The sequence below is a fragment of the Eptesicus fuscus genome, chromosome 13, assembly GCF_027574615.1.
Source record: "Eptesicus fuscus isolate TK198812 chromosome 13, DD_ASM_mEF_20220401, whole genome shotgun sequence".
NCBI classification, from domain to species: domain Eukaryota; kingdom Metazoa; phylum Chordata; class Mammalia; order Chiroptera; family Vespertilionidae; genus Eptesicus; species Eptesicus fuscus.
Genome location: NC_072485.1, coordinates 63,655,075 through 63,726,863, shown reverse-complemented (window position 1 = coordinate 63,726,863; position 71,789 = coordinate 63,655,075). Strand labels below are relative to the sequence as shown.

Genomic DNA, 71,789 nt, shown 5'->3' with positions numbered 1-71,789 from the left:
CTGGTGGGAGCCCTTGTCCAGGTTGCACAATGCCAATTTCTCCTTGTATCCTCACCTGCCAAAAAGATGGACAGCGAGCTAGTCCTCTGGCCTCTTCTTCTAAGAGTACTAATCCCATCCACAAGAGCTCTGCACTCCTGACCTAATTACACCCCAAAGGCCCACCTCCTAATGCCATCATATTGAGGATCAGGATTTCAGCATATGAATTTGGGGAGCACACAAACATTCACAGCACCAGTCTTTTCTTGACATCACTGTCTTATAATCGCACCAGAGGACAGAGGTCTGATACAAACAGAAATATGTAGAATCCATTTAATCTGTCAGAAGATGGTGGGGAGGAGGGGCAACCTGTTCGCTCAGCAGCAGCCTCAGTCTCCCATGGAGAGCACCTCTCCTTGCTCAGATGTAGCAACCGTGCCTGGAGCAACACCACTCTGAACCCCAGATAAAGCCAGGTCTTCCGGGAGCTCCCACTCCGCTCAGGATTTAGCTCAAGATTCTTACAAAGTCCCACCTGATCCGGCACTTGCCTTCCTTTCCAGCCGAGCCTCTTCTCTCCCAACCCCCACTCCAGTCACGCTGGTCTCCAAGGCAACTCCTTCCGCCTCAGGGCCTTGTGACTTGCTATTTCCCTAATTATGGAATGCTCCTGTTACCTTCTTTTGCCCAGTTAATTCCTATCTATCCTTGGACTCAGCTTAAAAGCATATCTTGAAAGACATTATTTTTAACTTGCAAATCTACAGCAGCGCCCCTTCTCCATAAATCGTGGCATAGTGTCAGGAATTTGGGGCCTGGACTCATACTGCTTAACACGGTAGTGTTAGTCCACCACATGTAGATCCTCATGCCTCTATTTCTTCATCTTTAAAATGGGGCTAACAGTAGCATCTACTGCAGAGGACTGTTATGAAGATTAAATGAGACCATTTATGTAGGAAGTTTGGAAGAACTATTAATGTAAGCTATTATTTTCCTTTAGAGCATTTATCCAAATTGTGATTATAAAGTTATTTTTGTTATTATTTGTTGAATATCTGTTTTCCTACCTACAGTAGGTACTACATTGGCAATGCAGTGTCTCTCTTGCAGTGCCTGGCACATTGCCTCCATGTTGTAGGCCTTCCATTGACATTTCTTGAATGGATGGACAGATGCACATATTAACTATACCTCCCTGGAACCCATAAAAAAGTGTCATCTTGTCAGGAAATAACCAATATTATTAAAGAACACTGCCTGGAAATTTTTGATTGTCATATTCTGGGCTGATTCACAGCCTAAAGTTAGATGCAGCATTCACTGTCTCTCTCTCTTTCTGTGGCCTGTTCACACACAGGGCCTTGTGCTGCTCATTGCCAGGCAGATTGATGAACCATCTCAACAGACGCTTACATTCCATATGTTACAATTTACACATTCCTGCCGGGGTCAAGGTAGGGAATGGCATGCGTGCTAATAGCTGCATTTCTCACATGAACTTTCACATAAACCCTCTTCCCAGCTCATTTTACTGATACATTATAATATACTTTTATAAACAGTGTTTTCAAGGTCATGAATGAATGCTTCCTAATTTCCATTTTTAGAGGATTACAAGTCTAAAAAGGGCAGCTAGAGGTTTCTTTCGCCTAACCACTTCCACAGGCCGGACTCTATCTGAACCATCCTAGCCCATCTCCAAGGAAACAGGATAACATTTTTCACTGAGTCCCACAAGCTCTCTCTGGTTCTTCCTTCCTTAGGTCTCAAGGATACTATGGCTATTTGGGTTAATTGTGTATTTTTTACTCGAATTGCATTTGAATTCTTAGAAAAAGTGTCCTTTTGCCAGAAAATATCCAACAAAATTGCCAAACCCAAATGGCCACCGTTGAGTCAGTTCCCTGTGTCAGTGGAAACCTCCCACGGAGTGTTTGCTTCTTGGCAAGGAGTCTGGCCAACATCAGTCTTCCTGTGCCTTCATTTTATTCTGACCTGAATTGTCAGTCAAGTTCTATCTTTACTTTATTTGTCAAAACACCATTGTTCTCTCTCCTCCCTGTGGCAGTTTCATTTCTATTGTTAAAAAATCATAAGTCAGAGCAGCCTTAGCTTGATGGAAGCCGATCTGATTGACTGAGCAGTCTAGTTCGTGGCCAAGAGCCAGACTCATCTTTGGTGTTCAACAGACCGTGGAAATCATCTCATGCCAACCAACTCTGGCTCCATCAGGAGACAACAACCCACAACTGTCACCAACTGTTCAGTGCCAGGGCCACCACTTATTGACTGGTGGTTTCTACAGCAGGACAATCTCTTTTCCATCTACATTATCTTCATGTAAAATAATAAGCTTATTAAGAAGAAAATACATCACTTTTCTCAGAGAGGTGTCAGGGAAGTGTTTTCTGAATAGTCTGTGGCTGCAAGCTATTACTGAAAAGACACACAGTTTAGTGCTAACCTAGGACTATCATACACAACACCAATTTTATGTGAGGGTGGTATAACAGATGTTTTTAGATGCAGAGGAGAAATACTATAATTTAGGATGTTCCCACTGTCATGAATTTTTTTCTCCCCATCTCTAATGCCCAGAGAATGTATTGTAAAACAGAATTTCAAATTCAATTCTTATATTAGATTGAGTTCTAAATGCCACTTAAGGGAAAAGTGATGTTTTCCAAAAGAAAATAAGCAATTTCTTTTTGTCTCTATAAATTTTCATTATAAAATAGTTGTTGGCTATTAACCAATGTCACCCTAATATATTTAATTTAAAAATTATTGTTGGGACAGTTTGTTAAATAGAGTGATTTTTAGAAAAAACACAAGGATTACTGGGAATTGAATTGGACAGTTTAGGAGACTCCCGAAGAAAAGATCCAACTGACTTCCAGAAAGAAAAACATAATTTCATTTATGGGCTCAAGAAACAGAATGGCTGTGTATTCCTCAAAAACAATGCTAGAAGCTAAAAGACAAAGAGTAATATCTTCGAAATTCCAAGGGAAAATAATTTCTAATCCTATAATGATATAGCCAGCCAAATATCACCCAAGATGAGAAAAAGGTCATCTTCGGACATACAAATCCCCTCCAAGTCCATCTCTACCTTTCTTTACCCGAGTCTTTACCAGGTAAGTCTTTCTTTACCGGGTCCCAGAAGGCTGGCCCATGTGGATTGCATCATTGGGACCCATTGCCTCCCACTTTCAGTAGGATTTGGCCAATGGGAAATACTGGCAGAGTTTGGAGAGAGAAAGAATAACAAGGTCAGGCTATTTGTTCCCTGGCACCTTCCCTGGCAAGTCCGCTCAGGTTGACTTCCTTACAGGTCAGTATTCCTGTAAGGCGTCTGCAACAACTTCAGTTCCTGTCTCGGTTCCAGGAACTCCTCCTTCCCTTTGCCCTCTCTCTCAGCCACGTGGATGCTAACAGGCTCCCTGCAGAGTCAACGGTCAGGGGGGCTTTACCACCCCTTGTAGATTTCCCTTAACGCTGCCCACACCTTTTTAAATAGACACTTCATTAAAATTCTTCAATTGCCCTGTCTGAGTATTTCATCTGTTTCCTGCAGGACCCTGACCAACACGGATGCCTGGACAATTAATAGACAATGTTACTATTCCTTGAAGGCAGTATAGTTGTGGCAAAGGCTTTAGAATCACATCCACCCACACACATATCAGAGCTCTGTGATTTTCTAGCTGTGAAACTTTAGACAAATAACCAACTCGCTGTGTCTCATACATAAAATGGGGATGTTTATATGACTTTCCTCCCAGAGTTTCTGAGGATCAAATGAAATAACCCCCAAAATATTTATTTCAGTGCCGGTCACTTAACAAGCACTTAGTAAAAGGTGGTTATTGTTATTTATTATTATTATCCTTGTGTTATTGTTAGCCTGCCAAGAGCTCACTCTTCAAAGGGACCAAATGACTCAGATGGCCGGGATGCCACCCCCAGAAGCCTTACAGCCTCACTTGTGAATCCTGATGGGAGGCAAAAGAGAACTGAACCAAGTGGGGAAGCTTTGTGCCTGGACCCTGAAGCATGGCTTGGGTTGAGCAGGCTGATCTTTCTTCTTGGGTTGGGTCCTGACCTTCCTTCTTGGGTGGGGCATCCTCTGGCAGCTGGCTCCAAGTTCCACCCGCGATCCTTAGTTCCTGATCATGGCGCTCTTTGCCAGAGATAAAGGGGAAGCTGGAACCAAGATGCATTTCTGAGAAAAGCCGTGATCCCAAATACCTGGCTGAGGCTCCGTGGCGGTCTTCCTCAGGCTCTGGGCCGGGCAGAGCCGTTTCAGCCTCTGAGCGCATGACTCCCAGCCTGGGCTATTTAACCCCTCTCTCCTACCAACGCACGAGCAGCTCCGGGGAGTCCACCTTGATGGAGTTCTTCTTTTAACATAACTGGAAGGTGCCAATCTGTCCCCGTGAAACCAAATTCTTTTTTAAATTTGCAATATTGCTTTAGCTTAAGACTTTGGGATTGTTGTGTGATTGGTGGTGGAGCGTGGTGGATGGGAAAGGAGGTGTAAAAAACAAACTGCTTTTGTGGAAAAAGGTAAAAGTGAGAAGGGCCAGCTCAGTAATGTCAGAAATGTGTAGGTGCATGCACATGGAAACATCTCTACATACACACGAGCTTCTGGGTTTATAAAGGTGCATTTTCTTCTTCCTGTGACCATCAGAAACAGCCTAGCTCGCCCCAACTGGTTTGGCTCAGTGGATAGAGTGCCCTCGGACTGAAGTGTCCTGGGTTCGATTATGATCAAGGGCATGTACCTTGGTTTCAAGCTCGATCCCCAGTAGGGGGCGTGCAGGAGGCAACTGATCGAAGTCTCTCTCATGGATGTTTCTAACTCTCTATCCCTCTCATTTCCTCTCTGTCAAATCAATAAAATATATATTTTTAAAACACACACACAAAACAAATGGCCTAGCTCTCTGATGTCTGGAGAGCTACTTTGTTTAAAACATAAGCGTACCTTTCGATCCAGTTGCCTCCTGCTGTGTCTAGAAAACCTACTGGTGTGCTTGAGCATTCTGCCTCTGCTCTCTCATCAATCCTGGTGTAGGAAAATTCAAGTTTAGAGAGAGAAAGAAGATGAATGAATCAGGAGGAAAAGAACACCTTGGGATTCCTTGAAACAGCAAATTCTTCTTGTAACTCCCCCACAGTACATTGACACTGTTATCCACTGTATTTAACAACAACACAATTAATTTCAGGGATACAGCCATTGTATGAAGTGAGGTATGCCAGAATGATACAAACAGGAAGTGGGTGGGGCAGACTTTAGTAAACACTGGTGGAAACAGGTTCTTTGGCAAAAGCAATTGAGTTTTACTTTGGTCTGTGGATCTTGTCATCATTGGGTTGGAATGGTAAGTCCGATTCTGAGGATAAGCTACGCCAAGTGGATCTTTAATGTTTATCCACTTTACTTCCTTCCAGAATTCTGATGCTGTACCATCCAAAACGATGGCTGCTGCTCTGGTGACACCACATTCTAGATGGCTGACAGGGGGCAATCCAAATCTGCCAGCACCTATCTCCTCACCTCAGAAAGGGAGATAATAATCTCTCATTAAAATGGTTGTTATGAGAAGTAGGAGAGGATGTCTGAGAAGCCTAGGTACTCAGTAACGATGGCTAATAAAAATAATAGCTATTATTATGAAAAGAAGAGAAAGAGGAGGAGGGGAGGAGGAGGAAAAGAGGAGAAAAGCTAATTCTAATTACATAAAAAGTCACTCCACAGGGCCATCTGGGGAACACAAGAGTAATTTTATAGTATGCTTTTAAAAAAATCTTATTGAACATGCTCTTAAAGAAGCTTGCTAATTTTCCTAATGGGATTATTTCTTTGTCTCTAAGCTTCAACATTTTATTCTGTTTTAATTATACAATATTTTAGGTCTGACATCAAAAAAGTACATCATCTGTTTTTATCTCTCTCAGCCTCATCCACATCCGTGGTTACTGTTGCCAGGTATCCTGGGGTCACCTAAAGTACTTTTGTTGTAGAGACCTTTCAAAGTAAGCCAACCCAGCAGTTTAGAAAACTTCTCTTGTTTGTGGACAAAAATACATTAAAACAACCAAGGGAGTGAGTACTCTCTGGGATAATTATTTTTAATGTCTTACTGGACACGTTTGAAATGCTGTTCAGGTCCTTTGGGAGTCAACCCAGGCGGAAATCTTTTTTGTTTTACGTCTTGGAACTTGTTTGGTAAATGTCTGATGTTTGCACATTGTGTAACATTCATCCCGCCATCACCCTTCCCCCCCACCCCCCACCCCCCAATCCTGTCCTCAATGATGTCAGGATTTCATCAGCATTTAAGTAGGCAACAAAAATACAGGGTAGAGAGGATTAATGGTTTCTTTGTGGCTTTCTGGCTATCTTCCTTTGATTCTGCTACTAAATAAATGCATCTCTAAAGGCTTATTGTGCTTTTGGGTTCCATCAGCCAGTCACTTTAATTCCAAACCAGAAGAGCCCCCCCCCCCCCCCCCCGCTTGGGGTCTACCTTGTTGCTAAACCTTTACTGAGAAATCATTGATTAATTCCAACAAAAAGGTGCTGTCAGCATGCTAGGTATCTTTACATGTCGGGCCTCTGTAACATACAACGTTGCTTTCCTAATGTTAACCATATTGTGATGAGCTAATTACAGACCCACAGAGGCCTCCTCTGTGAAACTTAATGGATTTAGTCTCTCTGATTACCACTGAGAGGAACTGAAGCAAATTCTTGGACCTGGTGTAAACGAAGTTTGTTACAAGGATACTTTTTATAGCAGAACTTCCACATCCTGCTCTGAATGTGATGGAGTCCTATAGCATAGCCAGACTGTGAGCAAGTTGAGAGCATGGACTTTGTATCCTAGGTACTCCGTAAGTGCACGCTGTTACAGAAAAATGGTTCTTACTTCCCACAGGTCTGGCCTTTGAGAAAACCGTCACTAACTAGCTGTGTAGTCCTGGGCAACTCATCTAATGTCTTACCTGGAAAACGAGGGTGGAGTAGATGCTCTTTAAAGCCCCTTGCAGCTGTAACCTGCTGCAAACCGCTGATTCAGCCTGGAGAGAGATTATTTTATGGATCCCGTGTGAACTGAGTGATACCTGGGGAGGCACCATATTGAGTTAGAAAGAGGTGATGAGTAACTTCTTGGTAAATAATATTTAGATTCCTCTCTCCCCAAATAATTACTTAGAGCATGTACAACATTTCTTTAAAAATGAGGAAGACCAGCTATCTCAAATATTCTCTTTTAAATGGTTCTGTTGATGTAATTCAGAAGGGAACTGCCGCCTCCCGGGGGCTCTCCATGCATGCAAACCCATCTGAGATGAGCAGGTGGATTTTTTTTCTTTTTTAAATCTGGTTTTCAATCACAGAGATTGATCACGGAGCAGCTTTGGCATTACCCACCCATCTTAGATCCAATTGTGATAAGACAGAATGAGAACTGTGCTCAGTGAGTCCAGTTGCCTTAAGGAAATAGGGCAAAACTGACCTAACAGATGTTCATGCTTATCCAGTAATAATGATGCATTGTGTTTATCTGGAACACAACTAAATCGTTCCTACTGACTTCAAGGTCCCAGTGCAAAATCCTGGATTCAGATCCCGTGGATTTATCACACCCGCCGGAGCACATTGGCTTTCCAGCCCTCTGAATGGATTATCCTCTTCCATTACAGTGGTCTCATCCTTTCCAAAAGATAACATCTTGTTTCTCTGGCCCGAATTTCTTTCAAAACACAATTTGTGAAAACAACGTGTGAGAACACATGACAATGGGAAGTGCTCAGCGGGAATGCTGCAATAAACATGTCAGGTATATAAACTAGCCCCTGCTATTTATTTGGTCCTTAAGAAAAAAGTATTGGGATACAATAAATTACAATCATTTTTCAGCATCTCAGATTTCTCCAGTAACACATATATGTTGGCAGAGCTCAGTGGATCGTGCTAATTTATTTGTGAATCATCAAAGGAAAGAATAAAATAATGTCTCCAGGCAGTGGAGTGGAGTGCGAAGGGACTGGAAAGCCAGTCGGGCAGCAGCAATATTTTCCTGCGCCAGAAGTAAACATGTCAACATGGTGAGAAGGGTTTTGTCCCACTCCTGGCTGAACTTTGAGGGGTGAGATGGCTAATGTCAAGGGACCCAGCTTTGTAGTCCTTTCTCACAAGGCGTTCCATGATTCACGAAAAGGACAATCTGCAGCATGACACGGTGAACTAGGTCAGAATAATATTTCTTAATGGTGATTCCTACAATGTCCTATTAATTACAGCAGTGGTTCAGAATTTTCTGTGCCTTGATAGGTTGTATTTTTACGTACGCACACATTTTTTAAATTTAATGTGATATAAAACTGAGTTCCAAGGAATCTCTACTATGTAAGTGGTGAAAAATGATGTGGGGGAGAGGAAGCAAAATATGTGCCTATCCATCTATACCCCACAAGCCAGGATTCAAGAGATGATCTTTGTGAGCATAAAAGTTTATGCTGCCTTTGATTTGTGTGGTTAAAACACACACACACACACACACACACACACACACACACACACACACACTAGCAATATTAAAGGATCTTGGAGGATAACATCCGAGCAGAAACTGCTTGCTCTAAATTTGCATGTGGTTTTTTTTTCTCTCACTGCTCTATATGGATTATCCCTCTTTTCTAGCTAAGTTAGTTTATACACACAATTCCCTTTCTGGACTGCATTCCCTACAACATGCCTTGCCTCTTCTCACCTGCCTATTTCTATTCCCATCTCTTTTTTTTTTAAAGATCCTTACCGGAGGATATGTTTTTATTGATTTTTAGAGAGAGGAAGGAAGACAGAAACGTAGATGTGAGAGGGAAACACTGACCTGTTGCTTCCCGTACCCGACCCGACAGAGAATCGACCTGTAACCTAGGTATGTGCCATGACTGGGAATCAAACCCACAACATTTTGGTGTACGGGACAATGTTCCAACCAACTGAGCCACCCATCCAGGGTACCACCCTTTTTTGAGGCTTCGGAAGACACATTCTCCAGCATCACCGGGTGGGGTTGGGGAATCTAACTCAAAGGATCCTCTTCCATGAAGCGTTATTTTCTTTTTACCCAGCTAGACATGCTCTTTTCTTCTACTGACAGTAAACCCTGAAATGGGGTTTCTCTAACACAGTTGACCTTTTAGGCTGGATCATTCTTTGCTGTAGGGGGACTGCCCTGTACATGAAAAATGTTTAGAGCATCCTTGGTCTCTACCCACTAGAAGCCAGTAGCATCCAACCTTCCTACCCACATCGAGTTGTGACAATCACAGACTTTGCTAGACATTTCCAGATGTCCCGGGCCGGAGGGGAGGGGAGGTGAGGAGGGGGGTTGCTGGGGGGGACAAAGCCTATCTGCTAAGAGCCACTGCCCTAAGGCTCTCCCCAAATTGGATCACAGGTTCTGGAGAACAACGGTCAGGTTCTTAGCAGTGTTTTGGTTTTGGTAAATGTTCAGAGTTACTTGGTGATTAATAAATAAAATATGTTTTCAAAATTATCAGTTGAGAGTTTCTGAAAATCAACACATTATGCTAATTTGAATCAGGTTGGACCCCCAGAAAACTATGAAAAGGGTCTAGATTATTGCCTCCCTCCTCTTAGAAAAAATCTTTACAGAGCTGTAATTTTAATAACTGTATTGTTGGGTTGAAATGAGAAACCATCAGTCAGAGAACGTCTCTGTATCTTTTGAAATATTATTGTCACTAACCATCATCTAATGACCCTTATAGGAAAACCAGTGAGATAGGTTCATCGTTAGTACTAGAAGGGTCTGTCTCTTACGAAAGTCTGTTTTGTTTTCCTTCTATTGCATAATGAGACATGTAACTAGTTTTATTTTCCCTTTTTGACGTGGCTGACAGGCAGCTCAGAACTACGTTTTATGCTCAATTACAGTAACTGTCCTCATCCTTCAATTTCTAATATTAACCCGATCTTTTCTTCTCACTAGCTTCACTTCTTTTACCTTTGCTCTAACAGCTTTCTTAACTCTGTCTTTTTTTAAAATAAAATTTTAAGCAAGTGGAGTCCTTATCATTGGCCATCAGATTTATCAGGACACTTTTGAGAGTAAAAGGAGAGCAATGAATAATTAAGCTGGGACAACAGCTTAAACCGAGACTGTCTTGGGCAAAATCAAAATGTGGTGTCACTGTAGAAATAAATAATAAATATAACAGACAACAACAGTCATTCCACTCCCAGGGTGGGGATAATTAAAGATAAACAGGAGTCCTAACTAGAGAATCAAAGTTATGTGTTTCTCCTTTGTTGTGTGTCACATCTGTTGATTAAAGTTTAATATATACATATATATATATAATCTTTTGGGAAGTTTTGTAATTAGCCTCTGTATCTGTAGAGAAAAAAATCTTGGGCTTTCTTAAATGTATTTAATTTCTACCCAAGGGGCAGGGCAGGGGGGATCCTTTAGATCTGGAACAGTGATCACAATGGAAGTTTCATTTGTTTGTGATTTATGGAGACTTGGAATAAATGCACTATTGACCAGTATCAGATTTCTAATGGCTCTATCTTGTTTTTCCTAAGCAACTTCTCATAAACTTTTGTAATATCTCGAGCAGCTAGCTGATACTATGTTCAAGCCTGTTTACAAAGCTATTAATAAATGCTATGTGGCAACTCCAGGAAGAGAGTCAAACTGTTTTTTTCTCTCTCTATTGGCCGAAAACAGTTTCCTGCTTAGTTTGAAAAACGTGGGATTACCAAAGTCCTTGATACACGCTGGTTATTTTGCAAAGAAAGTCAGTGGGAATAAATGGGATTCTAACTTGTAATCTACAGGGCTCGTGGTAAAAAAGGAACCTCGTTGTCAATGCCTTGACGGCAAAGTTTTTCAAACATGAAAGTGGTACCAGTGAGTTTAAAAGAAGATGGGAATTTGCTTTTGTGCATGTTCATATTCAAGTTCTTGATGGCTGATCTCTTTGTGTTTTTTTGTTTTGAAGTCAGTTAATAGTCTCTGAATAGACAGATCAAAACTTAGTAACTACCATTTGTTAATTTCTGACTACATCCAGGTACCATGTAGGCACTTACATGTGTTAATTTGTTCTCAAATAACTCACTGAGGTGAAAGTATCATTAGTTTCATTTTACAGTGATGAAAATTAAGGCTCAGAGAAAGTACAGAAGTTACCCAAAGTCACACAGAAAATCAACAGCAGAGGAGAATTTAACGGCAGCCATCTGATCCCTGTGCCCTGCTGTTTGTATTCCGTACAAACAGCAAAAACTATCCGTGTGAAACACAGGCTCACTCTGGGCCCAGGAACATGGCCAGAGACGGAAAACAGTAACAGTAACAACACCCAGGTAGCATACACTGTATGTCAGGTACTGTTCCAAAAGTTTACATGTATGTCACTTAAGTCTCACAGCAGCCCTATGAGAAGGGTACTAAGTCCACTTTACAAATGAAGACACACGAGAGCAAGCAACGTACACCAGCTACTCCCACCAGTATTCCTTTCTGTGGTTCGTTCCCATCCAGTGGGCTGCATTGCCTAGCCCTTTACAGTGTTCAAGTCCCTGTATGCTTTATTTAATTTTTACTATCTTCATTTTATAGATAAGGGAACTAAAAAAATCAAGAGCTCAAGTTATTTCCCCAAAGCCATGATCACTGGCAGAGACAGGATTTTAGTGAGCCCAAGTGCTGTTTTTCAATCTTCACCTGAGGATATGTTTTTATATGAGAGAGAGAGAGAGGTTGATCAGTTGTCTCCTTATACCTAGCCCAGTAGTCTTTTACTAGTATTCTGGACCAGGCTGCACACCCAAAATGCGCCTGTGAGAAACAATGCAATCCTAAATTTTCAAGATGAAGTTAACCTATGTAGTCTGCCAAAGAGGAAAGAACCGAAGCTTGATTTTGAAGCAAAGTCACGTTTCCTGTTTCAGGAGGACAAAATGATTTCCATTTACTTCAAGGTGGCAACAATCTTGCTTAAGGTCAAACTCCTTGGTAAAGGACTTCTCTTTCTGCCCTTCTTCCTTATCCAGAACAAAGATCGCTACCTTTTCTTAACTCACACCAATATCGATACTAAGTCTAGATAGAACTCATCAATTAATCAGAAGCAAAGAAAAACAGAATCTATGTCAGTGTAAATAACAGCCCCATTTATTGAGTGCTTCCTCCAACAGGCTAAGTGATTACATGCCTTACCTCATCTGGTTCTCACAGCTTGAATAGGTGCTGTTGTTATTTCTATCTTTGAGGAGAAAATTGAGTTTTTCAGAGGTTAAGTAACTTCCACAGTCACTCAGCTAGTGGTGGTGATTTTAACCCAGATCTATATAAACAGCTGCCCTCCTGATTCCATAAAGTTCAGCCACCTTGTAGGCAGAGATTTACCCAGCCCTGGCATTCCAAATCCTTCAAACCCTTCCAGTGTCTGGATGGTAGGGTGGGATACTTAGTAATAAACACATTAAAATGTGGAAGTGTAGATAAGAGGACGGTAAAAAGTGAAGGCAATTATGTCGCTTCCATTCCCATCTTACCTTAAGTCATTCATTCTCTGGTCTAGCAGATCTCCTTTTCCTTTGGTTATCACTATGTGAAAGTATTGGACTTTTTTTGCTTGTAATTTGTCATTTCTACTGAAATGTAAGCTGAGGGCAGGGCAGAACCTGTCCTGTTATTGCTATATTCCCAGTCCCTGCCACAATGCATGGCACATAGGAAGCGTGACTAGTTGGAGCATGCTGAATGAATGGAGAGCACCTAAAAGATGAGGATGCTCTGCTGAAAAAAGGAAGAAACTCTTCCCCTTCTGTGGTAGACACCTTGATTTTTTTTTTTTAAAGCTTCAGAACAACCATTTCTAAAAGGCAACGAATGCCTGATCTGCCAAGATTTAAGGAGAGATGTGATTATGATCTTTCTGAGTCCTTGCTCCTTAAACTTTTTGTCTTGGTAAACCTCTGCTAGGAATTCTGGCAACTCTCCTTCCTCTCTCCCCCACCCCTCTCCTCCCCATCCACCCCTAGTGAATACACATCCTTCTGCAGGCCAGCTGCATATCCGGGTTTGCAGACGAAGGCCCAGGTGGCTCTTCACTAATGGCTCATCCGTTATCTGCGTGAAGAGTCAGTGCCTTTTCCGAGTAGATGTTTTTTTTTTTTTTAAAGCTAAATTGACCTTTGGAAAAAAAAATGCATTCTACAGAAAGCAGTGCCGTTGGCTCTCAATTCATCTCTTCTTTCCTTATTCCTTTGCTTCCCATCAAATATATCCTGTATGTCTTTTTTTTTAAAGTTGTCTACTGAACACTGGATTAAAAATGCAGACTGCCGAGTTTTCCCTTTCTGTCATACTTTTTAAGCAACACAATTCTAACAAGCTGCTTTAAAGACTCTCATCTTCCTGCCCTCCTACGGCCCCCATATTCCTAACTCAACATTTGGGTATTTTCACAACACATATTCAGTTTGAAAGATAATACTGATATCTTGTTTTATATGAACCTTTATATACTAGGACCTGCAGAGGGACTGACTTCATTGGGATACTTTATGGCTTAATACATCCAAATGATTTATATCTCGTTTTGTCTAAGCATTTATGCTAATAAATTTAACAGATTCCCTGGTACTGCTGGGTCCTTCGTTTTCTTCAGGGGGTCAAAGTGAGAGGAAAATAAAGCAATGTGTTACCAAAGAAAGAAGGAAGAAATTGGCCCAACCAATTTAAAACACAAGTAAAATTGCAACACAAATAAAATCTCAGATTATGAAGCAACAAAGAAGTTCCTAGATCCACACAGATTTCTGTAATTGAGCTGTTTCCCAAAGGCAGAATAACAAAAGTGACAATATTCAGCAAACTAATTTACTGAGGAATATTTCGGTCCTATGTCATTAAATCCAACACCGAGGAGAAACTGACAACTATTAAATAGAGTGAAGTTGGGAGAGGGAAAGGGGATAAGATAAAATCCAGTCTATAAAATATGTTCCATTATCTTTTATAGGTTAAAAACACACACACACACAAATACTTGGAAAGAGTTTTCTAAGATGGAAAGATTTTAAGATTGTGTGGGTATTTTTTTTTTTTTACAGGTGCAGAATAAGCTGGGCGATTTGTTTTTTTTTTTCTCTTGTTTTTTTTTTTTTTTCTTTTTCCTATTTTTCCCCCTGTTGTTTGCAAAGTTGAATCTGGGGTCAGGAGTTCTAATTGTAACCTCAGACTGGAATTCCAGATGGTGCGCTCAGGACTGGAAGCAACTCTCAGTTCATCAATTTCATGGGCCTAAGTATCTGCTCTGGCCACGGCCCGGCCTCCATCCCCACTGTGGCATTAATGCAGAACAAATTGAGACATATCCTCTATATAATTAGTTCCAGAATTTAAAAAGATTTACGGTATAAGAATAGAGGCAGCGCTGCTGAATCTTTTCACTGGGGACTCTCGGGGACCATCTCACGGTGGTATCGGAACAGACGGGTACACTGTGAGCTGGGGTGAGGGGGAATTTTGCACTGCGCACCCAGCAGTGCGTGCCAGTCCAGAGCCCTCAAACCAACTGGGTCAGAGAATTGAATTTTAAATGTTGGTGGGGGAATTGATTTAAAAAAAACAAAACAGAGTTACTTTTCAAATTAACAGGGGGCAGGGTGGGGAGCTGCGGGTGGACTATAACGAAAGACCCTCCCTTACTTATTATTGTTTTCAATTTAAATTAGTGTGATTTCTACCGCCAGCTTGGGGTTGGAAAACAGTCCTAAATGCCTGCCCATCGGCCCGGGGTAGGCAGATTCCTGAACTGGAGTCGGCGGGGCAGAGAGGATTTGCGGTCAGGCTGCTGATGCTGCGCGTGGAACTCTGGGCGCTGGCCCCTGCGCCAGGCGCCAATAAAGCAGGCGATCCCAGCCCTTGACAGATCGCAGCGCTTAGTTGTGTTTACTCAGTTGTCCGCAGCCGCGCGGGGTGACGCCCAGAGCGCAGCCCGAGAGTGCTCCCTGGTCCCTGGGCCCGAGGTTGCAGGGCTCCGCTCAGGGCTCGGTCTGCCGCAGTTGACAGCGCCAGGGTCAAAGTGGAGGGTTTATAGGTCCTCACCGCCCCCTCCCATTCAGACACATTTTTTTTTTTAATCTTGCAATAATTAAGCACCTTTCAGGCACCTCTCTCCCCCCACGCCTTCCTTTTTTTTTTTTTTTAATTCTCCATACCATTAACTCTGGAGAGACAGAGGGTGGGGGGTAAAGCCCCCCTGTGGACGTCCGGGAGACCTGGGTTTCAGCTCTGCTTTGCCACTAACTTGCTACGTGTCCTTGAACAACAGTTACAAAAATGGTAACGTTTATGTGTACAAGGCCAACACTATCTTCCTGTCTACTCCTCACGTCCCATGAGGTCAGGCGCTAGCATCGCATTATCTCGTTTGGCCAATTAGGAAACTGAGGCTCAGAGAGGCTATGAAAATCGTCTAGGCTTACACAGCTGTTGGTTACCTGGAGGAGCTGATATTCCATTCTCTGGCTACCAATCCCTTGCTCTTAACCACGGCTCTCTACAGCTGCCTTTCCTCCTTCCGTCTGGGCCTCAGTTTCCTTCTCTGCGGAAGGAGTTGAATTTACATCTCTGCCAATCGGTGGTGCAAAGATCCTCTGCGCCACAGGTCTCCTCGCTGACAGGGGTGGGAAGGTGGGTGAGAGAAGGGAACGACCAGGTCTCCGCAGCCCTTATTTCCCCAGATCTCGACAAGCTTCGACCCACAAGAGGTGCAGCAGAGCGCCTACCTGCTGGGCTGGCGCAAGGTGGACCTTCCTCCGGGCCCGACTATTTGTCCTTTCCCCCGCTCAGGGCGTCAAGGGCAGCGTGGCGGGCGCGGCCACCGGGTAACCACAGCTCCCGCAGAGAACGTTACCCAGGGGCGGGAGAAGTGGAGAGCGTGGGCACCCTGCAAACGCGGTAGTTTGCAGGTTCCCAGGCTTTGGCCCTGAGGCGCCTGGGCTCCTGGGCATGGGGATGGGGAAAGGCGTTCGGACTGCGGACGCGCACAGCACTTTTTTGGCCTGACCCTTTGGGACTAGGAGGTCGGGCGAGGTGGCACCCTAAGGTTGGAATGAGATCACACCACAATTGGTTCAACTCCCCTTTCTTCTCACCCAAATCCACCCCATTCTTGGGCAAACCTTTTTTATTTTTTTTTTTTTATGTAAAGGTGGAGAGTTAAGCGCCTTTACCCTACCTGTGATTCAAAAACACAAAAGCTATCCTCTTCAAAATACTCCCCCCAAAGTTGCAAAGGAGAATAAAAGAGAAACAATGTTTGACCTTTTCGTTTGGAAATTGAAATTCCTGGCTTTTCTTAGGGGTTCGCCTTCCCTGGTAGGGCTTGAATGAGTCCTAGTTAAGAAAAACTATTTCTATGTAGAAATAAAAGTGTGTGTTTGGCGGGGAGGGGTTGGTTGAGAAAGAGGTCTGGGGCATTCTAGGGGCAAGTAGGTCTCAGAACTTTTGTCTCGCTGGGTCTTTCTCCACCAAAAAAGACCAAACACACATGCCCTCTGGCCGGCAGGCTAAGATCAAGAGATGGGGCTTTTGGAAGGCGAGTTGGGGGCCTCCAGAGTGTGTGTCGGGGCGAGGGGAGAAGAAGCTGGCCTCTAGAGCCAAAGTCAGACTCTAGGGTAGGGCTGAGAGGGGTCCACGACCACGATAGTGGCCGGGGAGCAAGCGGGCGGCGCGTGTTCCCGACCTTTGCCCTCCTGGCCTCAGCGCCTCCGGGACCAGCGACCCCAAGAGGAGGGAATTGTGCCCCGCGTGTAGGTCCTGAGCCCGCACACGGTTGGAGTCCGCAGCCAGAACCCGTGGCTACTTCGTTTCCTCCGTGCAAATTAACTGAAGCCGACGCGTCAGAAACGGAGAGCCAGTGCAGGCTTTTACAACGTTCGGTTTCTTCGTAAAACTCCCACTGCCTCGACTGTCGCTTCTCGTGGGATTGGCCGACCAGCCTGGTGTCAAGAGGCCTGGCAGCCACCGGGGCGGCTTCCTGCCGGGGGCCGCTGTCCGTCCCAGGCTGCGCCATCCCCGCCGCCTCCTGGCTCTCCCGAGCGTTTCCAAGCGCCCCTGGAACGCACGCTAACCAGGGTTCCGTGGGTGCTGACTCAATTTGGAAACAAAACCTCAAACACCTGCTCTGAGGTGGGGGTCTCCCAAAGAGTGAGTAGGTGGAGGGAGGAGTCTGATTTGGCGATGCCAGACTCTCAGAACTCCCCACGTTCGTCCGAACACTGCCTGGGGCCGTGGGTCTCTGGTGGCTCCTAACTGATTCGCGCTCCCTGATTGCGAATGTGGAGCAGAGCTCTGCGGGAGCGGCTTCAGAAACCAACCACCCCAGCCCTGCTCATTCCCCACCCCAACCCCCCAAATTGGGCGCCAGGAATCTCCGGCAGGAATATATGCAGGCTCTGGACGTTTCCTTAAGGGTTTTCTTCCTCCCCAAACTAGCCATTGTTTTCCCGGACTCATCACAGAAGAGTTAGATACTCGGGACTGTAAAAGGAGGTTAAACGCCGCTGACACCGATTTGAGGTAGGCGGCAACCTCACCAAGTCACCAATTACCAGACGTTGAAAATACGCGCCCCCGTTTATCACAACTGAAGCAACCCCTCCAGGTCCTCCACGTTTCCCTTGAGTCTGACCTCCGGAACCCACAAGGGGCCCCTCTCCTCCCCAGTGACCCCGAGATTATGGCCACCACCCCAGCCCGACGGCTCTAAGAGAGAGAGACGGACTCCTGCTAGAGGAGCAAGAGAATCCGCCTCTTGGGAGTCCCGGAAAGTTCTCACCGCTTTCCAGAAGTTCCCGCCCTCGTGGAGCCCCCAGCCCCTCCCTCCAACCCGCCCTCTTCGATGAACATCCCTACCCCCATCACACGTATTGGCGGAGGGGACATTCACTGCTCACCTGGAGGGACTCGCCAGTGCCCCGAGACGTCCACGCTCGCCAAGGCCGAGAAGGGGAGGGTGGGGGTGGGGTGTCCCACAGGCCTTCTGAGAGACTGGGCAGGTAGGAGAGGAGGGTGTCTCCGAGAGGAACGCTCCCACAAGCCCGCCCCCCCCCCCCCTCGCTGCGAGGGCGCCCCCGAGGACTCGCGCGCGACGCCTGGACGGGCTTGGACTGCAGAGTGAATGGAGCGGCCGAGACTCCTGGCTCCTCCTCCTCCCAAGCCGCCGGCCCCACTTATTTGAGCTTTGGGAAGCTGGGGGCAGCCAGGCAGCTTGGATAAGGAGTTCAAGGCAGCGCCCACACCCGGGGGTTCTCCGAAACCCGACCGCCTGCCCGCTCCCCCCTTCCCGCCCGCCCTCCCACTCATTCACTCACCCACCCACCCACCCAGAGCCGGGACTGCAGCCCAGGAGCCGGGGCCCCGCCGCCTCCTCACCGCGATCCTGGACTTTCTCCTGCCACCGGAGCCGGCTTCCACGTGTGTCCCGGAGCCGGCGTCTTCGCACACGCTCCGCTCTGGACCTGGGTGTCTTCAGCAGCCCGAGCATTTGGGGATCCGGGGCCCGGGTAGTATCTGGGCCAAGCTAGGCGTGGCCGAGTCCAGCACCGAACGCCTGCCAGACCGGAGGAGCCGCGGCGCGTCCGGGGCAGAGCTGCCGCAAATGGGCTCCGACTTGCGGGACCTGAACGCGCTGCTGCCAGCGGTACCTTCGCTCGGCGGCGGCGGCGGCTGCGCCCTGCCCGTGAGCGGCGCTGCGCAGTGGGCACCGGTGCTGGACTTTGCGCCCCCGGGCGCCTCGGCATACAGTTCGTTGGGCGGTCCGGCCCCTCCGCCGGCTCCGCCGCCACCCCCGCCACCGCCGCCTCACTCCTTCATCAAACAGGAGCCGAGCTGGGGCGGTGCGGAGCCGCACGAGGAGCAGTGCCTGAGCGCCTTCACCGTCCACTTCTCTGGCCAGTTCACCGGCACAGCCGGAGCCTGTCGCTACGGACCCTTCGGCCCTCCTCCGCCCAGCCAGGCGTCCTCCGGCCAGGCCAGGATGTTCCCCAACGCGCCCTACCTGCCCAGCTGCCTCGAAAGCCAGCCCGCTATTCGCAACCAGGGTAAGCAGACCGGGGAGCGCCCCCTACACTTGGGGCGGTGGCGAGGGGGCTGTCGTCGAGCGTAGGTAGTTCCCTGTCCAGCCCCTTCCCTGACCCCAGCTCTTACCAGCTGTCTCCCCAAAAGACTCCGAGGGTAACGGAAGCAGCAGCTGGGGGAGCAGAGGGTCCAGGAGAGGGAGTTCACGCCGGTTTGGGCTCCTGACATCCTTGGGAAACTGGCTAGTTCGCATGAGCCGGGAGGTCATCTGGAGCCCCTCCGACCCCTGAAGATTCCGGGGCTGCGAGTCCCTTTGGGAGTGTGGAGGGGGATGCAGCCTCTGGCTGTGCCTCGGAAGAGGTTTTGTCGCTCCAGGCACCACCAAACTGTCACCTGGCATTGGACTTTTCAGACATTTAGACTGGATTCAGAGTGGGACCAGCACAGGATGAGCATCCGGTGCTTGCCTCCTCCGCACCAAAATGTCCAGGGATTGCGCTAGTCCTTAACACGGAGTTGGCCCTTTAGACGCACCTTAGGTGTCATGGAGCGCGAGAATGGATAAGTGAAAGGATGAGCAACTAGTCGGTGGCTCTCCTGGAACTTGGTCATTGTCTGCGTATGGCTCCCGCATATGCTAGCTCGTATGGAAGCGGATCTCTCCTTGGTTCCAGCTCAGGTGGCGGCCCTGCGGGCTCCAGGGCTAGAAGAGAGGAACCCCGTTGGTCCGATTCCGAGCTGTGCGGAACCAGGTCCCACCATAGGCAATGAAACGAGGCCCGAGCTTCGGGCGCCTCCTCGTCAATGAACGCGGGGCTTAGCCAGGGAAGATTTTTTGCAAGACTTGAGGGGTATAACAGGGACAGGTTTGTTTGCTGTTTTCAGTCATTGTACATCGAGGGAGGGGCACAGACGGTGGTTTTCTCGCCCCGCACAGGCGCCCGCACACACGTCTTTCTCCCTGACCAGCCCTGAATCAACGGGGCTCGGCCCTTGTAGTTTGGTTTCTAAATTTATTTTAATTGTTGTTTGTTATTTTTGCACTGTTTGAGAACCTAAACCGATTCGGGTGGATTCGATATTTTAGGACATACTTTACCAACGCAATGGCGAACGCTTTTCCTGGAGCAAAATTTCTCGCTGAGTTTAGAGGCTGGGATGTTTCTGGAATGCGTGGGGTGATAGAAGCAGCGTGTGTACTGTTTGCAGGAGGTGCTGGGCTCCCGAGGCGGAAGGAGGGCTCTGTCCTCATCTCTAGGTGGTCTCTTCGTGCAGTAGCCCAGCCGGGAGCACCTGACAACAAAGGAGCCCAGGTGAAAGTGAAACTGTCCTCCTCTCTTAGTTAGGGGAATCTGTGAACCTTGACCCTTGGGGAGGGTCCTCCACTCTAGCTATTTCAGAAATGAAATTAGTGTTTTGGACTCAAAGGGTGTTGGAATAGCTCAGTGTCCCTCTTAGAGACTCCTAGTCTCTGACCATACCACCTCTATTTAGCAGGCTGGTGTTACCTTCGGCAAAAACACAGGCCTCAGTTTCCCCATCTGTAAGAGAGGAGTGGAGATGGACATCCTGGGACTTGGGTCTGGCCTGATGATCTGTGCAGAAGGCTGACTTTACCTCGGCTAGGGGTTCTAAATACAGAAGGTAGAGCAGCCCACCTAAAACTTGACGGGTCTGTTCTTGGCAAGACTGGCAGGTGTGTGATGTGAGTTGAGTTCCTGTGTAGATGTGTGCTATGTGGAGCGGCCTGAGAACCCACTGATTTAAGACTCCCAACAGCAAAATACTATTGCACCATTATCATTGAGTCCATCTAGGTACTGTGAGGATTTTTGGAATCTGGGCTCTGTTGCTTTGTTTGGGCCTGTGTCCAGCCTTCTGCAGGGCAGGGCAGGTCTGTTGCCCAGGATCCCATCAACTCAGCATGGGATGGGGAGGCCAGCTGTGGGCTTCCTAGCCAGTGGGCACAGCCCTAGTACGCAGGCCGGCTGCCAAAAGAAAAAGGTTTGGGAACACACCACTGACTAGAAGGTGAAGGAGGTCCCCCTCCCCACCCCGAGGAAAAGCCCCGTGTAGAGTTGGCCCCAGACCTGGGCCACAGCCTGTAAGCTCAGTTCTGTCCTCGGGCTTAGGTTTTTCACTTACAGTGAAAACATAAATGGGTCACTGGCTGACCTCTTGGGACTCACTTGGCTGCTGGGAGCTGGGGTGAGATGTCAGAAGCTGTTCCAGCTTCAGCCCTGATGTTGGCCCTGGGTGGGCCCTGAGACCTGGAGAATTCCGATTTATTCTCTTGACTTCCGGGGTTTCTGTGTCTCTTCCAGAAATATAGGGCCTAGTGGTAGGTTTGAGCTGAGGGAAGCAAGGGCATCAGCTCCTTCCCCAAAGTACAGGAATGGCCATCAGCAGGCCCAGGCCAAACTCCAGCGGAGAAGCTTAAAGACCTGGATCCCTGTCCCCAAATAGGGCAGCCTAACCGTGGTCCTTAAGAGAGGGCAATTGCTGGCACCCCCTCACCTCCTCTCCAACCGTTTTTTTTTTTTGTCTATTTCTTAAATATACTTTTCCTACTTCTTTAAAAACATTTATACCTGATGTCCTAACCTTACTTCTGAACATCAGTTCAGCAAACATTTACTGAGCACCTACTCCATGCCAATGCCAGGCACTGGAAATTGAATATTAAGACCACGCGCCTCAACTTTTGCCAGAACCTTGACAGCCTGACATCAGAGGAGCCCTTATTTCTGGATAAGGAAATTTGGGTTCTAAGTGATTAGTTGTGGGTCGATTTTAGCTCAAGCGGTCACTTCGTCATGGCAGACACTAAGGAATTAGTTGTGCAAGAGGTCTCAGTTTGTGGCAGAGCTGGGACTCAAATCCAGACCCTTCTAGGCTATTTCTACCTACTTTTCCAGGGATCTTGGCCCACTGTTGACATGGATTTCCTCTGTCCTGCTGGATGGGCATGGAACCCACTGTAGTCAGCGCGTGAGGGTTGAGGGTTTTGCCAGGGCAGAAGTGGGGTGAGGACTTGGGTAGCCCCAGATTAAGTGTGGGGTTTGGGGAGGGGGGAAAAAAAGATGTTGTCAGTCAGGCCTATTCCCCAAGCCCCACTGGAGCGCCAGACTGTAGCACAAGAGGAAGCCTTGGCATTACCAGCCACCCTAGGGGTCACTGGGGAGACCAGCTTGGCCCAAGGGACTAGGGCACCCTCCTTGGTTCTCATTGGAAAAAAGGTATTTCGTTGTGGGACAGATTTCCCCGCATCCTGCAGCAGCTTCATCAATATCAGCCTCCTGACTGCCTGCTGTCCACTACGCCCCTCAGCTCCGAGGACGGCGAGGAGGGGGCGATGGCCGGACCAGGTAGTTACCCGGTTCCTCCGCTGCCTGGGGCGGGGAAGGATGGCGCAGAGCAGTCTCGCCTTTTTGCGCGGTCAAGGTTGCACTTTCTTCCGGGCTAAGACTAATCGTGGGAAAGGGGCTACCTTGGAACCTGGAGTGTCTTCCTCTAAGGTCCTTAGAAGTAGTCCAAGGAGCCTTTGAACACGCTGCCCCTTTCTGCCGGCAGCGGTCCCTCCCCTGCCCCCCGCCCCCGCGCTCCCCGCGCCAGATCCAGCGCGAGGCCGCCGGACAGCGCGCCCTAATCAGTCCCGCGTCCGATAAGCTTCTAATTAAAAGAGCCCTCCCTCCCCTCGGCTCCAGCTTTCACCACCGCCCTTCCCGGGGGAATTCAAGGAAGGCCGGCTCCTGTCCACCAGCTTGTGCGTGTTCTGTGTGGGAGGGGCCCCGAGGAGCCTCGCCGGGTGTGGAGGCGACGACGCGGCGGCCCGCAACCCGTGGCCCTTGCGGCTAATCCGCTAATCAGCTAATCGACCTCGCGGAGCCGGCCGCGGAGGACTGCACGGTGCCTGAGTCCACCGCTTACTCCGGCTCAGGAATGGAGAAGGGTTCGTGAAGAGGCAATTTCTTTGTCGCTTCGGTTTCTCCTTTATTAAAAAAAATTTTTTTCCCCCGTTCAAAATTCGGCCCTTCCTCCGCAAACTTCGCTGCTCAGAGCCAAATTTCGTTTGAAAGCTGATCGGTAGGCCTCTAAGGGAGCCTGGCCTCCGCTCCCAAAAGGAAGTGCCCTGGAAGCCCGAGCGAGCTCACCCACGCCTGACAGCTAACGGGACGGGGACGGGGGTTATCTTTGTCCACTTAGCAGGCGAGAAATGGAGGCCCCTGGGGTCACGCCAATGACAGGATCCCGGTGGCTTCTTAAGTTGTAGACCCGTGGCGCCAACTGTGCATGAGACTTGGCCTGATCTGTACAATCCGGTAATTAAGACCTGGCCCAATCCTTCCTCCCACTCCGACACACCACATTCCCGGAGTGGGCCCCTGGAAGCTGGGTTTCCGTTTGGGGGGGGGGGTGTGTTTCAAAGATGGGGGTAATGGCCTCCTTTCTCTGTCCAGCTTGTCTTCTGGGACACATGTTGCAGAGGGATCATGCCTGGGACCAGAGTGGGGCAATGGGGACCATCTGACCCAGTGCAGTGGCTGGAGGGACTGGACCGGTGGTGGTCCTACAGGGAGCAGATATGAGTGTCTCGGCCAATCTCATTCCTCACTTGGTCTTGACCTCAGGCCAGAGATTCCTGACATAGGAGGGCCCCAACCATTGGGTTCAGGGTCCCAAGGACTGATCCTTTTCTTAGCCATAGATACTTTTCCCCTAGAGGTGGCAACTGTTTTTCCAGAAGCCATTGGGGCATATGTTTAAAGCAATTAAATAACAATAATCATAGAAGGAGGCTATATTTTTCAACGGAGACACCACAGTTATTTTAATTCTTACCTTTGGAGAGTTGGGCAAGAATAAGGGCGATGTTACTTTCAATTTCTTTGCAGGGAAACTGAGGCAGAGTACTCGTGCACTGTCGTGTCAGGGACCCTAGAAGAAACAGGGTTTCTGGCCCGGGGCACGAGGAAGTTGGTCCCCGCAGTGGTGGTCAGAGTCGGACCCACCGGAGCAGAGGAGGGTCCATGCAGAAGGGAAGGAGGAGGAGGCAGGGTCAAGGCCTGCGGGCCCAACTGGAAGGGCCCCTTCTTTTTCTCCTCGATCGCTTTCCCCAGGGCCTTAGGTGTCATGGTGTCAGGTCGCTCAGCCTCAGACAGATACCGTTACTCGGTAATTACTCTCCCCATTTAAAGCCCATGCCGTTAACTGGCTCTGAGTAATTAATGAAAGTTGGTGCGGCCCCTGATTTACGGCTCGGAGTCAGCGTGGGGTCAGCGGAGCAGATTCATTTCGATCGCTGGAGCTGCCCCTGAGCGAGAGCGGTGTCAGGTTTTGGGGAGAGCAACTTTCGTTCATACTTCCTTGCGGGAGGTTCGGTCCAGAAGCGGCAGTCATGGTGGAAGGCAAGGGCATAAAGAAATTGGGAACCGGTGGGGAGATCCGAATTCTATTTGGGATAGGGCAGAGAGCGGTCCGAAGTCACCTGGGGCACTGGGCCCGTCTTCCCGCCCCAAGTCCTAGAGACAGGTGGGATCCCAAGGTGTGGCAGGGCGCTCCTCCGCAGCGGTTCTGGTTCGAGGTTCTGGTTCGGACCCATTGACCGCATATCTCCTCCCTTTTGACGCTGTGCTTCTCTCTGCCGCTCCCGCAGGATATAGCACAGTCACCTTCGACGGGACGCCCAACTACGGTCACACGCCCTCCCACCACGCGGCGCAGTTCCCCAACCACTCCTTCAAGCACGAGGACCCCATGGGCCAGCAGGGCTCTCTGGGTAAGCAGGCGGGGATGGTGTGGAGTCCTTCTCCCCTTCTTCCAGGAGACCCCGTCCGACCGACCCCGTCCTTCCCCCTCCCCTCCCCCAATGAATTTCCAACCCACAGCACATTAGGAAGGGAGAAGAGGACATGTAAAGGGATTTGGAGAAATAATTAGCCCAATCTCACTCAATTTAAAAGCTCGATTCCGATCCCCCAAATATGTTAGGGATTCCACTCAACCAAGTCAACCGTTCTTAAATGTCCCAAGAGTCTTTGCTGTGTACTAGGCAGTGGCTTTTAAGGGAGTGTCAAGTGGGAAGCTTGGCTCATTACGTCTGGACACACTCCATCTTTGCCCGTCTAGCATCCAGGCTCCATTGCCTCCAGCTGAGCTTGGGAGCCCCGCTCAGGATGCTCTCTCCCCCCAGTCCCTGCCCGCCACCCCGCACCCCGGAGACCTTTGGGCGCTCACCCTGCTTTCCTGCTCTTTGCAGGCGAGCAGCAGTACTCCGTGCCGCCCCCAGTCTACGGCTGCCACACCCCCACTGACAGCTGCACCGGCAGCCAGGCCCTGCTGCTGAGGACGCCCTACAGCAGGTAGGAAGGCGCTGGGCGCCGCGTCTGGGTTCCCAGGAGCCGGAGGGCGCGGGAACGTCGGATGCGGGGCGGCCCGGACTTCGGGAGGCAAATGACTCCTTTAGCCACCCAGCTACTTAAAGCGAACGAAAGCAGACCTCCAGGCTCTGATAGAAGTAGGTTTCCTCGTTTCCATGCTCTTACTCTGAATATAAAGGAGCGCGGTTACTGTTGAGAACTGGGAAAGAAAGAGAGGCGCTTGGAAAAGCTGTTTTTTTAGGGGCTCTTTGCTTGGGAAGACTTTAGCATCCTCAGGACCAAAGATTAAACACGAAGTCCACTGCCACGTGGTTCTTCTCACTCCTCAAATCCCCTTACGGCCACCGCCAGACTTTTCTGGACAACTTTGCCGGCGCCTACCCTGGGCTACAGCTTTTCCCACCCTAGTCCTGGGAGCCGGCTGCACTTAGTGGGTGTTGTTCGTAGCTCGGGGCTACGCTGGGGCGGGAAGTCCCTCCAGCATGTATTGGGGACTGTCGTCGGGTCGCAGCGGAGTCCTGAGCCCGCCCTTCTTCCCGTTCCCAGGAGGCGGAAGACAGCTTCTTTCCCTTGGAAGCTTTTTTTCCTGTCCCTTGTGCCTTCTTTCTGCTCTCGCTCCACCCTCCACCTACTCTCCCCCAAATTTATTCTTCAACTTTGGGTGAACTTGGCCAGCATCCCGCGTCTCCGATAGGGTTGCCTAGTAACTGGTGCACACACACCAGCCTGCACCAGGCGGGGAGGTGGGGCGGGGGGAGTGAACTGGCCGCTCCCGGCCCTGGGAGCCCCGGGATTGGGCGTGCATTACCTCACGTACCACCCCTACCCCTCACCCCGGTGCTCCGGCGATCCTGATACCGACTGGCCCCCAAACTCATCTCCATCCTCCCTCCCCTCCGCTCCTGGACCCGGGGCTGACGTCAAGGGAAGGAGGTAGTGAGGTAATGAAGGAAGGAAAAGCATCTGCCCTGGGAGATTGGGTGGGGGGAACGGCCGCGCCTGGGGGACCTTCAGTCCCACAGGTGGAGGAGGGGAAGGAGTCTTGGCTCCCCACCCCGCAGTGGCGCCTCCGAAAGTCCTGGCGTGCTGATGAAATTGAGCCTGGTACTGTCTGATTCTACTGCCCCGTGGAGGCAGGGCCCAAGCCCTTTCCACTTCTGTGCGCCGGAGCTGCGCCCGCTTTGGAAACCTTTTCTTTTGATCGGAAAATCCAGCATATCTAATAGAATCTTGGATATGAGATCACTTTTTTCCTTTTTCTTCCTCTTCCCCTTCTCCCCCCTTCACAGACAGAGGTAGAAAGGTCACAACGCATCACCCTCCTTTCCTCCTTCCCAGCTGGAACCCAGCTCTGTTCTTCAGCACTGCAGGCCCAGTGTTCTGCTCCAAAGCCAGCATCTCCGCCTCCCCTCCCTGGGTCTGGTCACTGGAATGGATGCAGAACCCCCAACCATTCTCTATTGTGATCCTCCTCCCTCAGCAAAACCGGAGTGGCGGTGCCCTCCCCCTCCTTGAGGAGCTGCTCCTGCCCATTGCCAGAGTGACGTTGCTATTGTTCTAGTAGCCTTTGGGGAGCAGTTGGAATGGCTCCCCATTGGCCTGCTCTTCTCTCCTTGATCCCTGCTTGGTGCCTCACCCCAGGTGGAGAGGAAGACTTTGATGCCCGAGTGGGTGCTGGTTAGATGGGCCAGGATACCTCCTGGGAGTTGGGGGTTGAGAGGCCATTGGAGTCTGGTTCAGTGGTGACACAGCTCACACACATTTCTTTATTTTAAAAAAATTTTATTGATTGATTTTAGAGACAGACAGACAAAAATATCAATTTGTTGTTCCACTTATTTATGCATTCACTGGTTGATTCTTGTATGTGCTCTGACCAGTGATCAAACCCACAATCTTGGTGCTTCGGGGCAATTCTCCAACCAACTGAGCTTGCGGGCCAGGGCCTTACTCACATGTCTTATTTTCTTAAGCGTAAACCCACCTTGTGGGACACTAGGAAGGGGCCCATCAAAGGGACAGCCACCCACGGGACTGAGCCACCCAGAAAGAAAAGGAGTCGGGGATAAAGAGATCATACTCACTTGAATAGCAGTTCTCCAAACTGAGTTCCTGGGGGTGGATTTTGACTTAGGGCTAAATTTGTGGTTACTATAGACATAGGAAAAGTCACTTAAATCGCATTTTATACATAAAATTTTCACATTTTTAAGACCCAGTTTGTCATTGGCCACTGTATAAAGCAATTTTGTCGGGTTCATCTTTGGGAAATATCTGCGTATCCCTTTTTTACTTCCTATATAATTACAACGTTTTGCTTCTCATTCTTATATGAATGTCACAAAAATACCATTTTCTCCCATTACAGAAAATGTCCTAAGCAGTAACATCTCCTAAAAAAGAATTTGTGACCCCAGTAGGAAAAGAGCTTGCTCCCTTGAAGTTTGTACTATCTGGGTCTTTGAGGCTCCATTCACCCTGAAGTCTACGTGTAACCACATACCCTGTTAAAGTAGCTGTGTAAACAGGTATTTCACGGTGTCCTCAGTACCTCATCTCCCTCCACCTGTGTTGATCAAGGGACTCTCCAGGTATCGAAGTAATAAATCAGATGATAATTAGGCATCGTGAAAAGAAGCCTTCGAGGTTTAGCATTGCCTACTCGATATACAGTAAGCACTTAATGAATGTTAAATAGTTATTGGTAGTGTTTTTATTACTGCAGCTGAGGCTGTACCTTCTAAGAGTTGGGTTTCTTTTGGCTCTTCTTGAAAGAGGTGCCGTCTTTCTCCGTGGGCTGTCACCAGCCGGAGAGCACTGTGCTTCCTTCGTGTGCCCTTTTCACAGAAACGCCCTGGTGGTGCCTCATGTAGCTTATCCTTCTTTTTCCTCAATTCTCTGGATGGATGGCTTGGGAAGAGGGAGCCATCTGGAGTAATATATCTGATATGTCAAGACTAACTATGGAGAAACTTCTATCAGTGTTTTATAAACTTAATCAGGCAAAATAAGCTGGATTTGTTTTGCCTAATTGAAAAAAAAAAAAAGATCAGGTGCTTCCCCGGCAGTAATGATGAATGGACAGGTGTAGGGTTATTTTAAAATTGGGTCTGTGCATCGACATCACTGCAGTTATGTCATTTTTTTTTCTTTTCTACTCCTCAAACAAGTTTGAAGGGCTATTTAAATGCCTTTGGGAACACAGTGTTTGAAAAAGCATAGAAAATAGGACTAAACTTGAATCGCTTAATAACTTAACTGACGGATTTTTGATTTTCAGTGGTGCTTTTCTGTCTAAAATTGAGACCTCCTGGGAAAGGCTTGTCCTATTTTGTTTACTTCCTTGCACTGGACCCCTTGAGGCAGCCTGCCCAGCTTCTTCCCCACCCCTCTTCCCAACGCTCTGTCTCTCCACTATTGGATTCAGTCTCCCTTCCCAGCAAGAAGTAAAGGTAGTGGCACATATATGGCCATTAAATAAGCAGCGCACAATGTGAATTTCTTTGAGGAAATTCTCAGAATTCTCTACTTGTTCGGAGAGAACTTTACAACAAGAGAAACACTGTAAGTTCTCTTCTCTCTCCCAGGCAACATATCTGAGGAGTTACAGCTATACACATTTGTGTGTAGGTGTAAACAGTAGTGAGTAGAAAATGCCCTCAATCAACTTATGGAAAGTGATAGGAGATGGTTTCCCCTTCCTCCTTGCCCCCTTCCCCCCCCCCAAGTTGAAGATGGGTAGAGTTTTGTCTAAAGGCCACTAAGGCTTATGAAACTAGATTTCAGCCCTTAGGGAAGCCAATGATCATAGCTGGGTGAAAGCGTGAGTCCCTGGAACATAGCAACAAGGATTTATTACTGCATGCTGACTCGGTACTGCTGGGCATTGTGCTAAGTGCTTCACTCAGTTCACTCATTTAATTCTTCTGATTATTCTATGAGGTAGGTACTCTAAATTCCACTCTACTAGGGAGGAAATAGGCTTAAAGACTAGAAGTTAGAAGTAACTTGCCCACGGTCACACAGTGAGTGAGAATCAGAACCAGGATTCGATTCTCAGTGTCTCTGACTTCAAAGCCCATCGGAGCTCTGCATCACCGAGGGATACCAGGCCACTCCACCTGGAATATTCCCCTTATAAAGTCCAGGTTTTTGCTAATAAACAGTAATAGCAAATGCTTACATACACTTACTTCATCCAGGCACCATTCTAAGCACTTTACAACTATTAACTTGCCTAATCACATGAGAACTCTTTGAGTTATCATCCCTTTGAAATTACCACCCCCACTTCACAGAGAAGAAACAGGCCCTGGGCGATGAATTTACCCAGTGGGACACAGTAAGAGACAGAGCTGGTGTTCAACTTCAGGTAGTGAGGCTTCTGAATCCATTCTTCTACCCACTGCACCCACCCTGCTGCCTCTCCTGATACACAAGTGCCATTCCTGCTCCAAAGTGGCATCTGCCCTGGATCTCGCTAGAGGAAGGTCTTTATTTCCCACAGTTGTGAAAGAAACCATTATCCATTAGTTGTACCCATAGCTTTCAATAGTAAGCACTTAGTGGACTGACGACAGCACTTTCCCCTGGTGAGCATTATTGGAGCCAACTTGAACTCTCTCTTTAAGTCCTAACAAAGCAGCTCTGTCTTTCAAACTGCAGACTCCTCTAACTTTGCCTTTACCACTGCACGTGAACTATTGGTGAAGTTCAGTTTCAAATACCTAAGAAATCAGGGCAGAGACCTCACTCCCCGTCCATTGACCCAGGAGGAATGTCTGCTTCCAGGGCCACCCAGCTTTCAGCTTGCTCAGAGGCAAGGCCCCAGGAAATGTTGGACCCATGTTCCCCTGAGGGGACAGAAGAGTAAAGTCCACCCTCATTGAGTATAATATAATGTTCCCTGTGATTTCTATCTAGAGCATACAGCAAGCTGGACCTTCCTTGCCCATTCCTCTTGAGTCCTTTTCCATAAGCCCCATCTGGTCTGGTTGCTGACCTCGTTGGAGCCCCAATCCCTTACTGTGCCCTTTGCCCAGCTTGATTCTCACAGCTACTTTGAAAAATTCTGTGCACTGTATTTGAAAAATATCCCCATGCCCACCGTTTTTATCGACATTCTAGTTGTTTCTCTTTCATTCTATCCTTTCATGTGTCATTTGCATATCCTTCATTAGCAATTGTGCTGCTAATATAAATGAGAATGTTTCCTTTTGCCCCTTAGCAATTTGGGAAGCTATCATTGATGATTTGACAATTTTTAATTGACTGTTGATGATTCACAGATGGTGAAGGTGACAATGGAGCCTTTACCAGTAGATTGTCTCTCATAGGAAGAAACTTCCTTAGCAGCCATAGAGTTTTCTGGGGAATCTAGGTCAGTGAAAAGTTCACAACCCACCATTTAGGTTAGTTTTATACTTAGACACATCAGTTTGTACCCAGTCAATGCTGTATCTTTTCACTGGTGTATCCAAGTACACTTTACATGGTGTGCAAATTTCACTTAAGACAACACTGGCATATGTTTCCCACATAGGTAGGCACGAGGGCAGAAAGTCTGGAATGGTTTCCAGGGTGGTCGGTTGGCAGTGTTATCAAAGCCAAGGGACTTGCATTGGACTTGTCTCCAGGGAGGGAGGAAAATCTAGTTTCAAATATTCCTTCAACTTTTGTGCTGACCAAGTGTTTATTAATAGAAGTTGAATCCCCAGTGGGTTTTTCTTTGGTTAACTGGTGAGCTTGAGAGAAATTACAATACCAAGAGATTGACTGTAAAATAATTATTCACCATGGCCTGCTGGGCAGAAATTTCTCAACTGGCAGCCTCCAAGGCGCCTCAGAGGGAAGAACTCAGGAGAAGGGCAGCGTGGAAGTCGAGTTCTTGAGCCTTTTGTTTTCGGTACAGGTAAAACCACAGAGGCCTCTCTGTTAGTGTGGGGCAGAGCTATGACAGCAAATGCTAGAAACATTGGGAATTCTGATCACGAATGCCAGTTATATTCCCCATTTTCTTGTTTGGCTTTAAAAAATATCATCCTATGGGGAAATTCTTCTACCAAGATGCTACTTTTCAGAGAGGTTGGGAAGGCTGGGTGAAAAAAGTGAAGGGATTAAGAAGTACAAATTGACAAATTGGTAGTTACAGAATAGTCACAGGGATGTAAATTACAGCATAGGGAATATAGTCAATAATATTGTAGTAACTATGTCTGGGGCTAGGGGTGGGTACTGGAAAGAAATATCACAGGAACCACTTTGTAAACTATACGATTGTCTAACCACTATGCTGTACACCTGAAACTAATACAGAATAATATCGACTGTAAACTGTAATGGAGAAAAAAGATGCTACTTTGCCAACTAGCAAACATCTGGCAGAGGTAAATCCAATCTCAACCAGGTTCAATGGTCCCATTCCAGTGGTGATATGCACTTTTCTACCTTGTTCTGTTGAATATAGTAAACACACTTAAAGATTAAAATGTACTTGAATTACACATGCATTTGAAGAGCGGAGGAGGTCCGGTCCAGATAATAGCTGAGGGTTTTCTTCTTCCTTTCTTTTTGTGCAGAGGTCGAGAACTCAGTAATACTGCAGTCCAGGCCAAAATAAACTCTATATGATCTACTACTGATTTCCTTTTAAGTTCCCCTTTTTGCTAGGACGGACTTCCTTTTATTTTACTCCAGCTTGAATTAATCCCAGTTATAGAAGTTGCTTTCCTCTCTCTTTTGCCTCCAACTTCAAACATTTCTTTCATAGGAAACAAGTGACTTAAAAAAAAAAAAAAGACCTACTTACAAAAATATAAAGGACAGCATGACTTTCGGAATATATTTTGGCAGCCTGCAATTTCAGAGTTCACTTCCGAACAGACAGAGTTAGACCGGGAGCTGAAATGCCTACGTGACCACTGTGGTCGCTCTGAGCCAAACCACCTGCTTATCTGATCTCCTCTGGGAATGAGGTGGCTGACACCTACAGTGGTTATTTAATAATTAGATGCACTATTTGTCAGAGGCCATATATTCTTTGACCAGTGCTGCCTCTTTCTGTGGGTTTTCATAATGAGAGCTGGGTGTTGACCGATGGCCCAAAGAGATCGGAGCCTGAGCATGCTTGGGCCCAGTATTTTTAGCTCCAGTTCACATTTTGTCCTCTCCCCAGCAGCAGTTATTGTCATTGCTGTCATTGACTTCCAGTTGAAAGATTGTGCCAGCCAAGCCTACTGACTGGAGCTGCTGAGGACTCCCAGCCAAGAGAAGGCAGGATGTGGTTAAAATTGTGCTGTGATCCTATCGCTGGCCTCAGGAAGCCTATTAGTAGCTTGGGGATTTTCTGGAAGTTCTTCTTCCCATCCCACCGTCTCTCCCCTTCTGAGGATTTAGAAGCTGGGCTATCAGGACCACTAAAATAAAGAAGTGGGGCTTCTACTGGCACACTGTCCTTGGTTAGCTCAAGAGGATGTGTTGGGCATCTTGCATCTTGTCACTTTCTGGTTATGATGCTTTCTTATGTATGTTTTCTTTCACTTCCAGCCTCTTGTCTGTATTATTATTACTATTCTTTAAATGGCAATGAGACGACAAGGCTCACAGGCCAAATGATGCCTGAATCTTTCAAAGGGGATGGGCAGGGTGGGGATAGGAACATCAGGAAAGTCAGCACTAGGCACTTCTCTGAGCCCAGGTCCTCCTCTGATAAATGGGAATCATAATTATAACTACCTCATAAAATTGATGTGAAGAATATTCGAGATTGTGTGGAAGTGCTGTGCAAAATTTGGTAGATTAGAAAAATCAAAATATTTTTTTTTGTTTTATTTTTTTTTTGTTTTTTTTTTGTTTTAATTTTTTATTAAATTTATTTGGGTGACATTGGTTAATATGGTCATATAGAATCCCATACCTGAAACCTGTATGATCATAAAATTAAAATATTTTATCTGTATAGTCCTCCAAGAGCCATTACTAGAGCTTTACAATCTCTGTAAAGTTAGATTGATTGAGATTAATATTCCCATTTGACAGATAAGAAAACTGAGGTGAAAAGAGCTGAATTGATTTTCTCAAAAATCCTAAAACTTACAGAGTAACACTGTCGAGCAGAAACATAATGCAAGCCAATACATAATTTGAAATTTGCTAGTAGCCAAATAAAAAAAATAGTGAAATTAATTTTGAAATATTTTATATAACTCAATATAGCAAAATCTTATTTCAACATGTGGCACTAGCCATATTTCAAGTGCTCAATAATCACATGTGACTAATGACTACTATATTGGACAGGGCAATATATTTATTAAGCACCTACTAGGAAGATACCTATATGTAAGACATACCTTGTATTTGAGGTATTGGGGGCCAAGAAAATGTCCTTAAAATATTTTCTCGTTGGGGTACTTCCTTACAGAGACCCTTAGGAATCTATTGGACTTTTTTTTTAAATCTGTGAGAAAATTCCTAAATATTTGGGACTCATTAACCCATATGTGTAAACTTCTGTCATTCATCTTGTTTCTCAGCCCTCTTAGAAATTAGCATTTTCTTAGTTTTATGCAGGGATGAAATAATTTCAGAAAGATCCCACATCCCTATAGGGCCTAGGAAAATTGTCAGCTGGAGCTGAGTGATTCAACTGGTGAACAATTTTTTAAAAATTAGTGACAAATATATAGAGCTGCCTGGGGAATACAATGCCTGTTGGCTGAGATTAATGGCAAGATTAATAAATGGATTGCTTGATGAAAAGGCGCAGGAGAACAAAAACCAGTAGAGATTGTGGAGGAGGCTGCTTATTAATGAACTGTCAACCCAAAGAAAGTTCAAGAAACTCTCCTGTGTTAAATGCAGCAGGCTGGCACTTCTAATAAAAATTGGGGTCCTTCAGGAATTAATTACACTGGCCTTACAGCAAGAATTCGTGGAATTGAGAAACGTAGTGGCACAGACCAGCACCAGCCGCTGCTGCAAACCGGGAAGCTGCAGGAGAAACTAATCATTTTTTTCTCATTGATATGTAGGATATTGTAGTAGCATAATAGCCAGTCAGACATGGGGATGAATGATGGGGTCCAGACATACACTGACTAATGAAACTACACATACTTTGAGATTGAAGTCACTTCTCATTTCATATGTAAAATTCACTTCTGGACTCTGATTTCCTCCTTATCCTGAGTTATCTTCAAAATAATTTTCAGAGTGATTATATGAGAGGCAGATGTACTCTACCTTGATTTATCAAGCTGTGCCAAGAGAGAGCACAGTATTCATTTCTTCCGAGTGGCTGTAATTTCCCAGTTTGGTTGGCCTGACTAAACCTTCTCATAATTAAACTGGTGTTGCCCCGGCCCGATGGATGAAGGCACCCCAAAGGAATGCCATGACAAGATGGAGATTGTCCAGAATTTGCAATCTGATATCGCACATTAGATATTGAAAGCTTCTTACCCTTTGTTCATGTCTGCCATGAAGGTGGAGTGAAAACGTTCTGTAATGTCTGTAATGTGTTTAGAACAAGGGCTCCCAAACAAACCATTCGTCTCTTGGGTTTCACATTTCATAATTAACCATTTCAGTTCAGGACTAAATTCATTCTTCATAGAGCTTGGTAATTTTAGGAGATGCCTGATGATTGATTTATGTGCTAGTTTTCTAGGGATGAGATAAATAGAAAATGAATGAATTAATGAAAATTTAAAAATCTGTAATAATTATGCTTAAAAGAGTCGAACATGCAGGATACTTTGGGGTGTTATTTCAGGGCATGGATGTGATAGCTCTTCTATAATGCGTTAAGAGTAATGTTTAAAAAGCACATATAATAGAGATGTTTATAACAGTTGTATGTGCAAAGTAAAAGGGAGAGAAGAATTTTTGATTGGTTTACATGATAATGTATTTCTCCTTTGGGGTCTTAATGTAAATGATCAACCATTGTTTTTCCTCATCCAGCTTTATAGAACTGGGTTGGAGGCTTTTAGAAAAACAGCTCCATTTGACTTGTACCAGGATTATAAAATTTATAGAAAATTATTCCTTTAGTGGTGCATAGTTCATCCTCTTTCTCTTCCTTGTCACATCCTTGAGTTTGAGACCATCCATCACCCATCACTCTGACATCTTAGGCCCTCATAATCCACATGATACTTATCCTTTTGATTAAAACAACTTAATGGCCTTTTCACGAATAATTAATCTGCTGTCTTTTTACTTTCAGCTCCAGGCTTTTAACTTTAATGTTGAGTTATCCAGCCTGTGTTGCCTTTCAAAGTTTCACTCCCTTTAGCCTCTTCCCTTCCAAGGTTTAATACCTCTTTAGAAACTTCAACGTTTACTCTATACTAAGGTTTTTTAAAGGCTTCCAAATTACTCTCACATCCTTTCTGCTGTGTGAAGTGAATAACTGTGCAAAGATCAGTGGGGTGAAATGAAAATTATTTCAGACTTGTGGTCTGTCATTCTGGAAAACATGGAGGCTTCCACTGTACAGGAAAGTTAATACTCCATTGCTGTTTGAAGATACAATGGCACATTTATTTGTTTGTTTGTTTGTTTATTTATTTATTTTGTAGTTATGCGTTTCTAACTCTGGATGTTTTTCTAACAGTGACAATTTATACCAGATGACCTCCCAGCTTGAATGCATGACCTGGAATCAGATGAACTTGGGAGCCACATTAAAGGGGTAAGTTCTTCTCTGTTCCTTAAACAGGAACTTATACCTATTTGAACCATTTTAAAGGCGCTTATAACTTATGAAAAGAGTACAGTTTTAGAAGAATAGGCAAGGCTCTTTGTATAATCAAGGTGTTTTCTTCCCACCCCCAGTTGGTGGGTTGTGTTTGAGTATTACATTTTTAGGCATATACGTAGGGGGATATTTTTGTCTGGAACGAGGGAGTTGAGAATATTTGGAAAACTTAAGATGGCCTTTACTTTTGAATTTTTTAGAGTTCTTCAAAGTTGTGTCCATTCAACCTCATTGAATGTTTATGTTTTGCTAGTGATATCACAGATGTTAACTATTACTCTATCTTATAAAAAATGCTTTGTGTTTGCAAAGTTCAGGATCTAAATTTATATTTGAGAGATGATGATTTGGACAATCCTGACTCAAAAGTTCTCAGACCTAGTTGCTTTCAGTTTTCTAGCAAGCCTGAGCGGATAGGCAGTTGGATGACACTCATCACGCGCCTGAGATATATCAGGTGATCTTTTAGGTCACCTCATCGAATCTTCCTAACAACAGTATGAGGGCCTAGTATTGTTACCCTGTTTTCCAAAGAAGTAAATCAAGCTCGGGGACTTAAGTAAGTTTCCAAGTTCACGTTGTATGAAGTGGTAGAGCTGAGATTCCAAGCCCAGATCTGATTCCAAAAGCCCAGGTTCTTCCCAGCCTCCCTGTGGGGCCTTTCACCCCGCCCTCAGCTCCACTGGGATTGGGGACTTAGTTCAGCACTCTGGACTAGACAGCCAGCTTCACATCTCTGTGTATTTAGTGGCTTCTCATTGGATTCTGGGTTCTGGGAGGCTTTTAGAGCCGTGCATGCTCCATTCCCCATCCCCCGCCTCTTCTTCTCTTCTAGAGTTGCTGCTGGGAGCTCCAGCTCAGTGAAATGGACAGAAGGGCAGAGCAAGTGAGTGGAAAATGCGATGATGGCAAATGCATAGGCCTTGTTGATGGTGCCTGGGGGCGATGCAGGAGTTAGGATTGACAATGGGTAATCAGGGCAGCTATCCTTGCACTGGGATGGGAAAAATCTCTCTCTCACTTTCTATTTCCTCTTATTTATCAAGAACATGCTGTGGATGAAAATGGAGGTGGTGACATTTCTCATCAACATACTCCTGGAAAACAATTTTTAGAACGATGCAGTAGGAACCCTGCTCATTTCCTCGTGAATGTTTCATAAAATACTAGATTCGTGACATTACATATGTTCCTGTTAGATCAATCAAATCTTTCAGTCATACTTCACTTGCATTTTCTCCACTTACCTTTAAATCTCTAAGGGAGAACTTAATTTTTACCCCAAGTCTATGACCAGACTTTCTGCAAGGAATTTTTCATTCCAAACATCTGTGCCTTCCCCAGTCCTGTAGTCTGCACCCTGGGACATTTCTATAACTATTTCTTTTGATTTCATTTTCTCTGCTTGAACACCAGAACCGGCCTCCCTCTCCTCATCCTTTTGTTGGCTCAGTTGTTTTTTTGGATTACCCTTCAATAACCTGCAGAGTTGTTTTTCATCGACTACTAGATGCTTCTCTCTACCTTCACCCCCAATTTTTCTTTTTTTATTCAAATCCCCATTTCCTTTCTCTGGACCCCAAAATAAGAAACTTCCTGTTGATTTGACATTTTTCTTTCCCTACCTGCATCCAAGGGGCTGCTGACAATTTCAGCATTCCATCCTTCTACCTACTCTCAACCTGTCTTATTTCTTGGCTTCTTGGTCTCACTCTTTCTTTCTGGATCTCCTCCTTTTCTTCACTCAGAATTCAGTAACTCCACGAACTAAATGCCAAGAATAAAAAGAACTTGATTGTGAAGTGTGTATGTTACAGTTTAAAAAATATCTGTATGTTGAGTACATAGTTTGCTTGTTTTTTGCTTAGTTACAAAATTTATAAATAAGGAATCTTTGGCATCTATTTGAATCTGGGTCTTTCCATAGTTGAGATAATTCTGATATCTTTGAAGGTCTTTAGACATGTGATATTAGTCACTTGCTGGTGAGTCAGAAGCTATATTGTAACGATGAAGCACAAAATGTGAATAATTTGTTTTTATCAATTCTGCATAAGAAAAAGAAAACCCTAGAAGAATTTTTTTCATTGGTTTGGTACTTACATTCTGAAAAAGGATTTCTGAAATCCAAATGTATTTCTAGAATACTAACTTCAGAGAGCTGTCTCTCAAGGATCAAATGGCCCCAATAGATAGTCCTCCAGAAGAGCAACTCTTTGGAGAATAAAAAAGGTGTACAGGTATCCAATTGACTAACATCTCTCACACTGGATTTGTCCTTTCCGAACACAGTGTAAATTAACTGATGTCTGCTTGCATTTGTGAACTGAACATTTATCTAAGAATGGATGTTAACATTGTGGGGCCTTGTGTCAACGGCTTTACATATGTTTCCTCTTTTGATCTCATGACAATCCTAGGTTTAAGGTTATGCCCATCTTTCAGGTGAGGAGGCTGGAGAGATTAAGCCACCAAACCAAGTCCACAGAGGGAGTAAATGGCAGAGCCATGTTGGAACCCACCTTTGTCTGACTCCAGATTCTGGGCCCTAGATTAGAATTTCTTGAGCTTTTTTTTTTGTTTTTAAAGCTTTTTACATTGTGACCACAGTAGAAATACCTTTTACTGAGATCCAGTATACACATGTGAGTGTGAGTGCACACACACACCACACAAATTTTCACAAATTAGTACTTACCCTTACACCATGCTGTTCATGCTTATATTTTCATACATACTGATAGTTTCTACTTTATTCCATATCGTTTTTTAAAATGCTGGTGGTGATGTGTAGATTGATTTTAAAACCACTGATGTGTCATGATCCACAGGTTGCCCCTCTTTTTTTTTTAGAAGGAAAAAGCTGGGGCCGGGTGGGACCACTATCCTCTGATGGAGAGACAGGGACCCAGAGCCAATACAGTGTGTTTATTTAATACAGCAAAACCAGGAAGTTTTACTAAAGGTCAAGACAAGGAGATTATGCGCATTCTTGGGTGGGCCCGAGTCTTACTCATTCCTGGTGCTTAGGTTGCCCCTCTTTTAACTCTTAAAGAGAATGACTCCTTAGCTCTTTCCTCCAAGCCCATGAACAGCCCGGACCTGGACTCAACTGAATCTGTTATTCCAGTAGAAAGTTTGGCTTTTCTCCAGGGAGTGGCGGGGAGGGTAATCTGGGTATGGGTCATTATTTTTCTGTGATATCAAATTTACTTTCTTTGGTCATGATATGCAAACACTGATAATATGGAAAATACATTTGAGAAGAGATATTTCATAAAGAAAAATAAAGAGAAATAACCATCTTTTGCTTTAATTCATAACTAGTGTCTTGACACTATTTGAAATGAGTGGTAAGAAAAACCATAGTGACATGGTAGATATACGACAGGAAGACTGGAGGTTTGACTCATGTTTTGGAGAAGAAAGATAGAATTCCCACATGGCTCATAAAAATGAGGCATTATCAATTCTTTATTAAAAGATCATGTACTTCAGGCTAACCCCCACTAAATATTTGTTCATGTCTTCTTTCCTTGAAAATGTTACTTTTATACAAAAAAAGAATAGGCTTGTTTCCTCATGTCCTAACAAGTCCACGAGGAGTCTTTCATTAGACATCAGGGAGCAATGATGTTCTAATGGGCGGGGCTGGGATTTGAGGGAAAGCATGGGGAAGATGAGATGAAAACATGATAGAATGGGGAAAGGAGGATACTCTTGCCACTGATTTACTCTTGTCTCCTCTTCCCTTTACTCATTTTCTAATCTCCCCATGCCCATTGGGATCAGAATTACTTTTATGACCTCAAATAGGAGAATATTGTATTTCAATTTTAAGTCAAAGAGAAGATACTTTATGAAACCACTCTCTTAACTCTGACCCTTTCCCTTACCCATAGACACATGAAATTAGATTTTTAAAGTGGGTCACTCCGAGCAAACATTGCCGGGGACCCTTTCTGAGGATCAGTCCACCTTTATGAATAATTCTGTTTATGGTGCCTTGTGTCATCTGCATCTTGTTCCTGGAAAAGGGACTTTCTGTGTGTTCTTAATAAGGCTGCTGAGTTTTTTAAGGCCGCTCACAAGCCTTGGCTACTTTTAGCCTCTGTTTTGTCTCTCCTGAAGAAAATATCCTGCAAAGCGGAGAAACACATCAACCTTGACTGTGGTCCAAGTTTTTAAAACAAGGAAGAAGTTATTCTCCGGGGACATGGGCAGGGGGAGTGGGAAATCGAACACAATAGAAATGTTAAAGGAGTGCTGAGCAAAATGAATGTCCCGTTTGCTGGCCCAAGAAGCTCCCAGACGGTTGGGAACACGCAGTATTTGATCTGTGGACGCTTGAAAGGAAAACCGAAAGACTCGTGACGAGTGATGTATGGTGCAAACAAAGCTGCGCGGTTTGGTAGGGCCAAGGCTGTCGAATCTGGAGAAAATCCCCGCTAGACGTGGTCTCATCCCCAAGAACCTGTGCCAAGAGAGATAGCTGTCTTCTCTGGCTGGGAGTTCCGATACATAGCCCGGCACCTTCCCTCTCCCGCTCCTGAACATAAGGTACTCATCCAAGAGATTTACTTCTTGAAAATACATAGCCTGCTTTGTAAGTGACTCCTGGAGCTTGAGATGCAAAAGCAAAGGTGGAGAGAAGCAGCTCTGTGAATATCAGCATTCTATTTTTTCCTTTTTTAAAAGAATAATTTATTGATTTTTGAGAGAGAGGAAGGGAAATGAGAGAAATAACAATGCGAGAGAGAGCACATTGTTTGGCTGCCTCTTGCCTGCTCCCTACCGGCGATCGAGTCCACAACCTGGGTACGAGCATTTTATTCCTTGAAAAAGACTTTCTGTGTATTCTTGAACCGGCAAGCTTTCGGTGTAACGCCCAACCGAGCCACACCTGCCTGGGCAATCTCAGCGTTCTTGAGTGTACTCCTTCACCTCCAACCCCAGCAAGAAGTTAAGTTCTCCTTTTGAATAAATGGTTACACTGATGCCTGTATGCAGGCAGTTCTTTGCCTTGCCAGTGGCCTTGGCGAGGGTCTGTTAGCCATAGTATCGAACAGAGCATGGGACTCCTCAGCTTGCAGGATGGAGATGGAGACTGATTTAGAGCTGTGTCCCCGGTTTCTCTCAGAGAGGGCCACTTCAGTTGCTTCTTTTCCTTCACTTCTCACTTCGCTGCTGTTACATTCTCTTCACTCATTGTTCACCTTTCCCACCCTTTTCTCCTTAGGCATATATTCAATTGATGTATTTAATTTTTAATTGTGTATGAAATATGTGTAGATTTTAGAACAGTTAGAAAATATAAATATAAAGGGGAAGAAATTAACACTCCCTCCAGTAACCCAGTGAAACTACTATTAATATTGTGTTGCATATGCCTTTAACCTTTTTCTATGCATACATACACATTTGTCATTTTCTTTTTTATAACAAATGATGATCTGCTTCGATCTAATTCAGCAAATGCATAATCTACAGGCCATTGCAACGTTCTGTGTTTCAACCTTCACTGACTTTTTGAAACTGTTGTCAACGTCTTAAAAAAATACTTCACTTAAAAAATATTTTGGGCTTTATAGACTTACCATCTCCACACTAACTGTTTTATTTTATTAAATATATTTTATTGATTTTATACAGAGAGGAAGGGAGAGAGATAGAGAGTTAGAAACATTGATGAGAGAGAAATATCGATTAGCTGTCTCCTGCACACTCCCTACTGGGTATGTGCCCGCAACCAAGGTACATACCCTTGACCAGAATCGAACCTGGGACCCTTCAGTCCACAGGCTGACGCTCTATCCACTGAGCCAAACCGGTTAGGGCCTATTTCATTTTAAAGCAAGGAATTATTTTGTTCTTGTAAAGGTGAAGAAAAGTGACAGGTTGGTTCAGATCAAGAGGAAAAAGGAGCTAAGCAGGAAAGAGAAGATGGTGATGAACTTGGAAATGAGGATCATGGTGGATTCAGTGCAGGAAGATGGGTGGGGTTAACGAGGACTCCAATCTGTTGATAAAGGGGTGTATACGTGTGTGTTGGAGGGGGAGAGGGCATAGCAAATGAGTGGAAGATATCTTACATGAACTAAAGGAGTTTTTGGACCGCTCATGTCTGTGATCTCAACTTGGTCTCTCTGAGACCTTCTACTCACCATTTACCCTTCTCTCTGTTGTCTATCCAAGAAAAAAACCCATCACTTCTAGCTGGAAAAACATTGATATAGAAGCTACACTCACAAAAAATCATCCAAATAATTGCTTCTCTGAAATAAGGCTACTGTATATTTTAGTAGGTTTTTTCCCCTGTTAAAAGCAAACACCTTCATTTATTCTGGCTTTATTTATAACTCTTCATTTCATATGCATAGCCTATGGACAGACAGTAGTGCAGGGAAGGCCTGGGGAGGGGGTGGGAGTGGAGTGGAGGGAGAAAAAGGGGACATCTGTAATACTTTCAACAATAAAGATAAATTAAAAAAACAAATAAAGTCAAAGCCACAGATGTGGTGTTCTTAAGGCTAAGAGGGTGACTTTATCAAAAATGAAAACAACTTTTTCTCTTTCATTATAAAAGTAACTCAGGCTTATTATTTTTAAAAAATTCAGACAGTACCAAAACATTATAAAGGAGAAAAGAATCTGTTATCTTGCCACCCAGAGATAACATTTTAAAACAAATTGGAGTATGTTTTTAACTGTAGAGAATAAAATTCTGGAAACATTTAACAATCTGTTAACTATAGTTGCCTTTGGAAAGATTAGAGCGAAAAAGCCTGATAGAGATGGGTAAAAGAGATCTTAGCAGCAGATAAATTGGACAGCACTTTCATAGAGTTTTGCTGCAAAAGGGAGGAAAGAAGTGGGGTTCTGGCTCAATGGGGATAGAGGGTCATGCTTTATTTTATTTATTTATATTTAAACTTTTTTTTATATGTTTTTACTGATTTCAGAAAGAGGAAAGAAGAGGGAGAGAGAGAGAGATAGAAATATTAATGATGAGAGAGAATAATTGATTGACTGCCTCCTGCATGCCCCCTACTTGGGATCAAGCCCTGACCATGAACTGAACTGTGACCTCCTGGTTCATGGGTCAGCGCTCAACCCGAGCCACACTCTTCTGGCTATTTATATTTAGAAAGAAGTACCCTCATGTTTTTGTTTTGTTTTTTGATGAAAATGATCAAGGAGAGGCAAAAACCCCCAAAACACAATAACACTGATGATGGGAGGGGATAGAATTGCTGGAATAATGTGCTTGAGAGAGAAGAGGCTCTGTGAGCAAGTGCAGGTTCCTAGTTAGCTAGGAACTGGGATAGTTCATCTAGTAACAATATTGATTTACGAAAGAGTTCTTTGCTTCTCGTATTTACTGCACATCTTTTTTTCTGGTTTGTATTTTAACTCTGTTAATGGTTTTTTTTCTGTCAGAAAAGTTTATTTATATAGTAAATATTATCAGTTCATGTATCTTTTGTTATGTTTATTTACACCTTTATTGAGATACAGTTGACATATAACATTAAGTAAGTTTAAGATGTAGTGTGATTATTTGAAACATGCATATATTGCAAAATGATTACAACAGTAGTGGCTTGTAAAATGATTAACACAATAATGGTTAGTTAATACCTCTGTCATTTTATCTAATGCACAGAATGGTGACTGTAGTTAACAATATGTATTACATACCTGAAAGTTGCTAAGAGAATAAATCTTAAATGTTCTTACCACACGCACACAAAAAAGGTAATTGTATTATGTATTTTCTATGGCTGCTTTTGAGCAATAATGGCAGAGTAGAGTTTATGTTTTGTTGTTTTAAGTTTTTGGCTTTTATATCATGGCTAGAAAGATTTTTCCCCATTCCAGTATTTTTAAATAACTTACTTCTTTATTCATTGATATATTTATTTATTTATTTATTTATTTATTTTTATTGAGGTATTATATGTGTACATATCTTACCATTACCCCCCTATTCATATATTTTTAATTTACTTTTTATATTTGAATATTTAATTAATCCTATATTTCATTTATCTTTTCTTTTGCTCAGTCTGGCTCTTGTTGCCAAGTATCAGACTGTTTTTTTCTGCTATAATTTTATAATCTGTTTAAATATCTGATAGCTTCCTAGCATTATACTTCCCCCCCCCCCCCAAACTATTTCTGGCTACTGTGTCTTATTTATTCTAAGATGAACTTTAGATTAATTTTGTTAATTTCAAAGAAAGTATCTGTCAATATTGGCTTATTAATTGTGACAAATGCACTATACTAATGTGAGGTATTATATTAGAAATTTTTCTTTACATCTAAAATCATTCTGAAATAACAAGTTCATTTTAAACGTCTTAATTATAATTTTGAATAGATTGCAGCAGTTTAAAAATTAATTTTGGAGAACATTGACTTTTGAAAAAAATTTTAATTCTTTCTTCAGGAACATGTTATTTCTCAAAATTTTTTCAAGTTTTGTTCTATGTTAGATGTCCCTATTTAGAATTTCCTCCGTTTTTGCCTCTGGCTGCAAAATCTCTTTGAGAGTGTGATTCCTTTAGATGCATTATAGGTTTTTCTTTGTTTCTTCACCTTGAATTACTACATTATGTTACTAACATCAGTTTGGAGGATTTGGGCCTGCAGAAAAGATGATTATGCACACAGCCTTCATACCTACAAGCATCCGTTTCAACTGAGAAGCAGGAGAGATCTCAGTCTTAAGAGCTCTGCTTGATGCTGTTTTTTGTTTTTTTTTTTATTGTTTAAAGTATTACATAAGTAGTACATATATCTTCTTTTTTCCCCCCATTGACCTCCCCCCGGCCTCTCCTACCCCCTGACACATGCCCTCACCGCCCCCCCCCCCAGTGTCTTGTGTCCATTGGTTATGCTTATATGCATGCATACAAGTCCTTTGGTTGATCTCTTACCTCCCCCCCACCCCCCAGATGCCGGGGGTTTTAGCGAGGACATTTTTAAATGTAATTGATGTAATTGAACATGGTTGAGTAAATTTTTCTGATTCAAGAATGTGTGAGCTGGGTGGGAGCCTTTGGGAACCCAGGATGAAACGATCCTGTTCCATCTTTGCTGTGTGAAATGCAGGGTTCATCTATTATGTGGATTTGGGACACCCGTTCTTGGGGTGGAGCTAACAGCTGTCTCTGGCCATAGCGCAAAGCTTTGAGTTAGATAAAATTGGGATTTTGATGAATTAGCACCTCAATGTCAGACCTCGTCATCAGGGGAGATCCAGATGTTTCTTACATGGTCTGATGAGGTGGTCTGTGAGAACATGAGTTCCTATGTGTGTATGTGTTGAAGTAGGAAGGGAAGTCATGCCTAGAAATATCCTTTCCAATAGTAGGGGCCAGTAAACATGTGGATTTTTTTGGCTTGTGTTTTCCCCAAACTGTTGTGAGAAACTAGATTGAAAATATCTCTTAGCTCTTCTCTGAGTGTGAAATAAGAGGAAAAAGGTCAGTTGAAGGAGGTTTATGTACCGTTTCAATGGTGAGGAAATCTTGATGGTTCATAAGGGCTGATTTATAGAAGCATTTTTGACAGGCCATTAACCATTCAGCCGGTGTCCTATTAAATAGTTGCCAATGACTAGGCAGCATGGGAAGTGGAGACATATGAGCTGTGACTATAAAAAACTTTCAGAAGAGAAATAAAAAACAGGTTTTAGTAATAATAGCATGGTTGGAACAAGAGGGCATCTTCCAAAAGGTATTACCTTGAAAGGACCAGTATTCATTTACAGGTATCATGTTTGATGTATTTGCTGAAAATATAAATCCAGTTACCTTTAGACAATTGTTAGATTACATATTAATCAGGACTTTTTCTACTGAAGGTAGCAGAACCCCCCATTGTAACTGGCATAGGTCAAATGAGGAATTTAGCAGCTTAGTGTATTGTGTTTAAAAACTCCATGTCCAGCCCTGGCTGACGTGGTCCAGTGGTTAGAGCGTCAGCCTGGGCACCAAAGGGTCTCAGGTTTGATTCCTGGTCAAGGGTCAGTACCTGGGTTGCAGGTTCATCCCCACGCTAAATGGGGCACGTGGGGAGGCAACTAATCAATGTGTCTCTCTCTAGCCCTCCTTCTCTCTCTCTCCTTTCTACTCTATCTAAAAATCAATGGAGAAATATCCTCCTGTGAGGATTCACACAAAAAAACAAACAAAACAAAGCAAAACAAAAAAACCATGACTGAATTCAGGGGTTCAGACAGTGTCATTAGAATACTTTCATTGTCTCTTGTCTCTGTTTTGTGCTGGCTGCCTTCTCAGGCAGACTGTCTCTATTGAGGCAAAAATAGCTCAAGAAGAAGGCCTCTCTCTGATGGTTCTTCTCCAGCAAAAGACCCAGGGAAAGCTCTGATTGGCCTGGATTAGGTCATGTAACTAGAGAATGCAGTGATCTGATTGGTCAGGCCCTTTGTATGTGCTCATCCCTCGAGTGAGAGGGTGGAATTAGAGAGGCGTGGTTCTCTGAGAGGAAAAGAAGTGTGTTAGCAGAGGAAGGTGGGATGGATGTGGAGTAGTCAAAGCAAGAGATGCTCAATAATTTAAAAAATCAATAATTTAAAAAGTCATGTACATTGGTTGCGGGCACATCCCCGGTGGGGGGTGTGCAGGAGGCAATGATTCTCTCTCATCGATGTTTCTAGCTCTCTATCCCTCTCCCTTCCTCTCTGAATAAAATATATTAAAAAAAAAAAAAAAAAAAAAGAAAGTGGAGTGAGTTCTCTTTTCTCCAGATGTGTGGAGGTGGATGCCATAGAGATGTATGAGACCTGGATAGAAAATAAATGAAGGATGGAGCAGGGGGTGGGGAAGCCTTCTTTCTAAAGCCCATGGGGAAAGTGTTCATCAAAAATTTTAGTATAATAGTTAGCCCAAGCCAGTTTAGTTCAGTGGATAGAGCGTCAGCCTGCATACTGAAGGGTCCCGGGTTCGATTATGAACAAGGGCACATCTTCACTTGCAGGCTCGATCCTCCGTCCTGGTCAGAGTGCGCATGCGGGAGGCAACCAATGGATGTTTCTCTCTGTCTCTCCCCTCCCTTTCTCCCTTCCACTCTATCTAAAAACCAATGGAGAAATACCTTCAGGTGAGGATTAACAAAACAAATCAAAACAAAGTACAACAGTTAGAATAATTACCATCATGCAATTTTAAATTAAAATTGACAAAATATGTTGTTTTTGTTAAAGTAAAAAATGCATTGTTTTCTTGAGCCCTGAACTGAAATGAAACACCTGAGGGAAGGAGAAAGGTAAAAACAATTTTAAAGTCAAAAAGTAGATGATTTTTTTTTCTGTAGACTGCACTTCTGGGGAACTTTTATATCTATGAATTATCAGATGATACGCATTACGTGGTTTCTTTTAACCCAATCAAATGTGAGATGGTTGTTTTATTTTTAGGTTTACATTCTATGCTGGATTAGGGGAAGAAACGTCATCTTTTGCCCTTTTCCTTTATATTCTCAGGAGCAGAATAATCTTTTGGTTTTTAATGTACCATTGATTTGTTATATTCCCACTATAAAAGATTAAATTACACACACAGAATGACTAGATGGCATTGCTGATAATATTTGTGCAGAATTGTGAATTTTATTTGAATATTGTCCTTTGCTTATCACATTCAGGCAAAGAGTAAAATAACATTCATGTTGAGCTAGAGGTGGCTGTGCTAGGTTGCCACCCGTTCTGCATATGTGCAAAAGGATAATCCATTACCTATTCATTTCTCCAATTTGGATGTTATAAATGGATATGAAAGTGAGTTTTAAAATTACCCTGGCTACAGGGAAATTATATTTTCATTCATTAAACTTTAAACTAAGCTTGTGGTGTGGTCAATGAGGCTTCCTAGAGGAAGTTCCCGGTTCTTTGGGCCCTAAATCCTCTAGGACTGGTTAGTTCAAGTACAACAGTCTCTGGCTCATCCTTGTGTATGGTGAGCATTTGTGCAGAGGCTTACTGTTTTGTTTTATTTTATTGGTTGTCCTCTTTCAATTCTCTTTTATACTGTATCTGCTCTTCCCACCCTCTACCCCTCTTGTGTTCTCATCTCTTGATTTGTTGGAGACAGCAGGTCAGTAGGCCAGGAGAATAACGCAGATTCTGGATTTGGCAGATTGCTTCCTCTTAAAGTTTTTTAACTACTTATCTCTTGTGTTTCCTGTATACAGGTAGTTAGATCTAGAGGCTTGATTAGATTTGAGTTCTTTTTTAAAAAGTGTATTTTTATTGATTTCAGAGAGGAAGAGAGAGGGAGAGAGAAATAGAAACATCAGTGATGAGAGAGAATCATTGATCTGCTGCCTCCTGCACACCCCCTACTGGGGACCTAAGCCCACAACCCAGGCATGTGCCCTTGACCAGGATCGAACCGGGGACCCTTTAGTCCACAGGCTGACGCTCTATCCACTGAGCCAAACCTGCTAGGGCTGGGTTCCTTTTTTTGGTAAGAAAAACTGAGAAGTGGTATGTGTTTGGCTTCATCTCGAGGCACAATTTCTTAACATGGTTTTCCATTGCTCATGTCCCTCAAAAGCAGCACATTAGACAGGCTTGCAGCAAAAGGTATTTTCAACACCAAAAGGAATCAGACATTTAAGTGTCTGATATATATGCCTCAGCTCAGTATCAAGAATAGTGTGAGAAGAGGGGTTGATTGGTAAATTCCCTTTGTTTTTTGAGACACAAGAGTTTGAATTTTTCCCAGGTGCTTTCCTTCAATCTGGTAAACTTTGCCAAGGTGAGAAGAAAGAGGTGAAGATGGGGGTTGCCCACCTGGCCGATGACAAGGGGTGAAGAGAGAAATGTGAGGCCAAGGTTTCCCCTTTTGAATATTCATATCAAATGCTAATTTTATTAAAAATGCGCCTTGTCTTTTTTTTTTTTACCTCTTCTGTTGATAAGGGATTTCAGGGCAGCTCTGGTTTTCCTCATCTGTTAAACCTCAATTCCTTTTTATTAATCTTCTTGTGCCTGTGGAATATCAAAATTAATCATTTCTAAAGAAGCTACTCTTCAAACGCTATGTTTTTTTCTGGACCAAACCTCAATGTACAAGTTTTTAGCATGAAGAAGGCTCATAATTTGTGTTATATGAGGAACATTTTTCTCTTTTTGCAGACTTTCTAAGGACAAGTGGTTATGTATTTTAAAGCTGTCTAGGAAAAGCACAGTTTCTCAGGATACATTTTTATGAATTTTAAAGCTGTTTTGGAAAATGTACAGTCCACGCCCACTGCCAGAAAGGAGTCACCAAGAGTATGCTTCTGCTTAGCTTATTTTCCCAGTTAGGTAGAAGATTTTTAAAAATAAAAATTGTGCTCAGTTTTTAAATTTTTATGTATGTATGTATGTGTGTACATATGTATGTATTGCTTTAAGAGAGAAAGAGAGAGGGAAACATCAATTTGTTGTTTCATTTATTTGTGCATTCATTGATTGTTTCTTGTATGTGCCCTGACTGGGATTGAACTCACAACCTTGGTGTATCAGGAAGAGGCTCTAACCAACTGAGCTACCTGGTCAGGGCTATGCTCAGTTTTGACTGCTCTAACACACATAAGTGGACCATTTCCATCAGCGTGCCTCATGCTTTCTTTATACCAGATAAATATTGAGCCTCAGAACAGAAGATGAAGCATATTAAAGAGTAAATATTTTGAACGCCCCCTCCTCATTGCTCCCCCTCTTATTCCATTTCCACTACATTTTAAAAACTTCAACTGGCTGAATTTAATTCACACCCCTGGAGAAAAGAGCTCGGAATCATTCAAATATCATTAGATGTGAACCCAGCATGGGTTACAAAACCAGAATTGTCTCCCTAATTTTTGAAGGAATAAGAGCTGAGCTGACCTGCACTCAAACCCTGTCTCTACCACTTGCCATCTTTCTGACTTTGGGCAAATAACTTAGTCTCTCCTTAAACTTCAGTATTATTTGAAGTGAAATGGGGTTTATACCAGTAAGTAATGGTTAACATTCATTGAGGGCATGCCACATACCGAACATCGTGCTTTACTTATTTTATTTGATCTTGTAAAATAGTGATAGTGGCGGGGAGAGGGAGAGACTGTTTTTCTAATTTTACATGAGGAAGTTAAGTCATTTTCTTCAGATGATATACCTTCATGACTCCTGGGGTTGTGCTGAGGATAAAAACTATGTAAGTTTTGTAGATCTCAATCATTAGGCTTCTAAGAAGCATACAAGAAATATTTTTGTGATGGTTGGTCGCCTATTACATGTAATCATTGACCTGAACATTTTGTTGGGTTAAAGTTGCTGAGTGGTTTTAAAATTTATTTCCCCATAGCTTACCTGTTTGATTTTGAAATAAATATGTGAAATAGATTATTAGCTTCATTTTACAGATGATAAGAGGTGCAGATGATTCATCCATGACCACAGAGCAAATAAATGATGGAAGTGGGCCTGGAACATGGGTCTTTAGGTGAGGAACCCATGTTCTTGTGGACTAGTCTTTCAAATGAGTCTGGAGAGAAAGGATCCAGATTAATTTAGCTCTTTCAAACGTATCTGTAAGAGTAAATCCAGTTGAATAATGACCCCAAAGACATCCAGGACCTAATCCCTGGAACCTGTGAATCTTGCCTTGTGTGGCAAAAGGAACGTTGCATGTGTGATTAAGTTAAGGATCTTGAGATGGGAATATCATCCTGGATTATCTTGGTGGTCCCTAAACGTAATGTGTCTTTGTAAGAGGAAGACAGGGAGAGATTTGATTACAGAAGAGCAGTAGGAGATATGACAAAGGAAGCCAGATGTCAGAGTGATGCAAAGAAGGGGCCAAGGAATGCTGGCGAGTTCCCGGAGCTGAAGAAAGCAAAGAAAGAGACTCTCCCTCCCCTCAGACTCCAGAAGAACATAGGCCTGCCAGCACCTTGACTTTAACATGGTGAGGCTGATTTTAGACTTCTCCTCTCCAGAATTGTAAGATAATAGATTTGTGTTGTTTTAAGCCACCAAATTTGCGGTAATTTGAATTAGTTGCATAGAGAATATGGCTTCCTATCTGTAATTTCAGTGCTTACACCTACTTTCAAGTAGGCCAGTGAAATTTAGAGGTAAACCACACTGACATCTAAAGATGACAACTTCTGGAATTTGCTCTGACACCACCAACCATTCCTGCTGTACAAGTACAGCATCCTTTCAAGTTTTCTAGGGTTTGGAAGGTTCTAATAGTTTTCAAAGAAATCAGGCACATCCTCACCTCCACTTTGTTGCCATGCGGGAGGAGACAACAGAATCAAGATGGAATTTTCCAGTTTGCAGCTTAAACGTCATTGCTCAGTTTTTAAAGCAGAGGTTGCAAACTAGTGGTCCTTAGGCGAGAGGATGTTTATACGACCTGACAATGATTCTATAAATTTTCAATTATTTGCCACAATTGAAAACTCAGGCGATCTCCTATAAAAATCCAGATTTCCATCTTTTCTTGGAGAATGGAAAGATCTGGAAATACTGGGTTCATAATTATTGCCAGTACTTGGCTGGTAGAGCAGAGTCCTGGTTAACCTCCTTTGGATAGGAAATGGGTGGCCAGTGTGGCTGTCCTCGCCCTTTCAGTGCCATCTTGCCCTCCAGGGCCTTCTTCATTTATTTTTCTTACTTGCTTGGCCCCTGTAGATTTATTGAGTTTGTGCCTCTGCTTTCAAGAAAAAAGAGCCAAATCCATATTCTGATTAGTTTAACAAAGGCATAAAATAATTTTTCCCTTGGGCCAATAATCTGGAAATTCATGGAGAGTAAGAGAGGTGACAAGAGAGTTAAGACAGGTAAATGTCTTAGTTTTCAAGTAGAAAAAAAACCACGACAGTGAATTCTGGAAACCAAAGAGCAGGGAAGTTAGCTTGAATTCTTGGGAAAGTTATTAGGCCAGACCTTTGGGAGCATGTAGAAAGAAAACGGTCATTAGGAACTAACGTATTTTAACCACATACAAAACGGTGTTCGGGTCTGTTTCTTTTTGTGGTAGAATTACTCGTCTCAGAGTGGAGGGCTCCTAGTATAATGGGTCTTCATTGACAAAAGACATTTGATAGTCACTTTTGATGTCCGTGTGGGCAAGACAGGGAATTATGGGCTAACTACTTGAATGAATGATTTGTACCTAGTTACACAACAAAACCAAAGGGGCTTCTTAAGCATGTTTATCAAGCTGGCAAGTGATTTCTAGTGCAGTGCTCTGTGGCAGGAGGGAGAAGCAGTCACATTACTCGTAGCCTCTTTCCCACATCTGCACCAGACCCCACCAGACCCACCGGCTCTTCTCTGAACCACAGCTGCCCTCATTCCATCTCACTGTAAATCCTTGTGATCCCCCTGATGATGTTGGCCAAGGCGTCATCAAATCCCTTTTCCCTCTCATTCATCTGGAAAAGTATCTTACCTGCCAGAGAGAAGTTTACTAGGCAATAAAACAGAAAACCATGAAAAAATTTTTTCAAAGCACCAATTTCTTAGCCTAAGAAAGTCCAGCTTTACTCAGGCTTGAGTCACGTGCCTTACTGTGCATCGCTCTGGGCTTCCTTTATTTTGCTTCTCATTATCTCCATGTAAAGGTGGATCAAACCATTACACGCATTTCTACCCTAAGGGAGATTTGGGTCTTTCAGTGGCTTGGTCAGTGGATTCACACTTCCCTTTGAAACCTTCTTTCTGATATCAGTTCTATGACTGATAACTCCTTCATATCTGGGGCATGATGAGTTTTTACCCCACAACTGTCCAGGGCTCTGTGATCCTTTATGTGGAAGGTGCATGTTTGGTTCCAGAACTCTCTTCATTGGTCTAGTAGCCTCTTGCCCTTTTTGGAAGGCCTTATGGTTCCAGACTTCTAGAAATCCTACCCTTACTCCTATTTTATTCATCCACAGCAGAGTAACTGGAAGTTTTTAAGGCTGGTCTCTCTTGGAGTAAAGCTTGGCTTTACTTGGCCATCAAGCTAGTAGCTGGCTCTTAACAGTGGCTCTTGTTGCAATGGCAGCCACCACCTTCCTGAGCCTCTCTGTCTCAGGTTAACTCCTGCTGATTTCTGTTCAACTGGACCCCATACATATGACTAGGTTCTCTATGATGTCTTCCCTCCAGTTGCCCCCTAGAACCTTCTCAAATTCTATCACTTCTATACATATTGTAAATACAATAGTTCCCAACAACAGCAGGGAAGATCCTTTCCTCTTATGAAAACACAGGAAAGCTGCTTTTCAAACGTAGAGATAACATGAAAGAGGAATGAAAGCAAATGTTTGGAAGCCAAATTAAGAGTCAAAAAGATTTAAACAGTTGGAAATGACTTGCTAAAAGAAATAGAATGGAATTTGAAGGGTATATGTGTAGTCCTGAATTGCAGCTTGAAAAAATCATGTCTTCAAGCTCAAGATTGGAGATACCTGCCTTGCTTGCAGTACGTACTAGGGTGGGGGCTGTGGTTGGAGATATTATTTGGCTGAGGAAGACCACTGTGACCTGAGTGCTAGGAAGATGTGCTCTCAGGTGTGTAACTAGCACTGCTCTGTCCTGACTGAGGGGGGAAGCCCCAGGCCCTGGAAGCCTGTAGGCCTGATGCATTGTACTGTGTGTGACTAGCATATTGATTTTGAAAAATTTGAAATGGAACCCCTTTGGGTGAGGCATGTACTCTCCATTTTACGCATTGATGTTCCTTCCTTGATTCCAAAGGTTGTGTGTGTGTGTGTGTACGTGTCCTAACTCCTTTATAGAACTTTTCTTCTGGAGCATAGGGATCCATCCCAAGCCCACACTTTGAGATGCATTAACAAACTGAAGGGGATCAAGAAGAGGAGGATCCAAATAGTAAAGGAATTAGATACCAGTTCATGTTGCAATAGTTCAGAGAACTACAGTTCTGTAGCCTGGAGAGCTGCCTTCAAAACCTGGAGGATTGTCTGTGGAAGAGGAGTTAGATTCAATTCATCTCATGGAACATTTATGGACTATGCGCCTTACGCCAGTCACTAAGTCGAGAGGATACAGAGAGAAGCAAGTTGGTCTCTGTCCTCAGGGCCAAGTTTACCACAGAGCAGAGGAGATACACAGAGATGGCTGTAAAATAGTAAGACTCACTCTGTGGTTCTTCAAAAGACAGAAAAGAGGAGACCAATTTCAGCTTGGTTTAGAAAGGCTTTTCCTAACAATAAAAACGTTCTCCAAATAGCATGGGCTGTGTTGAAAACTTGTCACTATTCAACTGCTGAGGATGAGCTAGAAGCGCTATGAATGGGGGTTGGCATAGATTACTCTCCTACCTCTATTAGTGGATGGTTCCAAGACCACCAACTTGCTTTCCTTTGCCTATCTAGAGAGAGTCATCATTGGGCCCACTGGCTGTACACGGGGTCCTGGGCAGACCACATGGGGAAGAGTGTTGGGTTGCAGGGTTTCCACAGCGTAGAACTGCATTGTGTGTTTGTCTTCTGTAAACACAGGAGCCAGTAGGCAGGGCTCAGCTTTTTTTCTGATTCATGAACCTGGTAGAAGAATGTAGTGGCATATTTGGCAGATATACTCTTGTTGCTGGTTGCTTCTTTTGTTTGTTGGCTTGCATCGGGCTGTGAGATTCAAGTCATTCCCTTTGAATGACACAGCACTTCATTTCCTGGGACAAGTATCTTAAGTAACGTCTATTCCCCCGTGTCCTCCACCCCCCAGGAACCCAGAAACATCCAGAGATCAACTGCCAAGACAGGAGATTCCTGCTTCTTCCCCTTTGATGGCAGAACTCGAAAATAATTCGTATTCCTATAGCTTTGTCCCTAGAGATTCCGCAGCCCTGGAAAGTGTGTAAGTCACATTTTGGCTGCAGGCAGAAGGCTAAAGCAGGCAAAGACAGCATTTCTTAACAGCTTTTGAGGCAAAACGTCTGGCAGCAGCATTCTCATCCTGTCCGCTTTCTGCTACCCCATCACCATCGTCATCAACTCTCACTTCCCGACTGTCTATGTAATTGTAAGGAACGCAGACATGGTCTCTTTTTCTTGGCAGGCAGATTCTGAGGTTCAGAAAGGCAGATACTATCTGGATTTGGCATGTCTTTCCAATTTTTACGTGTTTGACCCTAGTTTAGCTCTTTGGGACATCTCTCATCAGAAATCACCTGAAAGATGTGGAAACAAGGTGTATATAGTAGGTTATGGGGAGCAACCTGCCACCCACCTCCCCAGACTGCCATCATTGCTCACCCCACAGCTGCTGTGGCCACAGGGTGTGTGAACATGTCAGGCGTCCTGGCAGACACTCTTGCCTTCCAGGAATTCTCTTCCCTGGGTGAGTGAGAGTTGAGCCAGCCCCAGGCTTCCCCCATACCTTCAGATGGAGTGGGTTCATCAGCCAAGCCACCTGCCTCCTGCCCTGGGACCCCTGGAATCTCCAGAAGAGTAACAGTCAGAGGGTGGAGGCTCTCAGCCCTGACAGCCAGTTAATTACACTTGGAGGCTTAAAAAATGCTGGTGCATGGACCCCATTCTGCAAAGGTAATTTTTTAAAAGCAGCTTTACAGGTTTCATATATCACACAGCTCACTCATTTGGAGTGTACAACTCAATAGTTTTAGTATATTCAGACTTGTGGGACTAGTTCCACAGTTTTAGGACATTTTCAGCAGTCAGTTTCCATTTCTCTCCAGCTTCCCCAGCCCTAGGCAACCAGCCACCAAAATCCACTTTCTGTCACTGTAATTCTGCCTATTTCTGGACACTTCATATAAATGGAATCACACAATAGGTGGTCCTTTGCGAGTGGCCTCTCTCGCTTAGTACAGAGTTTTCAAGGTTTGTCCACATTATCAGGTATCAGTATTTTCTTCCTCTTTATTGCCAAATAGCATTCTATTTTATGAAGGTACTGCATTTTGTTTACTCACTCATCAGCTGATGGACTTCTGGGTTGATTCCACTTTTTAGCCAGGATGAATAAATGCTGCTCAAAAACAATGTGCAGAGGTTTTTGTGTAAACATATGATTCATTTCTCCTGGGAACATACCTGGACATGGAATTGCCGGCCCTACGGGAACTTTATGTGTAACCTATTGAAGACCTTCCAGGCATTTTCCAAAGCCGCTGCACCATTTCACAGAGGTATTTCATAAAAGCTCTCCATGATGATTCTATATGTGATCGCAGTGTGCCGCCAGGGTGGATAAGAACCCTCACTCTGCCTTGTTTGGAAGTAAAATAACTGTAGAAGAAATATCCGCTTTTTCCTGGAGGAGAGCATACGTTTAGAGCAGAACATCCATCCCTTCCAAGTGATTCCTTTTCAACATTCCACATCCCTCAGCTCTCACTAGTAGTCCATGGTTAACCTGAGCATCGACTAGGGGACTAGGCAGACTACTGCTGGAGGAAGATTATCCGGTGTCCGCCTTTGGCACGGGTCGGCTGCCAAAAGTTAAGTTGATCTGGAAAACTGATCTCTAGGTTAAGTGGAGCAGGGCCCCAGATGTGTCACCCCCACTTCTGAGGATGTGACATCTCTCCTTGTGTCATCACTTTCTTGGCGCTATCTGGTGAAAACTGAGTCATGAGGTGCCGACAAACATCCATTGCACTTGATGTGAACTTGAGGCATCTGCTCATTCCTGAGATATTTGCAGCTGTCAGCCCTGCCATCTAGAGGGTAAACAGCGTGCTGGGGTGAACTCCTGCCACTGTGACTGTTCCCGGCTTGTCTGAGAGAGGCAGAGCCCCAGACCGTGCAGTGCCTCTGTGAGAATCGGCGTGTGAGGGAGGGCTGCGTGGTGGTGACACCAGGATTGAGCAGCCCCGCCCTTCGCAAAACCCTACTTCCAAAGTAGCCCCGATGGAGGGAGGCAGAAACCAGCTGTTGTCCTGTGAGCTTTAAAAATCATTCCTTCTGCTGCAGATGCACATTTCCAAATGGTGCCTCTGGACCAACCCGAGGCTTGTTCTCTCTTCTTTGTGTCTGCAGCCACGGCACAGGGTATGAGAGCGATAACCACACCACGCCCATCCTCTGTGGCGCCCAGTACAGAATACACACCCACGGCGTCTTCAGGGGCATTCAGGTGAGTACTCGGGGCCCCGGCTGGAAGTGGACGTCATGGCCTCTTTCCCTTCTCAACATCCACCCTCTCACTTCCTTGCTGATGGCCATTTGATCCTGGCAAGTCTGTTCCTAGTTGTATGCTCCTGGGACAGCAGGAACCCCTCCTCTTCCAGGGGGCAGATAGGGCAGCCTCCTCTCCAGAAGCCAGCGTGAAGGGGGCTGCCTCTCTGGCTCAGGCCAAGATGCTTCCTGTAGAATCCCATTTCTTTTTTCATGGTTTAATTCGCCTTCTCCATGGTGGGCTGTGCAGCTCTTATATTTGGGGCTAAATGGGCTTGAATGAATGGCCTGCCTTTGACTTGGTCTGCAATGTAAAGTGCCCAAAGGTAGACTCTGTCTTGCCACGTGTTGTTAATAAATAACAATAACATCAGTAATGGCATCACCTATGGCTGGACACTTAGCATATGCTAGGCATTGTGCTAAGTTTTATACATGGACTGTTGTGTTTTTTTTTTAAATAGACTTAATTTTTTTACAACAATGTTTTAGTTTCAAGGGAAAATTGTGCAGAAAGTACAGAGAGTTCCCGTATCTTCCCTCTCCCCTGACATAGTCTCTATGATTATTAATATGTTGCTTTGGTATGGTGCATTTGTTACAATGGATGAGCCAATAGTGACACATTATTGTTAACCAAAGTCCATAGTTCACATTAGGGTTCACTTTTTGTGCTGTGTGGTTCTGTGGATTTTGTTAAATGCATAATGCTGTGTACCTACCATTACAATATCATACAGAGCAGTTTCACTGCCTAAACATGCCCTGTGTTCTACCTGTTCATCTCTCCCCCTTCTCCTGCCCCCATAACCACTGATCTTTTCACTGTCTATAGTTTTGCCTTTTCCCAGAGTGTCATATAGTTGGAATCACACAGTACGTAGCCTTTTCAGAGTGGCTCCTTTCACTTAGTAATACACATTTAAGCTTCTTCCATGTCTATACATTGACCCCTCCCCCTCCATTTAATCCTCAGCACACCTTTATGAGGTAGGTACTATTATTAGCTACATTTTGTAGGTAAAGAAACTGAATCCTGGAGAAGACGAGTGACTTGTCCAAAACCACATAGCTGAAAAGAGGTGGAGCAGAGACTTACAACACGACTTGTCTGACTCCAAAAACCCTGTTTTTAACCACCTCCGTATACTGCCTCCGAGGGAGACAGAAGGCTGTGAACAGTTTGGGGGAGGAGGGCATCTCCAAAGAGAATGAAGGGGAGCTTGCCTCATTGTTTTCCTCTAGCTCTTTCTCAGGTAGGACTGACCATGCACGTACACTCACAAGATAAAGGGGATCAACATACTGCGATCCCCTGTGAGGGTGTGTATGGTGCACAGAGGGCAGACCCAGTGTTTTCTGGGATCACTGTGAAAGCACTGCACATGCAGCCTCTGGTTTTCAGCTCCCCTTCACAAACAGCACCCACAGATCTCAGGGGCTCCTCTTCCTTGTCATTTACTCACACATGGAAGGTCTGGTTAGTTGGAGCTCATCTGTGTCCCGCATGCCTCTCTAATAAGGACGTTCCCACCCATTGCAAATTGGGCCCCGGTCTTGTGGCCATGCGTCTGAGTGGGAGGGAATGGAATAGAATCTGGGACTTTGGCTTCCAAACCTCACTGCATCTAGCAGAGAAGCTGAGAGACAGGCTGGACTGGGAGCTCTTCCAGTCACCAGCATTTCTTTTCCAGATACTCTGGATCAGCGACCCCAAACAGACTTCAAGTACTTGTTCTGGCTGGTCAGTATTGATGACATTAGAGCACTGCATTATAGAACGCACTGATCTGTCATCCATTAGTGATGTCTGCTGTGGGCATCTAGTGTGTGAAGGGAAGCGATTTTAGGCCTCGGCTCTGCCATCCCTTCTTTGGGTACATTCCAATGCACGCTTTCTCTGGAGACCCGGCACACATGTTCACATGTGGCTGAAGCCTGCATTCTCTTACACTCTGCTTGCAGGACGTGCGGCGCGTGCCTGGAGTAGCCCCGACTCTTGTCCGGTCAGCATCTGAGACCAGTGAGAAACGCCCCTTCATGTGTGCTTACCCGGGCTGCAATAAGAGATATTTTAAGCTGTCCCACTTACAGATGCACAGCCGGAAGCACACTGGTAAGTGTGTCACCGTCCAGCGTTGGTTCGGTGACCTTTGGGGAGGGCTGGTTCCGGAGCTCCTGCTCCTGGGTCTCACACCGCTAAGGACCCAGGTGATTGCTGGGATGGACAGTAGGCACTACTATGAAAGATCTGGCTCAGGTGATAGAAAAGGGCCATTTTGCATCCTGATTATCCATCCTTTAATGGAGAAGTCAGTAAGCTGTCTTTAGGAAGGGCTGAGCAGAGTGGTGGAAAGAGAATCACATGGAATTAAAGAGCCTGGTGTTTGAATTCTGGCTTCATCACCAAGTGGTGAGACCTAGCCAAAGTCACTTAACCTCTCTTAACCTCATTTGCGTCATGTGAAAAATGGAGATGATAATGCCTACCTTATATAATTGTTAAAAGCAGATTAAATTTTAACATTAAATTGGATTAAAGAAATTACAGGTATGAAACGTCAAGTGGAGTACCCTATGCCAATAGGTCTGAATAAATGATAGTGTTACTATTAGAATACTATTAGCATCTCTAAAGGGAGAGGAGCTAGCCTGGGAGTTGGGTAATCAGACGATTTTGAGAGCTTAATGGGCAAGGTTATCCCAAGATTAGGAAGAGATGGTTCAAAGACAACCTTAACTGCCTCAACCTTAATTTGGGTTAATAATCAACCAAATGAGAATGGGAAAATGGATTGTAGGTTTAATTTTTGTTTTCAGTCTTAAAAAAAGATGGTGATTTTTGATGATGTGTCTAGGAAAACTTGATTTTCCCCACAGGTCTGCCTCTGAGAAAGAGTCCTTGTGTGGTTGTTGGACACCTCAAATGTGAACAGCCGTTTTATAAATATTTGCCCTTGGCCTGTGGATGGGAGTGAGGTTGGGTCTCCCCTATAGGGAAAGGGGGAAGAGCAGGCTTTTCTGCAGGGCAGCTGGTGCCATACTTTTTCATTTTTAAAATTTTTAAAAATTAATTTGAGAGAGAGAGAGAAAGAGAGAGACATCGATGTGAGCGAAAAACATTGTCTGGTACTTCCCACATGCATCCTGACCAGGGATCGAATCTACAACCTGGATATGTGCCTTGACCAGGAATCGAACTTGCAACCTTTTGGTGTATGGGATGATGCTCCAACCGCCTGAGCTCCACTGACCCCGGGGCATTCTTTCCACAATTGAAAAACAGCTTTGTTGTGATGATAAGCGTAATTATTTAATATTACTGCTGAGGTTGCTTAGGGGAAGCTAGAGAAGAAAGTGATCTGCTTTGGGATCTCTAGACCATTGGACGTTGCTACGTCATTGCATGTGGAGGTTGCAGTTCCTGCGTAAACCTGACTTGGCACTCAGTGCACCACTGGCTTTTTGAGGCTAAAGAGGAGAAAACCCGTGGCATGTTCTGTTTTTACATAGTTTCCTAAATAGGATCATTTGGAAAGTAAATGTTAAGGTTAGAAGGGAGATGGTAAGTAAAACTCTGCTTGGAAGAATGCGAAGGAATACATTCAAGACGATACAGTTGTAGAAACTTTTAATGGAAAAAAGATACTTAGAAAACAATGAGGGTTTGATGTCTGTGTGAAGGGAAGACAGTAGACAAGATCGCCAAGACTATCAGACCTGCTAGGGCGGGCTGGTATATAACAATTCTGTGGCCCCCTTTTTGAAAGAGTACAATTTGTAGTAATAGTGCAAACTGTAATATTAAGTAATTCTATTTTAAATGCTTTCTATGTGTCAGGCTCTTTACATGCATTATTTCATTTAATCCTCACACATACAAGAATTATCAGGTGAGTAGGGTACAGGGGAAGCAGGACTCAAACTCACGCCTTTTAATTCCAAGTCACAAGCCCCCGGTTCCAAGGGCGTATGGTCTGTTTTGGAGCTAGGACATATACAATTGAAAAGGGGCTAAGAGAGCACGTGATAATGTCCTAAACCAGAGGCTGGAGGAGTGGGAAGGGTTGTTCAGAGAGTATCCATTTGAGCTAGGGTCAAGGAGGTTTCTTGGAGGAGGATGGGCGTGGGCTGACCATCAAGGTTAAGGTCGGGCAGAAAAAGGAAAAACAGGAGCAGAAGCAGAAAGGCAGGGAAAAGAAATGAGACCCAATAGTGGTGTTGTCCTCCCCAATTGTAGAGGTGAAGCTAAGCTACTGGGCTGGGGACACATAGTGACTTAAGGAAAGGCTCCTGCCCTCAGGAACTTCCAGCCGGTGGGAGAAGGCCGACCTGGGCACAGCCCACCACATTCGATGTTCTGTAATAAATTTTGTAAGGAGCGAAGGAAGGACTTTCAGTCTGCACGTGACGTTCCCAGGAAGGATCACAGCCGAACAGGCATTTGTGAGGAACTTACAGCAGACTTTTTGCCTGGGAGGAACGTGGGGATAAGGGACCAAGGGCGTTTAGTGTGAGCAAAGTGTGAGGCAGATTTCGGGAATGGTGAGCTCTGGTATAGCAGGGATACAGATTACTCAGGGGAGAGAAGAGGTTATGGGGCTGGAAAGGTAACTAGGGACTGCCCTGCAACGGAAAGACCCGACGGAGCCCAGGGGGAGTGGGAGGGAGAGGACTTGCTCTCCATCCCAGAACTCCATCCCAGAATGCGGGTGACTCAGAATTCTCATACGAAGGTGGAAAGGCCCGAGGTCGCTGAGTGCACTCTTGGGGCTCAGCTCCCAGTGTTTGGCTGAACTTGCTCGAGCGAGGACAGGGTGGGGTTTCTCCATTCTGAGACGGGCGGTTGTGTAACCCCACTGCTGACTTCTCTCTGATAAAGGGATAGCAAAATCTTTCCAAGCTCCTGGTTTAACTTGAGCGTCTCACAACCATGGAACTGTTTATTCTTGACTCAGGAATGAGAAGTCAGTAGCGGAGAACACCAAATCTTCAGGCCATAAAATACGGGGCCTGCTCCAAGGCACGTCCATCCCAGGATTCTGCCTCAGACTCAGTCTAGGAGTTAAGAGTTCTTCGGTTTATTATTTGTCTAAATATCCCCTGCCAGTGATTTTTGAGCACGCTTCTGTGCTGGGTACTGGGCTAAGCCCTTTATGTAGATGGTCTGGTTTAATCAGTTTGTAAATCCTCGGAAGATGTCAGATTATTGGCCCCATTTCACAATAAGGAAACCACACCTCACCCAGCCCTTAAAGTGCCAGAGTGGGATTGTGACCCTGGTCTCAGACTCCATAGCCTGGGATTCTGTTCACTTCTAACTGAGAGATGAGGGACCATCCTCATTCACCTAGCCCCTCCCCCGTCCCCCAGTCTGCAGTCACTGACAGCGAGCCCATGGATAGGTGGGCCTTTAACCACACGCTGCATTTGACAAGGCCACACTAACACGCTCCACCGAAGTGCCTGAGGCACTTGGGGATCCCTTCAGTCCCAAGAGGAGAGGTTGCCTTTAATGAGATCCCCACTTCCAGTATCATTTTCAAATGGAGTCTGTGTCTTCCCCCAAGGTGAGAAACCATACCAGTGTGACTTCAAGGACTGTGAGCGAAGGTTTTCTCGTTCAGACCAGCTCAAAAGACACCAAAGGAGACACACAGGTTTGTAGGTTCACTTCTCATTGCCGGCAGTGTGTTCCCTTGCATTACAGTTGATGTTGTGATTCTTTGTTGTTACATATGGATGTGAGAGGGTCAGCCATTTGTTTCATTTTTCCAAATTTTTTTCTAATTGCTGGGGATTTTCCTTCAAGAAAGAAAGAAAGAGAGAAAAAAGCTCCCCATATTTATCATGCAGACCACAGAACCATGAGATTCCAGTAGCTACTTGCTGATGATACACCGAGCACCAGTAAAGATAATGGGTGGTGGAGATTGGAATCCCATCTGTAGTGTATGATCCTCTTTTTCAGTCTTGGACAGAGTTGAGACCTTGGACATCTGTGGTTAAGGAATAATTGTTTCCAAGAGCAGAAGCAGGTCTTCTAGGGTTATGCACAGAATTGGGTGGTTCATGCTGGGCCTGGGGGAAATCTGAGGGTGAGGCAGATGCTGCGGGCGTGGCTGGAAATGCCCGGCTCCTCCGGCCTCCGGGAAGCAGGCCTGTGGGCCTCGTCATGCCCCCACGTTGTTAGGGCTGCGGTTAGACCTTCTCTGTCCGTCTAGGTGTGAAACCATTCCAGTGTAAAACTTGTCAGCGAAAGTTCTCCCGGTCCGACCACCTGAAGACCCACACCAGGACTCATACAGGTAAAACAAGTGCGTAAACTTTTCTTCACATTTATTTTTCATTATTTTTTTAAACTACTGTTGAATGAAGTTGTTTATGATGAGAGAGATTGGAAAAGACTAGTGTAAAAACGGTTCTGAACAGGTTTAGACTCAGATAAGAGAAAGAACATTCTATGGCTATCTTTAAACAATAACATTGTTTAAGAAGGGGCGGGGGATTGATACAGAATAGAAGAGAGATGTGAAAAGAACTTTTCATGAGTGTCCAGAATAAAAATGAAGAGATAACTTAGGTCCCTCTGTTCCCAATTTGTTTCATCGTATTTTTTATCACTCAGCTTGATAGGATAATCAACCTCACAGAAGAACAACAGAAATTCTAGCAAGCCCTAATATAGCAAGCTAAGCATTTATTCTCTGAAAGTTCATGTGTCACGACACTATTTTCAGAGATTGGAATTCTTTCTCTGCTAAAAGTTAGTGCCCCGGGAGCTGCCATGGTTTCTGCCAGACTCACATCAGTGTGTGGATATTATTTCCTTTGTACTAGTCTAGAGAAGGGGAGTATAGCATTTATTCTCTGGCTGTGGAAGGCTTTTGCTTCCCCGTAAGACTGGTGTGATTCATAATGAAAATGGCACCGTCTTTGTTGTGTATTTTATAGCTTTGGAAGGAGGGCCAATGTCTAGGTTATCTTACCTTAACATCATCCTTGTAAGAAGAGTAAGGCAGGCATGTTTTATCCCCATTCTATAGATCAGGGACTGAGGCACGTTGTGATTAAATGACTTGTGTAAAGTCCTAAAGCTAGTAAGTAGCAAAACCAGTTTTATCTGCTCCCAGCCCTCCATTATGTCTTCTTTGTTGGAGAAAGGTTTGGGGCATTGGGGTTTACCTCACAGTCCATGGAGAAAAGAGAAGCAAGTAGAAAGTCAGCAGAGTTGAATACCATTGATAGACTGAGGAGAATGAAGACAGCAAGAGAAAGGGTTGGACAGGACTTTGGCTGCATGGCTGGGGGTGGGGACCAGGAGCAGGAGCCAGATTAGAAAGAGCAGAGGAACAGTGAGCAGGAGGTAAAGGAAGGCATGACGTCATGAGCCCCTCGTGCAGTCCCGGATTTTCAACCCAAACAGGCTGCACTTACAGAGTCAAGGCACCTGTGCCCCAGAGTTGGTGGGATGGGCATCTCGTTGGCCCTACTCGGAAGCCTTTGGTGTTGCTTCTTTGCCTTAGTTCTGAGCTCATAATTTGGTGGGAAAGAGTTTCTGTTCCTTGTACCCCAACCCCCAAACCTGTGCATATCTGCATATGTGCTGGTGACCTAGGTTACCAGTAGACTGTTTAATGCTATACTTGATGGGCCCCCAGCCCCGACCCTGTGTCAGCACCTCCCCAGGGACATTTCTCAGTGCTTGTCCTGACCAGTAGTTCCCAGAAAAGGCCAAGTGGGACCAGCGTTATTGTGAGAAGATCCCCTAGGAGGTACAAGGGATTGGCTTCTGTGGCATTTGTACTTAGCTTGAAGTCACAGCTATATTTGCATTATGGCTAGGCCCAGGAGGTGGGATACAGCAAAGTGCACGGGTTTTGAAATTAGACTGACCTGAAAAGGAATCTTGCCTGGGTCTGCCTTGCCCAGATGTCCACCGTCATCTGTAGAGTGGGGATAACAACACTTCCCTTACAGAGCTGTTCTAAGGAGTACATGAGGCAAGCCGTATATATACTAGTATATATACTAGAGGCTCAGTGCATGAATTTGTGCAGGGTGGGGTCCCTTGACCTGGCTGGCAGATGGGGCCCATGGGGGCATCTTGCCCAGTCCTGATCTGGGCCACAGGAGGTTCCGATCAGGGTGATCGGGCCAGCCAGCTGGGGGGGGGGAGGCCGCGGGGAGCACACTGACCACCAGGGGGCAGCTCCTGCATTGAGTGTCTGCCCCATGGTGGTCAGTGCGCATCATAGCGATTGGTCGACCAATCATTCCGGTCATTCATTTGTAACAGTCGTTTACTGTTGTGATGGCCACCACAAAGCTTGGCATACATTAGGCACTCAATAAAAACTAATTATCTTCCCTGTACATAATGAGGTTGGAAAGAACTTCTGAGGGTGCCTTAGGTGGAGAAGACTTGATCTGTTGGCAGACATGTTAATCTCAGAACTATGCCTCAACTAGAATTTTCTGTGTATCAGAATTATGCTCTGAATAACACTTTAAGGAAATAGAAGCAAATACCATGCACACTAGTATCAGTGACTTATTTAAAAATACTCAGCCTGTCCAGAATCTTTATCTATACAGAGATAGGAAAGCTGCAGACACAGCTCTACTGCTGGATGGCAATTAATCAGTATCATCCAGGGTGACGATCCTGAGGCCCTACTTAAAACAGTCTAACAGGAGAGGTTGAAATAAGTGTTCCTCACCCCTTCATTTTATTTTTATTTATTTATTTTTTAATATATTTTTATTGATTTTTTACAGAGAGGAAGGGAGAGGGATAGAGAGTTAGAAACATCGATGAGAGAGAAACATCAATCAGCTGCCTCCTGCACACCCCCTACTGGGGATGTGCCCGCAACCAAGGTACATGCCCTTGACCGGAATCGAACCTGGGACTTTTCAGTTCGCAAGCTGACGCTCTATCCACTGAGCCAAACCGGTTTTGGCCCTCCTTCATTTTATATGATTACCCAGACATTTCCATTCATAGTCTCTCATTTCCCAAGTCTTCTGACTTAATAATCCTATATAATAAAAGGCTAATATGCAAATCGACCGAACGGCAGAACAACCAGTCGCTATGAGGTGCAGTGACCACCAGGGGGCAGATGCTCAATGCAGGAGCTGCCCCCTGGTGGTCAATGTGCTCCCATAGGGGGAGTGCTGCTCAGTCAGAAGGCAGGCTCACAGCTGGCGAGCACAGCGGCGGTGGCTGGAACCTCTCCAGCCTCCAAGGCAGTCGGACATCCCCCGAGGGCTCCTGGACTGCGAGAGGGCAAAGGCCAGGCTGAGGGACCCTTCCCCAAGTGCACAAATTTCATGCACCAGGCCTCTAGTATTTTATAATTTGCTACAGTATTTTAAGGCCTCAGAGGTGCTGCCATCTCAAAGCTGCCCATGAAGTGAGCCTGGTGCGTTAGCTTAGGGGCAAAACTAGAGGGAATCCAGAGTGGGTGCCTTGTGGGATTAACTCAGGCCTTTGAGAGTTAAATATACACCATCTTTTCCGCTGCAAGTATCTGATTGGCAATTGTGTCAACAGGTGAAAAGCCCTTCAGCTGTCGGTGGCCCAGTTGTCAGAAAAAGTTCGCCCGGTCAGACGAATTAGTCCGCCATCACAACATGCACCAGAGAAACATGACCAAGCTCCAGCTGGCACTTTGAGGGGTCCAACCCGGGGACAGGGCTGTGTCCCAGGCAGGACAGTGTGGGAACTGCTTTCCAATCTGACTTTAAAATTCCTCCTCACTCAACCTCTCTCAGAAGGAAATGGCAGTTCGCCTTCTTCCTCCAGCTTCCAAGACAAGATGCGTGTACTACTGGATCCCGCCAGGTTTCCCCGGAGAAGGTGGCCTCCACTCTGCCAACTTATAGTTGACTCACAAGGCCCCGGAGAGGTGGCTAACGACGTCCATCGCCGTTTGGTCTGGATTTCCCAGTGTAAGAAGAGCCATTGTTGAGAAGGTTCCCCCACCCTCTTCTTTTACGCTCATTTTCACTGGGAATGGAGTCATTGTACCATTTTCCATCATAGAATATTTATAGGCCAGGGCATGCGTATGTGTCTGCTAATGTAAACTTTGTCATGGTTTCCATTTACTAACAGCAATAGCAAGAAAATAAATCAGAGAGCAGGGCCCTGGGGGTGAGACCCGTCAGACAGTGCGGAGGTTAGGCAGGCTGCGCACTGCCAGGCAATTTTTAAAGCCCGTGTCTTTCAAGCAGCTGAAAAAAAAAAAAGAATCAGAACTAACCAGCAACTCTGTAGAGAAATATGAAAGAGATTTACCATTCAGTTAATTCAATGTTAATATTAACATAATGCTCTTAAGACACCGTGTTCGAAGAGCTGAGATTTTGGTTTTGTGTTCATTTTTGACTTTTTGAATTGTAGTCATACGCGTCTTCAGAGATGTACATATAGCCTCCACAAAGGAAGTGGAATTCATTTGTATCATGTGGGGTGCCCTTAGAGTCCTTCCAAGTGTACAGGCCACGCTGGTTATGTGGCTTCAAGTTGTAAAAATTAAAGCAACTCGAAAAGAAATAGGGCTGATCTGGGATCTCACGGATAAGACTGTTCTTAAGTAACTTAAGTAACTTTGGGTCTGCAAGTATATGTGCAAAAAATGATACTTAACTAGGGTGAGGAAATCCATTGTTTAAAGGTAATTGGGTGTGTGTGATTTTTTTTTTTTCCGGATTTTTAAGGGAGGGAGTTTTATTATTTACTGTTGCTTGAAATTATTGTGTAAATATATCTATCTGATAATGATTTGCTCTTTGACAACTGAAGTTAGGAAATGTATAAACGTTAGATGCATCACTGTCTTGGTGTTGATCTTACAACGTATGGATAACACTAAAAATGTAACCTGCATTTTTTCACTTCGCTCTCAATTAAAGTCTAATTCAAAAGGAAAGTGGCAAGATTCTATCAGCCCTATTGAGCTCAAATCTTTAAGCCTCTTTTAAATAGGCAAGAAGATACCGCCGACATTGATGACCACTAGTTGAGCCTGTCCCAGGGCCTGACCACTATTTATTTCCTCCTGTGGAAACTCAGGAGGCAGTTATCCCTCAGAGAAGCAGCCAGAGAGGCCTCTCTTCTGCTCGAATCTTAAAGGGACTGCGTGGGAGCTGGCTGAATGGGCTTGTGGACAGCATGGTGGGGATTGTGTTTTAGGGGTCATTTTAATCAGGCGATCATCGCATCACTTCTTTTTCCAGGTCAGCAAAAGAGAATAGAGAGATATTAACGATTATGAGTCTTTTTTGAAAAGTTCACAATTACACACTACCATCAGGAGGGTGTAAGCTGAACACCTAGTACAAGTGAATTTACCACTATAGTTGCTGTAAATCAGCTCAGCAGGTTGAAAACCGCTTAGACTTTCCAGGGCGGCCAAGTGTGAAAGCCAAGATCTACATTATCTATAAGCTATAAACTCTCTTTCTGGTTCTGGTGTATGGTTTTTTCAGTTGTAAATAAGGAGATTAATTTGGTGTCGCCTTCTCAGCTCCATTATCTCAGAGCTTGCACGCATTCCGGGTTTCATTTCTCCCTTTTAAATGTATATTGAGCAGCCCGCAGCTGAGCCACGGAGACAGACGGTTTTCTGCATTGAAGTGCGCTCAAAGTTCTGGCCGCTCAAAAGGCAGGTCCTGAGGCCCCTCTTAGTTTGCATCTGGCTCTTGCATCACTGTTAATTATAGCGAGTGCGGTGACTCATCTGTATCAGCCCTTTTTATCTTTTCCTGCCAGAAGACAGCATTTCTCTGGAGAAGCTCAGGACAAGCATGGCAAACGTCAGCGAGTACAGGGAGCCAGGTTTCACAACAAAAGCAAAGTCACATTGTTTCAACAGCACGAGGAAGACCAGCAATTCTCACACTCCCCTAGCAGTTTAGCTTGCAGTTAAGGGCATGGGCTTTGGAAAGCAGGCCAACCTGGGTTCTAGTCCTAAATTCCCAGTTTCCTCATCTGTGATGTAGGGACAAAAGAGTCCCCTGCTTCATAGGGTCAGAGTGAGGATTGAATGGGGGCGGGGCCAGGGGAGGTATGAAAACATCTAGTACACAGCTAAGGCATAAGAAATATTACGTAGGAAACCGATTATACACCTGCTGATGTTCTTCACCTCCCACTCCCGCAGGCATTGCCTTGCAGTGTCCAGGCATCTTCACAGGTCTGCTCTGCAAAATAACAAGCAGCTCCATTTCTATATACCCCAAACCAGAGTTAAGGTTTGTAGCCATAGGGCTCCTGCCAGCCTCCCCACAGAGGCTGCCTCCACCTGCTTCCTGTCTTCAGTAAAACACCTGGTGGCATTGAGTGTGTGTTTCTGAGACCCATGTTGTTGATCGTTAGCAGGCTGTCAGGATGAAAGTTGGTCAGTGGAAGCTCTATATGTAGCCTGGGCTAGAGACTATATTAGGTGCAGTTGTCAAAATGCGCATTTTCCCGTCTTTACTATAATGCCAGTTTCAGGGTATGATTCAATATTTTTAAAAGGCTACCTCCAGCCCCCCTTTTCTGCCCCCCAAGGATCTTTTCAGACCATTCTGGTTATCCCTAGTTCTGTAGCCCTCAGAGTACTAGCATGTAATGTTAGCTTGCAGATATGGCTATATTGTTTTCCCATCTGGGACAATCTGTAAGCTGGACAGAACAAGTCCATTTTACAGTTGAGACAGCTGAGGTTCAGTGATAGTAAGTGGCTGAGGCAGGACTTGGTCCTTGTGTTCTGCCCTCAAGTTTCCTTCTGAAGCGTGCTTGATGATTTGACGTGCTCCATTGTTTCATATCGATGAGTCATATCTTCCCAACCAGAGTGTGAGCTTCCAGAGGGAAGGAGCAGACCTTTTCCCTTTCCCGAGTTACTAACATCAGGGCTTCTCAACCTTAATAGTCATAGACATTCCCTGAGGAATTGGTTAAAGTGCAGACTCAGATTCAGAACTTCTGGGGCACACAGCCAGAGACTGTGCATTTCTAACCAGCTCCCAGGCGATTCCCACCCTGTTGGCCTGTGGCCCATACTTTACGTAGCAAGGACCTGAAAGGTGGGCACATAAATACTTGCTGAAAGGTGACTGATGGGATTTGTACTTGACATTCCTGAGCTGCACTGAGCCTTTCCAGAATGGCCAGCGCAGATAGCCTGGGGCCCTGCCTTGATGGTCCATGGGGCTGTGGGTCAGGACATTCATGCTGAATACAGTCAGAACTGCACAACTTAGCCCAGGTGAATCCACCCATGAGGTTTCTTTTCAAACACAGTCTGCCCATCCTCTGTCAGTGACTTGCCACAAGCAGGGGAGACCTCCCCAGGTACGATAAGGTGTGGAGCATGGTCACACCTGCATATTTAGTCTTTGTGCCTCATTCGGTCCACATCTCAACAATAGGCCTCTACCTCCCTGACACCCACACACTGAAATGTTATGGCTTTGGGGACTATTTAGTCCCCGTGAGCTGGCATCAGGAATTCCCACATCTTGCTTAGCTCTCTTGGGTGCTGAAGGGCAAAGGCAATGAATGACTCATAGAGGCATGTTCTCGCTGCTGGGTGTTTGCACCTCTGATCGTGGGCTAACAGGTGTGTGTATGTATAGAACAGTGGTTATTAACCAGGGGCACTTTTCTTCAAGCCGCCCAGCAGGCAGAGTGGCTTGTAGGAATTTCTCACAGGTAAATGTATAAGAATCCCTAAGAAAACATGAAGGACTTGGCTCTTTTCAGGCAGGTCTTTGCTTCTAGTCTATTTATCAAGTGATTGAAACTCCGTGCAAGACTTAATAAATCCATTGAAATGCTCAGGATGACAACGACCGCATCTGGCCCGATTCCTCGCACTGAGGAGAAAGCAGTTGCTTCAGTGGAGGGCTCTGGGCTTTTCTCGGTTTTTCAAGCAAAATCTTGATTCTGCTAGTTTTAAGACTGGCCTTGGGAAGGAAAGAAAGAGCCAGACAGCATAGGAAGGGTGGTCTCTGAGAGGGCTGGAAGCCCACCAGACCAGCCAGCAGACAGCCACCCACAGTCATGCCCTCCTGAAAAACGGGATTCAGAGACTGGTTAGGGGATGGGACACACTCCCGAGGATCGAGACTCTTCAAAGTCAGTGCCTTTAAGCGCAATCTGAAGAACAGCCAGCTATGAGTGGAAGCCTCAGACAGAAAGATCTCAGATGTAAGCAGCTAAGGCAGAACACATTATCAAATGTGAGTTTAGGAGATAATGAGATGTTTTCATGGAGCAGGGGAGGATTGAAGGATGGTGCAGGGAATGGGGCTGAGATAAATGTAGAG

At 44.9% G+C, this 71,789-nt stretch overlaps 1 protein-coding gene across 2 annotated transcripts; it reads left to right on the top strand.

Annotated features, from left to right (window-relative positions):
* Positions 1–23,090: 23,090 nt before the first annotated feature.
* On the top strand, positions 23,091–68,373 carry WT1 (WT1 transcription factor). 2 transcript variants are annotated; one of them, XM_054725108.1, is made up of 10 exons: positions 23,091–23,100; positions 24,805–24,927; positions 25,408–25,510; positions 36,150–36,227; positions 37,129–37,179; positions 57,321–57,417; positions 59,424–59,574; positions 63,029–63,118; positions 63,683–63,766; positions 67,021–68,373. In XM_054725108.1, exons 1-10 carry the CDS (start codon positions 23,091–23,093, stop codon positions 67,140–67,142), a joined length of 909 nt encoding a protein of 302 aa, XP_054581083.1. In that variant the 3' UTR covers positions 67,143–68,373. The 2 variants fall into 2 exon arrangements, with proteins under 2 accessions (XP_054581083.1, XP_054581084.1); XM_054725109.1 differs by lacking the exon at positions 37,129–37,179 and having other exon boundaries at positions 63,683–63,775.
* Positions 68,374–71,789: the final 3,416 nt, after the last annotated feature.

Coding starts and splice junctions, on each gene's coding strand:
- WT1 (XM_054725108.1), top strand. Junction 57,418..59,423: donor GCGTCTTCAGGGGCATTCAG/GTGAGTACTCGG, acceptor CTCTGCTTGCAG/GACGTGCGGCGCGTGCCTGG. Junction 63,767..67,020: donor CCACACCAGGACTCATACAG/GTAAAACAAGTG, acceptor TTGTGTCAACAG/GTGAAAAGCCCTTCAGCTGT.